Genomic DNA, 72089 nt, shown 5'->3' on the forward strand with positions numbered 1-72089 from the left:
TCTGTAAAGCTTTACGGTTGAGTTAGATACTGTCGTATCATGTTCAAGCTAAATGTGTTGATATAAAGGCCTGTGCCAGTTCTGCAGTAAGCTGCTGTTGATGATGAACACTTTAAATAATTATAAGTAACGTTAAATGCATTTAAAACAATAATTTCTGTTTTTAAATTTTGTGAAAGACGTGTTTGTAAACTGATCTACTCGTTTTTTTATCAACACAGTATTCATAACAGCCTGATTAGCCATCCAGATTGCACCTTGTGTTGATTTGTGCATATTAAAATCAAGTCAAACAATGAGCATTAAATATAAGATCTGTCAGTTTTGTAATATTATATATAATAGTTTAAATTTATAGTACTAATCTATTGCTATGCGTGTTTGAAATATAAACTTAAACTCATCAGACAGCCTTGACATCAAATGTCTCAAAAGTAAATTTCAGTAATTAGTACAATTGTGTATTTGTAAATAGAAACCAGGCTTGGGCGGTATCCAAATTTTGATACCGTCAAACCTCCTCCCTATTTTACCTCGGTATACGGTATTACCGTGAATAATTAAAAAAAAAAAAATGATGTAAGGCTCAGACAGCGTCACCAAACTGTTGGCTTAAATGTGCCTAAACCGTTCAGAAACTGAATACCAAACACTACTGAAACAATAACAAAATAACATGCACAACAATATTAACAACTTTTATTAGCAACAAATAGCAGTTTATAAAAAAGTGTAAATACAACAGTCAAACAGAATTAAATTAACATAAACATCCTGGGGTGTGTTTCCCGTACAATGATGTAACTCGCTGGTTAACCTCCATAGTATGATGCATTGTTGTGGAAACAAACTAGCTGGTCACCCCCTCTCATTACACTTTATTTGATGTTTGATTCATCAAGGGTTCCCTCTTATGTCATACTCCGGGGTTCCCTCAAGCATTTGTTCACATGCACTACTCATAAATGGTGCTTGTCGAGGGCGCACAAAAATACATTGATTAAAGTGCATTTATATTTAGTTTAAATGGAAGATATAGATTGTACTGCATGTTAGCTTGCAAATTGTGCTCGAAAACAAAATTAAGGCTCAATCCCAATTCTACCCCTTACCCCTACACTTAGCCCTACCCCTCCGTTTGGCGCGTTCACGTGAAGGGGTAGGGGTGTCTCATTTCTCTTTTGGTTGGAGGGGTAGGGGTAAGGGGAAGGGCCAGATAGCCCTCCAAACGAAGATTTTTCAGGACCTCACTTCAAACGAAGGGCTAAGAGAAATTTCCAACATGGCTGCTCACTCGAGCAAGCAGACTCGTAAATATAAGTAATTTTTGCCTTTAATAAGGATTTTGATGACAATGTTTCATTATATGTATATTACCTTCAATCTTGTGTTTGTGTTTATGGTGTTGTTTTGTAAATAAACGTTTGCAAAAAAATCGCTAAAGTTTGCTAGCAGATAGCACTGATTGCACGATATTACAAAATATATTTTTATGTCATATACACTTGACTGCATGTTAGAAACATGAAAGACCAGTGGCACGGCAATTTGCAACGGTGGTGTAGTGGAGGGTGTACGCAGGTATACGGTGTATACATACTTCCACTTTTTAAATCCCCTCTGATGCGCATTATTCAGTAGTGTCCTGCATTCGCCAAAATCATGGCAGTCCACCACATCCAGTCATGTGAATAAATGTAAATATTCGCTAAAAACACCCAATAAAGGCAGTGATGATGCAGTCAGTACCGTGGAGCCGGCTTGCTTTGAAATGTATTTGATGATTGCGCCTAATGCACCTGTGCCCGATACATCTACCGCACCAGTAATTTAAATCAGTACATAATAATAAAAACTAAAACGAACGCGTTCAAATAGAAAGTTGAAAACGAAATTCACAAATTAAGCATATACTTCTCCAGGCACCACTACACTGATTAGCAATTTGCCGCGCATGTGATAATGCGTTGTTTGTTTTGCTTACGGCCACATGTGAATGAACACCGTACATTTGTACTTTTTGAAACATGACAACATTTTTTGACATCTTGGAATGAGTGATAAACATCTGCGCATGTCCTCTGACGTAACATTAGGAACTAGCGACAACCTATGATGACGTATAACAGTGTTGTAGTGGTGTCCCATTTCTTAGGGGAAATATTTTAGCCCTTCCCCTTTACACTTTGTTTCAAGGGACAAGGGGAAGGGGCGAGGGGTAGGCGAAGGGGCATAAAATAGAATTGGGATTGGGCCTTATTAAGCCCACATGTCTTACTAACAAGAAACTATGCTTCTAACCACAGGTTGAGAGCTGTAGTTCCAACCAACCAACCATCCAACCAACCCAATCGTTGAACTATATTGGTAACGACAGAACTTGCGACCATAGTTGGCTAACGATGCTTTTGGGAAACGCACCCCAGGTCACTTAGTGCGCGACTCGCCATCTTTCCCCACCTCTCTCTTTCTCCTCCACGCTGTCACGTGACGACAACCACGCAGAGATGCGCGGATGGGCTCAATCGTCACCCGAATCCGCAGCTTCAAATAAATTATCCGCCCGCCACCCACCCGCACCTATATTTTTCTCTGATTTAGATAACCGCACACGACCCGCTCCCGATCGTCATATTACACTTATTGTAATTCTTAGTTTTGCATGATGATATGATAAATGGATGGTTCATTTTTAACAGCAGATTGATTCAGCTGATGTGCACATCGCTGCACACTTGTATACGTTTATCGCTCATGATTTTAAGCCAAGACCATGCATAAAAGAATAACGTTAACTGACATCTGGATGCAACTCTCTGCAATCTCTGACGAAATCATTGTGGTTTTCTCTGTATTAGAGAATGCTTTTTTTTTTCAGCGCCCGCGGATATAACTGCCATCCGCGCATCACTACACATTATGCGTTAAATAAATTATATTTAATATTTAATCCTTGTCTCCTATACAGGGTCCGAAATTAACACTTGCCTCTCGCCAAATGCGAGCAAATTCTCTGTCTGGCGAGTTAAATTTAAAGCGCCATCCGCCACATGGCGAGTAAATCTTTTCACCAGTAATGTTAATCAGTATCAGTCTCGCGGATCTCTGTGATGCTCCCCCGATCGGGCCAGTGCTGCCTTGTCACTAAAGTTTAATTTGCCGTGCGCAAATGCAGTCTAATGGTGCGTTCACACCGAAAGCCAAGCGAATATGCGCATCGCGTCACTTGCTGTAGTTTTTCCCGTCACTAGCGAGAATAACAAGAAGGCGCGATCAACCATGGCAGAGATAAATACGATCGCTGCTTTGTACCTGTTGTGTAAGTCCTAAATACACCAGAAAGCCAAATGCCGACGTGTCTGGGTTCACAGCACAGTAATGTATCACAGATATATCTCAAGAATTCTTCTATAAACAAAGTGTAGAGAGAGTGTAAATAAGAGATTGATCTTGCGGTACAGAGAGCGTCGTTGATTATAATAGAGCTTTGTGATATCGGAAACTAAGATGAGTGACATGATGAGTGGCTTTTAATATTTTTTAAGGGAGTTTGTAAATGAGATATTGACTTAAAACAGCAGTTAAATAAACAAGTTATTATTAAGTGACTTACATTGTCTGACAATAACACTATGGCTGATTTTCCGTCGTCAAAATTATTCTGGACCAAGTCACACTGCTGTGTTTGATTGCAGATGTGCAACGGCTCTGCGCGTCTCCATTCAAACACAGCGGTGTTTCGTTTATAAGTGAACATGCGTTTTTAAACGAATCTAGTGAAATGATTCAATTTCCCATTCATAAAGAGAGTCACTTGTTTTATTCTTGAATGAACCATGCATTCAAACGAATCAAATGAATATGATTCAGTGATCAATTTCAGTTTCGTGCCGCCACCTGCTGGCATATATTTTTAGTTATTGAAATCTTAAATACTTCTGTATTCAAAATGTAATATTTAAAACATTAATCTCAACGTGCATTATGAATTTGATTGCACTCATGGCACCTCTGAGCCTCATTATATGAAAAGGTAAAAAAAAAATAAAAAATTAATGGACAACACTGTAAAAATGAAGACGGAAGCCTTGCTGATCATTAAACTCTTACTAGCACTACCTCTTTCTTGTGATAGGGGTTTCAGTTTAATAAAGCAAATTAAAAATGACTGGAGAAGCAACCTCTCAGTGGATTCATTCCACAAACTCTTATTCATCACATTGAAGGGCCTGAGTTGGACCGTTTCAATGGCCAGAAGGTAGTTGAAAGGTGGCACTCTCAAACAGAAAGGGCTCAGAGAGTATCGCTCTAGAACAGAGACAATATTTGTGATCTTCTGATTAAATTATCAATTGTATTTAAAGAAAAGTTATGCTGAATAAAAAGTGTATGTATAGTTATATTTGGCTGTTGACACATTTAAAATATGTGGCTAAGAAATAAATATTAACTTTTTTTTTTTTTTTTGGTGGGGCCAGTAAAAATTTTGGCAGGGCAAGTAAAAATCTGAACCACTGGCCCGATTGGGCCAGTAGAAAAATTCCTTAGCGTTGAACCCTGCTGTGGCACAAAGACTGCGTCAGAAGCAGGAGGCCAGATTTCATGGACAAAGAAAACAAGTAGTCTGACTAGATCAGATAGTTCGTTAAAAACATTTCCAAGTTATAATAAAAAATCTAAAATGACCAAAAAGTTGTTTTTCTTATTGATGTTTTAATTGTCACTCCTCTCTGTCCGGAGCACACATAATATACATAATAACGTGCTTTGGATATATCTGTGTTAAATCGTTCAGAATTTTGGCAGGTAAAAAATAAGCTTGGTGGGTTGATTTTTTTAATCCACCGGCCAACTTGGCCGGTGTGTCAAAAACTTAATTTCGGTCCCTGCTCCTATATATGTGCATTGTTTTTTATGACGGTATAACGGTATTGAAACTATTACCGTTGCTATTTTTAGATCCGCGGTATACCGTATTACCACCCAAGCCTAATAGAAACATTATTAAAAAATGTAATTTGTAGAATTGGCATTGCAAATTGGATACATTAAAAACTAAGGTATGATCTAGTTAAATCTAGGTATTTGTAGCTTTGTTTGGTTCCCACTGTCGTTGAAATTGTGCAAATATCAGATAATATAGAAATGGTAATTTCCATGTTTTTTAAAACGTAAAGAAACTGAAAATATAAAGACATGAAATTAAAACGGAAGTAAGCACTATAACCAGCAGTGCACAATGTGATCTGATACGGAAATCATATGTTCTCAAATAGAGGTTTTGCACTTATGCTAAATTATATAGAGAAGGACTCGGTAAGCAGGAATGGGTGCAATATTTTGACAAACTAGTTAAAGTTAGTAGAAGGTAAAGATACGTACAAGCAGTATTAATTAAGATGTTAGCCTAATATTTCACCTACCTAAACAGAAATGATAAGAACAAACACAAATGTTAAGATTCTTGACCTGGTTCAGTTTGGCCAACAAATGCCAAAACATAATGACAATTGACCATTTTCAGCAGCAATAATCAGCAAAATATGCAAGTTTTGTTCGGTTCAGTGGTATTGTTTACATTCAGTGCCGCCAATTATGACATGTCATAAACGCTTTATAAAACCAGGAAATGCTAATTTTACACACAGCACATAGTGTAAATGAAATAAAAATGACTGGGAGAAAGTAGATATAGCTAAGCATAGTGTGAAGTTGTTAAGCATGGTGTGAAGTTGCTCACTCTTAAATGTCAAGTGACAGCCATCTTCAGTTCACACAGCATGAATCATTCGCACGGATAAACTGTCTGAGAGTATGCATTTTTATAAAGGAACCAGTGCACACTATAACTTGATATGCCAAAATTTGCGAGGTTTATGGATATAAATGCAGATTTTCTGAACGTCAACAGTGTTAAAAATGTGAAAATGGAAAATGGGAATCATTTACTACTGCTATTTGGCAGTGATAAAAAAAATCAATAAATCAGTACCGTAATATCGCGATAGCAATATAGTATCACGGTCACATGATGATATGAAACAATAGGTCTTCTGGGCAAAAAGTGTATTTTTAAAAAAAAAAATATTTAAACTTCTTATTTTAACATAAAAGGTCTTTTAAAGTTGTGTTTTGGGCCATTATGCTTTGTAGGGCTGTCGTGATAACCGCAATATTGCAATACCGCGCTATTGACGTGCATAACGGCAGAGGAATGCAGCAACAGCGATATTTGCCTGTTTAATTTTTTCCTAAGGTTTTGCCCTTCGCCCTTTGTCGTCAACAAATTATGTTTTTTGAGATAAACATTTCTGGAAATTTCTCCATTTAATGGACTTAAATGGCGCCCCGATTTTTGAATCTTCAAAATGCTGGACGAGTTTCAGTGCTTAAAAGGTATGCAAAAATATATTTTTCTAAGAAAATGACCGAACGTTTCAGTAGACAAGACCCTTCTTCGTCGGCTGGGATTGTTTACAGCCATTTGAAGCTGCATTTAAACGGCATTTTGAAGATTCAAAAATCGGGGCACCATTTAAGTCTATTATATGGAGAAATTTCCAGAAATGTTTATCTCAAAAAACATAATTTCTTGACAACTGAAGAAAAAAAGACATAAATATCTTGGATGCCGGGGGGGTGAGTAAATTATCTGTAAATTGTTGTTCTGAAAGTGGACTACTCCTTTAAGATAAAGAATCGGATACCTGTTATAACATTGAAATTTCGATTCCTCATCGATTCATTCGATTCATCTGGCAATCTGCCAGGACCTTCTGCGCAGGCAATCTGCCAGGACCTTACGTGGTAATGTAAATATCATTCTACAAGATGGATTGCGGGAAGCACTCGAAAGTGTGGCTTAGGGCTGGGCGATATGGCTGAAAACTATATCACGATATCAGTGTTTCATATCGGTCGATATCGATAATTATTGATATTTTTATGACCCATTTAAAATAAGGACCAGGAGAAAAATATATTACACTCAAGCATTTTTATTTTAAACTTAACCTGCCTCTGATCATAATCCCCTCAGTTATTAAGACAGACATGTCAACAACCATGGAAAACTCAAATAATTAAAATGTAAACATAAGTCTAAAGTCACAATATACACTTAATTATCTCTTTATCCTCAATTCAAACCCCATTCATTGTCGATAAAGTGAATGGTTTAGGTAATGTATGGCCCAGAAGTACGGCTTGACCACAGGTCAGAGGTTGTTGCAAAGTACTTGGCTGATAATATTTATTTCTGCAGAGATTGCTGGTTGCCAGTAGCCAACATTACTTCTTTCCCGGTACTTTAGCCTATACTTTGTTTAATAACAAAAATATTTGTTGAAAAAATAAGTCCAAAACTTTCAACATTTTGAACAATAGGGCCTTACAATATATATATATTTTTTTTTTCAGAAATTCTTGTTTTAATTTTTCTGATAATCAAATGAAAGCAAAATCACAGATTTATTTTTAAAAATAAAAATAAACAGAGCTTTACTGTTAAAATTAATACATAGAAGAAAAATTATATTCAGTTAAAAAAGGTTTAATAATAATAGTAATTTTTCAACAATTAAGTGGTGACTCTTTATTTTATTTTTTATCATATATATTGTTTTATGTAAATTATTTAAATGTGAACAACATATAAACACATACATTATACCGTACAGTTATACAAGACTAATATGGTTCTGTCACATTTTAAACCGTACTTTTATTTTGACAGGTTGCCTTGAAGTTTCAGTGTGTAATACAGAATGAATGATGCTAGTTTCACTAATGAAACGGTAAAATTGATAAAAAGTGACACTCACAGCAGCTTTGGAGATTTTTGTCTGTTCATGTGAGATGTAAAGGCCAAAAATTAGCGGGAGCGTCACGTGTGCAGTATGCGTGTAGTGAAAATAAAACGCGTCTCCTCCATTCATTCATATAGAGCATAGAGATATAGAGGAAAACGGGAACATGCAGGATTCATATTGAAACGGTCTTTTTGCATTTCAGTTTTCACAGACACTAGTCCATATCGCGATCTGAATTAATTAACAGACCAACTTTTGATTTATTGGTCCAAAAATCGACGAATTCCGCCCTATAGTAAAGTCCGTTTTTATGAATGGAGTCCGCCTTCCCGTCTGTGAGGAGACATTGTAAACGCGCGATCATGTAGAGACAGAAATCAAATGCCGTCGTGTAAATAAGATAAATAACATAAGGCTATTTAGTTTGTTTAATACAACAACATGGACCCGTTCTGTAGGAAAGATAACCTTAACTTCTATTGTGGTCTGGCGCTATGAACTGAGCGTTAAAGGGGGGCTGGGCGGGCCGACGAAGAATACAAAATATCGAACGTTTTATCGAACACATTTTATATTGATATCGATCTCTTGTCTATCGCGATATATATCATTATCGTTTTATCGCCCAGCCCTAGTGTGGCTACACTTTGTAAAAACCGAAGACAAAGCTACCGCTGCATGCAAACTTTATCTTAGAGACCTGCAAAGGACGGATTTTTTATTCCCGTGCGCCTGCCCGCTCCAGCAGAAATATGTTATTTCGTCCCACTCTCGCCCACATAAAAGTAACCTATAGCCCCACAGGAAGACAGGTATCTACTTCATCTCTTGGGTGCTATGGCTGCATGCATGAAATAAACCCTCGGCTAATGTAAATGATTCTTGTAAATCGGACTCGTACATTAGGCACGCATAAGTCCGCTGTTGATTCGCAAACTATTCATGATTTCGGGGCTCTGATCCATAGTATTTTTGCGTGAAACTTCTAAATATTTTCATAGTTGTCAAAATGAATGTCTTGTGAGTGTCCTGCTCACCCATAGTGGTGGATCTGGTAAGGGTCACTGTTTATGCAAATATTAGCACCAGCATAAACAGATTTAGAATGTATTCACTGTATTTTTCTTTTAAATTCAAAAGTATAGTTTTAATTTAAAGTTTGTTTGAACTTTGAGGATTTTTTTATAGCATGCAGTAGAAAAATAAAAAGGCAAAACAAATGTTTTGGTAATAAAAAAGGTTTAAAAAATAAACACCTTTAGAGGAAATGTCAGGCATAGGGGGCCTTGCAAAATTTACTCAAGAAGGAGGGGGCACTGGTGTAAAAAAGGTTGAACCCCTATAATAAACTAATATGTTGCAAGCAAGGTGTCACAAGCAACATATCTAAGCATCTGCAGTTGGTTCACCACGTCGAAATAAAATAAAATAATTTTTGTTTGTTATTTGAGCTGAAACTAATGGCACTGAAAATAAACATGTTTGATATATTAATGTTTGACTTTTGCTGTTGTTGTTGTTTACTACTGGGAATCGAAACTGGGAATCGAAAAGTGGAATCGGAATCAGAATCGATAAAATTCAAATGATACCCAACCCTATCGACGATAGTTAGAGATATTGCCAGTTGCTGATGCCTTTGACGATAGCAAGACGATTATTATTATTATCCGTCAAAAGGCGCCTAACTTTAGCGATGCAGTGCAGAGAGTCGGTCTAGGATGCTTCAGAAACTTGCCGTGGTATAAACACACGCATAGAGTGGCCACGTCGCCTTAACGCGCCACATGGGGAAGAGATTTATTCATCATACAATGTAGATAGATAAACTGATTATAACGGGAGTGTTTTTTTAAAGTGCACCTCACACTAGACTAGGCTACACTAGTTAGTGATGAAGTTCTTTGATAATGTAAATGTTCTTTGCTTATTTGTAGCTGCTTTTTAAGATGATGTAAGGATTATATTATCCAGCATTGCAGAGTCATTAGGATAAAGGTAGTAAAATGTGGTTTAGGCTGAATTAAATACGATATATCAGAATCCGTCTGTATATAGGAAACATAAACATTCACCTCAGTAACATCTATATGCGTTAATTAGAATTACGATGCCATAAAATGGCGCTAAACATATGTACGTGAATTACACAGGCACCATTTCTCCTCATTCTATATGAACTGAACTACAACATGAACTGATGACAACAATCAGACATACAGCGGTAACATTATTGCAATATGACGGGTATAGAAAGATACATTCATTTACATTCAAGCTAGCACGCACATTTACCACTCACTGAAGATAGCAGAGAATGAAACCGAAAGTAAACTTGAACGTCTCCGGCAAAACTACAGTCAGCGCTCTGTACATTCACAACAACAAGACTACCCTTACAAAACGAATAAGGAATTTAGTACTCATGTTGCCACTGGTAAGCTCCGCTCTGCTGTTGTTTACCTGTGCGCCGTGCATGCAAGTGATCGGCTTTTTAAATTTAAATTTAATTTAATGAGCAGTTGTTTTACAATATATGGCTATTACTGCCGTTGTTGTTGTTATTATTATATTCTGTTTTGTTTGGCTTCCTAAAACACCAGTGTAGAGGTCGACCGATGTATCGGTTTTGCCGATTAATCGGCACCGATAGTTGATTGGCCGACCTATCGGTTATCGGCAAAAATCCTTGCCGATAGTTTTTCCGGGTTGCGTTCTTTGCTGAAGCGGCTCAGCTCCGCTCCGCTGTCATAGAGTATGAGAGGTTAAGCCCCAGACCAATGTTTAATGTCAGGATTGTTACCATATATTTGTAATGATTTATATCCAGCTGGTGATATTCTTAGCCAGCAAAGTTGCAGATTTAAAGACGTGACGTGAGAAAGCAAACTGTGTTCATTCAGCCGACAGAATCCTGCCGAGTCACAGCGCGCCATAGTTTTACATTACAGATCTGTCCCAAATCATTGTTAATGTTGATAAAGACTTGACCCTGGGCAGGAAGATTGAGTATTGTGCATTTAAGCAAAATATTTTTTTATTTCTGTAGCTCTAATAATGTCTGTATGCTTCATATAGACTAGAGCTATAATTTATGTTTTAGCCTTTTCGTCAGGCAGCGGAAGCATGGTAGTTACGCACTTTATTTTACAATGCCATTTTCCTGTTCTTATTTTATTTTAATAACTGATCAACAAAAATATCTATTAAAAATTAAGATAAAAATTATACAAAACGAAATTCGTTTAAGAAGGGATTTTCCACAAATAAAAACATACGAAGTGGTCAAAAATTGTGTCTGACCCTCTCCAATTCTCCCGTCCAATTCATACCACGTCCTTTATGACATTTACAAATTACACAAACTTCTTTCGTAATTAACATATTAATCTGAAACAAAACAAATAATATTTAAACATAAATGTAAAACAGAAAATAAATTGTTTCTGAAATGGCTGCAAGGATATAGATCGCACTTTCTCTTTCCGTTCGATCTGTTCTTTAATCTAACCTTTGCCGCTTTTTTATCATTCTTGAAGTAAACATTTGCCCGTTTGGTGATTAAATAAACTATTTTAGATTTTTGCTTTAACTACACAACGTGTCCTTTGTGTGTTTGATACCTGCAAGTTATCCGTTAACGCAGCGCTGCACGTTTGCCCGGTTTCATTAAGGGTGGGTAAAAAAAAAAAGGATTCTCCGATGCATCGCAATCCTCTCTTCAATGAGCGTGTGTTTTTCCCATAGACTGTTTTTTCCCGCATATGGCACATGTGCGCGCTAGAGACGCGGCGAGCTTCATTGCACAGGATTTGCACTGTGAGCTACATGTGCATTGTTTGACAGTGTGAACTTTCAACCGCAGTTTTTTACTTTACATTTGCCTTCATTTCTGCCGTTTGTAATGTAGTAGGCTACTATTAGATGCACAAAACTCGCGCACTGACAGACTTTCACTTCTGCTTTGGGTTTGTTCGTCCTAAAAAGCTCGATTGCGGATGCGTTAAATGCACTTGCATTTTCGAATACTTTTATACGAAACTGATGTACTGTAGACACAGTCAGTTATGTTTTCAGAGCAGGACAAAACATTTGATATATCGAAATAGATCTGTGCATTCGTTTTAATGCAGCCTGTTAAAGAAGCTACTGTCTACGATCTCATCAGCAATAATCAAATGATAAAGAAAAAAGAACACTTATTTTAAATAAGTAATTGTTTAAAAAAGTAGCCTGCTTATATAATGGAAAAATCAATTTGATGTAAAATGTAAATGAAAATGTAGCCATGTGCAGTAATATTGAAAACTGAGAATGTGACGCATGGTTATATTTAGTTGATATTGAAAATCGTAATTAAATTGAATCTTAATTTTAAGATGGCAGTAGGCCTACTGACATACAGAGATTCCAAATATAAACAAAAGGCATAAAACCTGCAATTTTACATGTTGTTAAAATGTAAAGATTCACACCACTTTACAATGAGCCCATTTGTAACATCAACTAAGATTGATGAAAGCTGTAGAATAGAAGTGTTGTTCCTTGTTAGAGTCTGTTAATTTCAACATTTACTGTAATATTGTTAAATTTTGAAGTTTATTTTGTTAACATTAATGAACTATGAAATAACTTTAATGATCAATATATAATTAATATTAATATTTTTATTCATTTACAAAGTATGGTTTAGTATTTTTTTTAAAATAGTACAGCACTATTTTAGTTGCCGTTCAGTATCCATTTTCAAAAACTATCGGTTAATTAATCGGTATCGGCCAGTGCGGTCCAACCTAGCTATCGGTATCGGTAAAAACCAATATTGGTCGACCTCTACACCAGTGTAGATGTAATTTAAACTAAAACGGTATACCAGAAATAAAAAAGAGGGTCAAGTCCTCTGTAAAGTTCAGGTACAAGTCAATTCACACATTTTTTTTACTTAAGTTTACTTAATTAAGACCATGGGTTGGGGCTCTTAATTTTGAACTCTCAAAGTGCATTAGATGATAGAATAATTGTACTTTATTAAGTATACAAAATTATTTTTTTTTCCCAATCTTTCATTTGTCTTTTTTTTTTTTTTTTTTTAAATATCGCAATAAATATCATATCATGGACTTATTACATATTGTGATATTGTATCATGAGATTTTGATTTTGTTACATCCCTACTCATCACACTTATTGGCCAAACCGAAAAAGAAATCCCAATACTAGCCATTATATCAGTCACAGATGACTTTAAAATTCATGATAAATCAAGAAGAGTGTGAACTCTGCATGTTTGTTCACTTTTTCATGATGTTTTCTATCTCACCTTTTGCAGATGACGAAGGCTTTGGCGTTCACATGATTGACATTTCCCAGTCACATGGCCAGACTCTGCGGTTAGCATCCTTCGGTCAGCATATAAGACCGTCCCATGCCCTCACCTGAGCGGGTGTACAAGGATGAAGAAGATCAGTCTGAAGACGATCAGAAAGTCACTTAACATAAAGGGCAAAGAAGATGGGGATTTCGTCATGCTCCAGCAGCCATCTTTAGCGGCCGAGTTCACCAAGGATGACTCTCTCTTCGGAGGCTGTTACACCAAAGGGCTGGTAGGTTGCGATCTTAATGGGGAGGATGAGAAGGGTCATAAGAACCGATCGAAGAGTGAGGGTCTTATGGGCACTCTAAAGAGGAGACTGTCCACCAAACAGAAAGCGAAAGTCAAAGGAGGCTCCTCCGCAGTAGGCTCTGGAGATGATGACGACACCTTCTCTTCCTCGTCGGTCCCGATAAGCTTTAATGAAGTCAAAGCCCAGCGACCCTTAAGATCCTCGTCTCTCCGAAGCCATCATTACAGCCCTTCTCCGTGGCCTTTCCGGCCTGTCGGCTCCGAAGAGGCTTGCATCAAGATGGAGGTGAAGGTCAAAGCTATGGTCCACTCCCCCAATCCCAGTCCCTCCCTCAATGGCATCCGAAAGGAGTTCCATGACATCCAGTTAGAAGGTCTGTTCCAGGATCAGACCGAGTCTTTGAAGGACATGGAGACTCAGAGTGGCAACTTGCATTTGAACATTGAGGATCACGTGCCTATTGGACTCACACCTCAGGACTACATCCAGTACACAATGCCTTTAGATGAGGGAATGTACCCAGATTCGTCCCAGTCCTTCTGCTTGGATGGTCCCTCGCCAATGGAAGTGGTCGATCAGGTCGAATCTAGCTCGTTGCACGTGGATCAGGGCCCGGATGACCACGATCTCATGCCGTCGAACATTCTCATGGAGCAGGCGGTGAACGGACACCTTCCTGGTACTCCTTCGATGGTCCTGTCCAACTCCAGAGCTGACACACCTTTATTTTCTCCCTCTTTGTCGCCTCTTTCCAACAACGATATTCCAAGGACACTCTCCGGGTTCAGTGGTGCAGACTCTCATGTTGTCGAGAGAGTGAGGCACCACCTGAACTTCGACCCCAATTCCGCTCCCGGTGTTAGCAGGGTGTACGATTCTTTCCAAAGCAGCGGACCCATGGTTGTAACAAGCCTTACGGAGGAACTTAAAAAACTGGCCAAGCAGGGTTGGTATTGGGGACCCATAACTCGATGGGAGGCTGAGGAGAAGCTCATCAACCTTCCAGACGGCTCTTTTTTGGTGAGGGACAGTTCAGACGATCGCTATCTCCTCAGCCTGAGCTTTCGGTCACAGGGAAAGACGCTTCACACCAGGATCGAGCACTCGAATGGCAGGTTCAGCTTTTACGAGCAGCCCGACGTAGAAGGTCACACTTCCATCGTAGATCTCATCGAGCACTCTATAAAAGACTCTGAAAACGGCGCGTTCTGTTACTCCAGATCCCGTCTGCCGGGGTCCGCCACATACCCCGTTCGGTTGACCAATCCCGTCTCGCGGTTCATGCAAGTCCGTTCGCTGCAATATCTTTGCCGCTTTGTCATCCGACAGTACACGCGGATAGATTTGATTCAGAAACTGCCTTTACCAAACAAAATGAAAGATTATTTGCAGGAGAAACACTACTGAACGGACTGTAGTGGGGATGGGATACAGTAGTAAATTGCACTTTTTGTTGAGTGGCACGTTCTTAAAACAGTTTACATATATGGAGGTCAGGTGATCAGTTGCGTAGGTTGACTATCCGATCTTCCCACAGAAATATGCGGTTAATTTGTTGTTGCTCAGATTCAGTGTTTTACAAGAGAGCAACTTGGTAAGTCCAGACACCATTTAGGATTTGGATGCCAATACTCGTATTTGTATTGACTATACAAATGTTTTGCATTATTGCTAATACTGTTATCAAAGCTTGATTTGACAATTGGATGTTGCATTAATGTGCTTCATTCATCAATAGTTTTGCTGTAGCGTAAAGGTGTGGTCACATTGTGAAATTTCGTGATCAAAAGAGGTCTATTTTCAATAGTGTAGCGATGTATGCAGTACAAAGAAGTCACTTTCAAACCAAGCGTCTTTTTGCTGGTCAATGTGGTGAATCTGTTGCGAAATCTGCGTGAGGAAATCTTTTGCAACTTGCGTGAAATTCCAACTACATTCACAGAAACCAGTGAACAATGCTGCGAAAAGTTGCAAATACTGTTATCAAAGCTTGGATTTGACGATTAGATGTTGCATTAATGTGCAACTTGCATGAAATTCCAAATCGTGTGGGTTCCTATTGAAATGACTGGGTTTTCGCTCGTGAAAATTGACGGAACAATGATGAATGTATGGAAGCACTTTTCTGCCACTGAATAAAAAAAGTACACTCTTAAAAATAAAAGCTCCATAGGGGTGTTTTTGCAGTGATGTCATAGAAGAACCATTTTTGCTTCTCCAAAGAACCTTTCAGAGAACAGTTCTTAAAAGAACCATTTTGAAGAACATTTAAAAAAAAAAAAACTTTTTTCACTATAAAGAATGTTTTCTGCATTTGAAAGGTTCCGTAGATGTTCACGGTTCTTCATGGAACCAGTTTAAGAGTGTAGTTGCAACTTTTTATCTCACAATTGTGAGTTTACATCTAGCAATTGACTTTTTTTTTTTTTTCAGAATTGAAAAATATAAAAGGGAAGTTTTCAGAAATTGATTCAGACTCGGAATTCTGGCTTTTTTTTCATTAGAATTTTGTGATATAAACTCGCAATTGCGAGGATCGCAATTTACAAGATATAAATTCACAATTCTGAGAAATAAAGTATTTTATATATAAACTACCAATTCTGACTTTCTCGCAAATGCGAGTTTATAACAAGTCAAAATTGCTAGGTGTAAACTCTGAATTGTGAGAAATGGACGTATTTGCAATTGCAAGTTTATCTTAATTCTGAAAAAAAAGAGTGTCACTATTGTCAGTTTATATCTCACAATTCTAAAAAAGTGTGAAAGATAAACTCAGAATTGCAAAAAAGTCAAAATTTCAAGTTTTTGTCTCATGATTTTGACTCTAACCAGAAATTGTGAGTTTATATCCTGCAATTCTAAGAAAAACGTCATAATTGTGAGTTTATATCTCACAATTCTAAGAAAAAAGTGAGTTTTATCCCATAATTCTCACTTTGTAACTTGCAATTGGGACTTTGTATCATGCAGTTCTAAAAAAAACATCAGTATTGTCAGTTTATATCTCACAATTCTGAGAAAAAAAGTCAGAATTGTAAGTTTTAGCAAAATTGACTATAACGCAGTTACGTGTTTATATCATGCAATTCGAATTGTGAGGTTATATTGTGAGTTTATAACTCGCAATTGCAAGTTTATATTACGCAATTCAGAGAAAAGAATTGCGAGATATAAAGTCACAATTACCTTTTTAATTTTTTATTCAGTTGTGGAAACGGGCTCCAACGTGAATGTGATCACACCCTTACAAACAATTTGCTTTTCTCTGGAAATATGATGTCAGCCACGTTTTTGGCAGGTTTTGATAGTTTTCCTTCTACAAATCGGTACTTTTAATGAAACTCGCGAATATGCTGGATTTGACTGAATTTTGGTGGAATACAGTTATCACGTCGAAGTTCGACAGACAACTTTTGTAAGAGAATACGTATTTATTTAGGATTAATGTTCTGCATTTATTAGAGGTTAACAGTGAAACATTTATTCGTCCATTAAACTTGTGTAGATCTGTGCAACAACAAATTCAGTTCGGTCAGGTATTGAGAAGGCCACAAAAAGAAAGGACTGTGAATCACATCCAAAACAAATGCTATAGAAGAATACATGCAGAATGCCACAAACCTGTGATGTTATACAAAAAGGGAGAAGGTAGAGAACAAAAGAGGCTTTGTTGTTTATTTATGTTGTATAGTGTGGTTCATACAGTATTCATTTCTGTCTTAATCATTTTGGGCTCATGTACATTAAGCAAAGGTTTATTTGTCTTGTATAAACACAATATTCTAGTGCTGGAATGACATTGCTGTTCTGGTTGAGAGAAGACGATAATGCTACCCAAAACCTAAAAGCACAGTTTTATAGAGACATTTCGCTTGTTTATACTCGAACCATAAGCAAACGTTCAATTAATCTGGAAATATCCCAAAGGAATTATGCATTTGTAAGATTTCTTTTGCCCTTTGCCGAACAACAGAAGGCTGTCCTCCATAATTGCTCCTTGTCAGTTTGTCAATATTTCATAAACTCTGCTTCAAGCCAAAAATGTTGCATTGAGACATTTAAGAATTCATACCGTTTTTCCCACACCACCTATCCTCGCTCCTGTCACCTGAAAGGGAATTATCTAGTGCTTTTCTTTAAAGAGGGCTTTAATAGGGCTTCAGATAGGAAAAATTAGTTAGTGGTTTTTGCGCATTGCTTAAATGATGCTGGGATAAACATGTCATGAAATGGTTCAGCTCGTGCGCTCATATGAGTCGGCACCACTTGGCTTTGGACTGCATTGGGATAATCAGCAAACAGGGGAGCTTATAAATGTCTCTTTAGCTGGCATATTGAATGTGTGTGAATCAGAGCCAGAACTTTCTATTTGTGGTTTCACACCACACATGGTCTAAGGCTTTTAAGGGCCTTTTTAAAAAAGTGCCAACTGGCGTTCACAGAAACCGGTGAACAATGCCGCGGAAAGTATTCGTGTGACACCTTGGGGAGACTTTGAAGGTTAGCTGTCAAATAAACACAGTTTGCCATCTTTAATATTCATTAGTGAAAACATAACCCATAGAGTTCATTCCTTCGGTGAAAAACGTGTTTGTTTTTTTTATGTAATGCATATGAGGGAACAGTTTTGGGAAAAAAAAATTTACAGATATTTAGGGCTGGGCAATTTGGCTTAGAATCAAAATCTCGATTAATTGAACATTTTAACCCGATTACGATTAATGAACGATTATTTTATTTATTAATAAAATAATATTTAATTATATTTATATAATATTTATTTTTTTGCCCTCATAGTTCACTGACAAGTTTTGTACAGTAAATATGTTCACATATTACAAGCGAGAGATTTTTGGATGAAGGGTGCATTACTTGATTTTAAAATAATTGAAGGAAACACACTATCTACGATCTATGATTATTAATTGAACATCAGTGTTGAACAACTGAAATTAAAGCAAGCATTGCTTAAAACGAAAAGTCACATTTTTCTTGAAAATAAATAACTTGCACTATTGGAAACAAAATAAATAATTTTCAATGTTTTTCATATTAAAAGTAGAAAATAAGCAGTATCTCCTCTAAATAAAATTACCCTTGTATATCCTGTAAATACTTTTTACTGTATAAATACTGTTTAAGCTCTCCATCAACATGTCGGCGGAATAACGGAACGGAGCGCTAGTGTTTTTTAAAGGGAAAGTAATTGAAATAATCTTCCTGGAAAAATTTTAACGATTATAGGTTCTGAATGTCGATTTCGATTATTTTTCGATTAATCGCCCAGCCCTACAGATATTGTACTCACCCCCTTGTCATCCAAGATGTTCATGTCTTTCTTTCTCCAGTCGTAAGGAAATTATGTTTTTTGAGGAAAACATTTCAGGGTTTCTCTCCATAGGACTTCTATGGTGCCCCGAGTTTGAACCTAACGCGCAATTGCGATTTTTATATCTTGCAATTTTAAGAAAAACGTCAGAATTGTTTGTTTATATCTCAATTCTCGGGGGAAAAAAGTAAGAATTGTGCAAAAAAGTCCGAATTGCAAGTTTTTTTATAACTCACAATTGCAAGTTTGTATCATGCAATTCTAAGGAAAATGTTAGAATTGTGAGTTTATATCTCAATTCTGAGGGGAAAAAAGTCAGAATTGGAAGTTTTTATCCCACAAGTCTGACTTTATAACTCACAATTGCAAGTTTATATCATGCAGTTCTAAGAAAAACTTCAGAATTGTTTGTTTATATCTCAATTCTGAGGGAAAAAAGTAAGAATTGTGCAAAAAAAAGTCAGAATTGCAAATTTTTATCCCACAAGTCTGACTTTATAACTCACAATTGCAAGTTTATATCATGCAATTCTAAGGAAAATGTTAGAATTGTGAGTTTATATCTCAATTCTGAGGGGAAAAAAAGTAAGAATTGTGCAAAAAAAAAGTCAGAACTGCAAGTTTTCATCCTGCAAGTCTGACTTTATAACTCACAATTGCAAGTTTATATCATGCAATTCTAAGAAAAACTTCAGAATTGTTTGTTTATATCTCAATTCTGAGGGAAAAAAGTAAGAATTGTGCAAAAAAAGTCAGAATTGCAAGTTTTTATCCCACAAGTCTGACTTTATAACTCACAATTGCAAGTTTATATCATGCAATTCTAAGGAAAATGTTAGAATTGTGAGTTTATATCTCAATTCTGAGGGGAAAAAAAGTAAGAATTGTGCAAAAAAAAAGTCAGAACTGCAAGTTTTCATCCTGCAAGTCTGACTTTATAACTCACAATTGCAAGTTTATATCATGCAATTCTAAGAAAAACTTCAGAATTGTTTGTTTATATCTCAATTCTGAGGGAAAAAAGTAAGAATTGTGCAAAAAAAGTCAGAATTGCAAGTTTTTATCCCACAAGTCTGACTTTATAACTCACAATTGCAAGTTTATATCATGCAATTCTAAGGAAAACGTTAGAATTGTGAGTTTATATCTCAATCCTGAGGGAAAAAAGTAAGAATTGTGCGAAAAAAGTCAGAATTGCAATTTTATACCATGCAATTCTAAGAAAAAAATCTAAATTGTGAGTTTATATCTCAGTTCTGAGATAAAAAGGTCAGAACTGCAAGTTTTTATCTCACAATTCTGACTTCATAATGCGCAATTGCGATTTTTATATCATGCAGTTCTAAGAAAAAAAAGTCAGAATTGCAAAATAAAAGTCACAATTACCTTCTTTTTTTTTTATTCAGTGGTGGAAACGGACTTCCATATAAATGTGATCGCACCCTTACATACAATTTGCTTTTCTCTCCGAGTTTGAACTTCCAAAATGCAGATTCAAATGTCTCTAATTGGTCACAGCCGAGGAAAGAAGGGTCTTATCTAGCAAAACAAAATGTTTTTAGAAAATAACCGATCGTTTCGCTAGATTAGGCCCTTTTTCCTTGGCTGGGATCATTTAGAGCCTTTTAAAGCTGCGTTTAAACTGCATTTTGGAAGTTAAAACTCAGGGGCTCCATAGAAGTCCATTATATGGAGAGAAATCCTCAAATGTTTTCCTCAAAAAACATAATTTCTTTACGACCGAAGAAAGACGTGAACATCTTGGATGACAAGGGATGAGTACATTATCTGTACATTTTTGTTCTGGAAGTGAACTACTCCGTTAACACACCCGGAAACTTATTTTAAATGCTGTATCTATGTGTTTTGGTTTTGGTGTTTGTTTGCTGTATGGGCAAATCTGCCATTTTCCAGTTAAATGAAGGGTTTTCTTTTCCGAAACGAGTTGTTGGATGTCAGAATCGGCTAAATCGTGTGTGTTTGAGATTGTGAGAGTGTGGTTGAGTAAGCGACAAAAGGAGGAATGTTTATGCAAGGCACAAGATTTTCAATTAGTTGGAAATGCGTTTACTAGAATGTGGAAGTCGATTAATGCAAAAAATAAATGTGAACTGTTTGACTGCAATGTACATTAAATTTCCTTTTTTTTTTTTTAATTCCCAGATGTGTGGCGTAATTAGATAAACGCTGAAAGTGTTCAGTGTGTGTGCATGCATTTCAAAAAAGAAAAAGTTGCCGGGACTCCATCATGTTCAATATCATTTTCACGACCTTGTGTGTATGTCGTTAGATGTGGCTTTTGGTTGGGATTGCTGAAGTATTTTTGAACGGATGACAGTTGAGCACTTAACAAGCTTCACTGAAATATCTATTTTTCTGATCCATGTTCTGTTGTCCTTGTGCTGCGAATGAAGGTGAATGTTTACATATTTAGTACAGATTAGTTTCTCTTGGTTTATATCTCTTGGTACAATTTTACAGACGTATTTCTTTAATGTGTCATACACATTCGTGCTGCTTTCCGATTATGATTGCCTTTTTAATTACGAAACGGGGGAGATAGAATGTCACCTAGATATAGGCCTATGTATTCACAATGACTTTGGTATACTCTTGGGAAAGTCAGATGCAAAAATTGTAGTCAGCGTTTTTAGTTAGTGATGACAATGCTCTGAATTCAGTCCTTTTTGTCCAGAAAGGGTCTGCTCACTCCAGTTTACATGGTCAGTTTTCCAAAGTCAGTTCTTGTTTGTTGTTCATTTCAATTAATGAAAGTACCAATAGTGTTTTCTTGCACATTTGGATACAGTTAAAACATTTTTGTATCTGCTGGTATAAATTATGAATAAAAAATTATTCAAAGCTTTGCTCTGTACTGTCTTTTGCTCATTCTTTCTTTCTTTCTTTAGGTAATTAGTATTAATTAATTTAGATATTTGTGTATTAAGATGTTTATGTAGATATTTAGATACTTATGTAGATGCTTATTTAGATATTTATTCAGATGTGAAGATATTTTACACTGATATGAAAAAATTGATTCTTATAATTTTTTTTTTTAGATATTTCAGATAGATTTTAATTTAGATACTTAGATATTCAGCTGTTTATGTATATACTTGTTTATTTACGTGTGGTCATTTATTTACATATTTTAGATGTTTATTTAGTTATTTAGATATGTAAATACTTAGATACTTGATTAGGTATGTATTTATATATATTTTTTGGGTATTTCAGCAATTTAGATGTTTAGATACTTGAACGGGTATTTGTTTAGATATTTATTTAGGTGTTTATTTATTTATCTTTTTAGGTATTTCAAATATTTAGATATATTTAAATGAGTTTATTTGGATGTTTATTTTTTTAGGTATTTCAGATATTTATATATGTATATATTATTTAAAAACGTATGTATAGATTTAGATATTTTTACTTAAACTGGTATTTATTTAGATATTTATTTGGACATTTTTGTTTTTAGGTATTTCAGCAATTTAGATTTTTACTTGAACAGGTATTTATTTAGAAATTTATTCAGATATGAAGACATTTAGGTGTTTATCTTATTTCAAATATTTAGATATATTTAAACGGGTATTTATTTAGATATTTATTCAGATATGAAGATGTTTATTATATTTTTGTTTATTTTTGTAGGTATTTCAGATATTTAGATATGTAGATTTTAATTTACATACTTAGATATTCAGCTGTTTATGTATATACGTGTTTATTTTCTTATGTGGCCATTTATTTGGATATTTTAGATGTTTATTTAGTTATTTAAATATGTAAGTATGCTGGTATTTAGCTATGTAGATATTTAGATATTTATTTGTTTATTTTGTTTTTTAGGTATTTTAGCAATTTAGATGTTTAGATACTTGAACAGGTATTTATTTAGATGTTCATTGAGATATAAAGATAATTATTTAGGTGTTTATTTAGGTATTTCAAATATTTAGATATATTTAAAGGGGTATTTATTTAGATGTTTATTTTTTAGGTATTTCAGGTATTTATACGTAGATATTATTTAGACACTTATGTACAGATTTAGATACTTTTACTTAAACAGGCATTTATTTAGATATTTATTCAGATATGAAGATGTTTATTCTATTTTTGTTGTTTATTTTTGTTGGCATTTCAATATTTAGATATGTAGATTTTAATTTAGATACTTAGATGTTCAGTTGTGTATATACTTGTTTATTTATTTAGATATTTTAGGTGTTTATTTAGTTATTTAGAAAAGAAAATGGATGTTGGAATTTAGTTGATTAGGTGTTTATTTAGATGTTTATTTTATTTTTAGGTATTTCAGCAATTTAGATGCTTATAGATTCTTAAACAGGTATTTATTTAAATATTCAGATATGAAGATATTTATTTAGGTGTTTATTTACCTTTTTAGGTATTTCAAATATTTAGATATATTTAAACAGGTATTTATTTAGACATTTATTTAGATTTTATTTAGGCATTTCAGATATTTAGATATGTATATATTATTTCGACACTTATGTATTTAGATATTTATTCAGATATAAAGATTTTTGTTTATTTTTGTAGGTATTTCAGATATTTAGATATGTAGATTTTAATTTAGATACTTATAGATTCAGCTGTTTATGTATATGTGTTTATTTACTTATGTGGCCATTTATTAAATATTTTATGTTTATTTAGTTATTTAGACATCTAAATATTTATGTTGGAGTTTAGATATGTTAATATTTAGATACTTGTTTAGATAAACAGTTTTTTTTAAATATTCATATATGAAGATATTTGTGTTTATTTATCTTTTTAGGTATTTCAAATATTTATAAATATTTAAACGGGTATTTATTTAGACATTTATTTAGATGTTTTTTTTATGTATTTAGATATGTAGATATTATTTAGACACTTATGTATAGATTTAGATATTTATACTTAAACAGGTATTTATTTAGATATGAAGATGTTCATTATATTTTTAATGTTTATTTTTGTAGGTATTTCAGATATTTAGATATGTAGATTTTAATTTAGATACTTAGATATTCAGCTGTTTATGTATATACTTGTTTATTTACTTATGGCCATTTATTTAAATATTTTAGATGTTTATTTAGTTATTTAGATATGTAAATATTTATGTTGGTATGTAGATACTTGATTAGGTATTTATTTAGATGTTTATTTAGATTTTTCATTTTTTAGGTATTTCAGCAATTTAGATGTTTAGATTGAACAGGAATTTATTTAGATATTTATTCAGGTATGAAGATATTTATTTAGGTGTTTATTTATTTGTTTATATATTTAAACAAGTATTTAGATGTTTATTTTTTAGGTATTTCAGATATTTAGATACTTAAACAGGTATTTATGTAGATATTTGTTCAGATATGAAGATATTTATATTTTTATTATTATATTTTTATTGTTTTTTTAAGTTTTTTTTTAAAGATATTTAGATATGTAGATGTTAATTTAGATAGTCAAACAGGTATTTAGATATTTATTCATATATGAATATATTTATTCAGATGTTTATTATTATTATTATATATTTTTATTGTTTATGTTTTGGTATTTCTATTTATATATGTAGATATTAATTTAGATACTTAAACAGGTATTTATTTAGATATTAATTAAGATATTAAGACATTTATTTAAATGTTTATTTTTTTAGGTATTTCAGATAATTATACATGCAGATATTAATTTAGATACTTAGAGATTGCAGATGTTTATGTAGATTAACTTGTTTATTTACCTATGTGGCTATTAAGATATTTTAGATGTTTATTCAGTTATTTAGATACTTAAATGTTTATGTTTGTATTTAGATATATAGATATTTAGATACTTAAACAGGTATATATTTAGATTTTACCTATAGATTCAGATGGTTATGTAGGTACTTGTTTATTTACTTATGTGGCCTCATATGTAGATCATTTAGATGTTATTTAGATTTTTATTTTTAGTATTTATGTTATTATTTAGATATGTAGATATTTAGAAACTTAAACAGGTATTTATTTAGACATTTAATTAGATGTTTATTTTGTTTTTGGTATTTCAGATCAAATTTAAATATGTAGATATTAATTTAGATACTTAAACAGGTAAATATTTTGATATTTATTCATATACATACGATATTTATTTAGATATTTTAGATGTTTATTTTTTAAATAAGCAGATATTTGGATACTTAGAGATATAGATATTTATGTAGATACATGTTTATTTACTTATGTGGCTATTTCATATTTTAGATGTTTATTTAGTTAATTAGATATTTATGTATGCAAATATGTCGGTATTTGTAGATATTTAGATGCCTAAACAGGTATTTATTTAAATATTTCTTTAGATGTTTAGTTTTTTTAAAGATATTTAGATATGGAGATATTAATTTACATACTTGTGTAGAGATGTATGTAGATACTTAACTTTATTTAGTTATTTAGATTTTTTTGGTATGTTATTATTTATGTTGATAATTAGATACTTAAACAGGTATTTATTTAGATACTTATTTGGATGTTTATTTAGCTTTTAGTTTATTTAGATATGTAGATATTTATTTAGATATTTATACAGTATTCATTTAGATATATACACTGTAAAAAGTTTTTACCAGTTTCAACTTAAAAACGTAAGTTCAGCAGCTGCCTTAAAAATTTAAGTTAAATCAACTTAAAACTAATATTCATTTTAACTCACAATAAAAAAATAGTTAAGATGACTTGTACTTTTAAGTTGATTTAACTTATGAGTTAAAATTACGCGTACTTTAAAGTTGATTTAACTGAATTTGAATTTTAATGCAGCTGCTAAACTTAAATTTTTAAGTTGAAACTGGTGAAAACCTTTTTACAGTGTAGGTAATTATATAGATGTTTATGTAGATACTTGTTCTTGTACTTGTGTTTAGTTAGATATTTAGATATATATGTACATTAACAGTATTTATTTATTTGTTTGTTTGTTTAATTCTTAATATATGGTTGAATTGCTTTAGGACTTTAGGACTTGTGACTTTTTCCCCCTAACTTTTGTCAGACATTTTTTGTCATTGGGGTGCATTTGTACTGTTTGGGTCCCTAATGACAAAAATATAGAATATGCTTAGAGTTCTTGTCTTACGGCTCTAAAGGAACAGACAAATATTTCTTCTTTTTCTGGGTGCTAGATGTTTTATTCATGGTAAGGTGGTGATAAGTTGTCACACTAGGATGCCACCCTCATGAAATAGCACGTCCTTTTAAATGTGCTGAACTGAGTGAGTCAAACTTTCTGTGTGAAAAGAAGAGTAGGTTTTGTTTTGATATACAGCGATATCCAGTTCTGTTTCGGGATATAATTGGTGTTATGGATCCGTCATATTGTGTTTTTAAAGCCTCCGTCTGTTATCCTCCCGGTGTTTAGGTAAGAACTTCTTCCACGCTCTCGTTCAATACGTATTGTGTGTTGGGTCATTTCTTTTTTTTTTTCCTGAGTTCAAAAACTGATTTAACTAAAAAGTATTCATGACCGACTTCATTAGCTATATGCTGTTGAGAAGGCCGAGTTAAATCTGAATAGCTCCCTAGATTTGCTAGTGTTACGTCAGTTTCAATTAGAGAGAAATCGCTGTTCGGTTTGTTTTTTAGTGGGAGTGTTTCTTTCTCTTGTAAGTCATCAATCAAATGTCTTATTTCTTAGATTTATGACTTAGCCTTGCCATCTGGTCCTCCGCATGAAGTTCCATTTTTCAGCGGATGATGAAGACAACTCAAATTACCCAGTGAACACAGCTATGGCTTTAAAATGGCGTGGCAGAAGGAACTTTGTGGGTCTGCGGCATAATGATGAGACCCAAAGTGCCTGCTGGCACCAGATGTTTTTATTTGTGGGGTACTAAAGGTTCACTTTTGAGAGCAGTCTGTGATCCAATGCCAAAGGTCTAATCACCGCTGAAGCTATGGGTAACCTGCACTCATCACTTATTTACTGAGCATAATTAATTAATCAATTAATGGCTTTATACATTTTTACTTTGGTGGCAATGAGGTGGTTCTGGGTTACTGCCAGTTTGTTTATTTTTTAATGTTTCATTTTGTTTCTGTGTCAGTTTGGATATGGGAATTATATTATTTTATGTTATGGCTAGTAATCAGTAAATACTAGAGTTGGGGTACTCGGACTTGTACTCGGACTTGAGTCCGGTCTCAAGTTCAATTTTTAGCAGACTCGGACTTGTCACGGACTCGGATGCGTTTTGACTCGGACTCAAGCTTTTCGGGCTCGGGAATAATTGAGTCCAGCCGAGTCCAGGGACAGTTGACGGAAATTTTACTGACGCGCATTATTACGAAAGTGACATTCAGTATTCGCACTTGTTTAAAAGTCTTGCATACACAAACACCAAAAGTGCGCTCAACGAAAGCGCCTCTCAGTCAGCGTGCAAATGCTGAATTAAGTTTACTTTTGGATGTTATTGCTACACATTTACATGAAAAGTAATGTCAAAATGCACCGTCTTGGAGAGTATTAATGCAAATGCGGTCAGTTTTGTCTTGTGAGTGAATTTAAACAGTTGGGAGAAATACAGATGTGTCACAATATATGATCGGTGCATCCGGTCTTAAAGCGACAGCAATGTAAACCTGCTGCGGCAGACTGCGTCATATTAAATTTGCCTATTTTATCTCACAATTCAGAATTTTTTTTTTATATGTTGTATTTCGGACTTTATAACTCAAATTAACTCAGAGTTTTCTGAGGGGGAAAATGTCAGAAGTGTGGGATTTGAAACTCATGATTTTGAGCTGAGGGGAAAAGGGAGAATGTCATTTCTTATCAAAATTGTGAAATATAATCTCGGAATTGTGAAAATAAAGTCAGAATTTTGAAATATAAACTCAAATTTCCTTTTTTTTACTCTTTTATTCCATGGCCTCCATAGACTGCTTCTTAAAAACTGTCACCTTACAGCCTCATTTTCATCCAAGAAAAAAAATAATCAAAATGCCATCTACCCTGTCTAAGGTCTTAACCTTCATCATATAAAACTCAAAACAGACAAAATCAGAGATAAGAGGTGAATTTTCTGCTCCTCAGGTCTCATTCACTAAGCTTCCATACCCACCCCATTGAATTTATACAATTACCCTATAACAACAAATAAAGTCAAGTCCTTTCCTGCCCTATAACTTTTCACATTCTAAAAGCTATTTCACTCTGAAATATGTCACAATACATAATTTATAACTTCTGTTGCATGACTTTAAAGTTTGCTGAGCAGGACACTAATTATAAGATGGTGTGAAATCAAAAATCCAAATTGCAATATGCAATAGCTGTTTGCTTTTTTACATTTAAATTGTCATTGCCTTATTCTAGTTGTAAAGGTTAAAACAAGGTTAAGATACTGACAAACAGTAGTGTTCAGTTGGACTCGGACTCGACCCATTTGGACTCGGACTCGGCTCGGACTCGACTCGGACTCGACTTAGGTGGACTCGACCCAACACTCGTTAATACTAAATCACATTAAAATTCTATACTATTTGTTTTATAAATTTTAGAACTTAAAAACCAACCTGATCTCATTACAAAATGTACCTGTGGGATCTTTTTCGCAAAGACACGAAATACATAGCATCATGCACGTTTTGTGACATATTCGTTTTTCCCCTGGTACGTTGTATGTGGTTGTTAAAGGGATAGTTGATTAAAAAATTTAAATTTGATGTTTATCTGCTTACCCCCAGGGCATCCAAGATGTAGGTGACTTTGTTTCTTCAGTAGAACACAAACAAAGATTTTCAACTCAAACTGTTGCAGTCTATTAGTCATGTAATGGTAGTAGATGGGCACCAAACCTTTGAAAGTAAAAAAAAAACAAAAAAAAACATGCACAGACAAATCCAAATTACACCCTGCGGCTTGTGACGATACATTGATGTCCTAAGACACCACTGCCATTATATGCCTAACAGACTGCAACGGTTTGAGTTAAAAATCTTCGTTGTGTTCTACTGAAGAAACAAAGTCACCTACATCTCGGTTGCCCTGGGGGTAGGCAGATAAACATCAAATTTTCATTTTTGGGTGAACTATCCCTTTAAGACCTCAATGTATCGTCACGAGCCGCAGGGTTTAATTTGGTTTTGTCTGTGTGTGTTTTATACTCTTAAGGTTTTGGTGCCCATTGACTGCCATTATATGACTTACAGACTGCAACGGTTTGAGTTAAAAATCTTCGTTGTGTTCTACTCAAGAAACAAAGTCACCTACATCTTGGATGCCCTGGGGGTAAGCAGATAAACATCAAATTTTCATTTTTGGGTGAACTATCCCTTTAAGACCTCAATGTATCGTCACGAGCCGCAGGGTTTAATTTGGTTTTGTCTGTGTATGTGTTTTATACTCTTAAAGTTTTGGTGCCCATTGACTGCCATTATATGACTTACAGACTGCAACGGTTTGAGTTAAAAATCTTCGTTGTGTTCTACTCAAGAAACAAAGTCACCTACATCTTGGATGCCCTGGGGGTAAGCAGATAAACATCAAATTTTCATTTTTGGGTGAACTATCCCTTTTTAAGTTGGTTTTGTATTCTGACTTGAAATGTCCATTGAGTGGCGTTATAACTTTAATGCTCTGTGACATTTTAAAATAACCTACCATATGCTCTACACCTTAACCTACCCAATAGTATGAACAAAAGTGAATGTGACGTAAAACGCAAGTCCAATAATACTCCAATAATCAGTTTTATTGGAGTATTATTGGACTATGATGCCAGCTCTGAACCAACATACAGCACTACGAAATTTTGCTGTAAGTTTGATTGCAACATAATCATTACTGTTAATAGTGTTCATTGTCTGTTTGATTACGTCATTTACTGATTTCACCATACATCTATGCCATATGTACATCAACTTAACATAGTCACCACTAGTAAGCTAAATATATTGTAGAACCCCAAATTTTCTGTACAGCTACTTTGCAACGATTTGCATCGTGAAAAGCGCTATATAATTGAATTGAATTTATGTACAAAAAAAGAAAATTGTACAGTAAATCAGTGTGTTACTGTAATTGTTTTAAAGCCTTAGTGAACATTAGAGGTGAAGGTAATCTACAGTAAATGTAAAAATAGGGAAAATGAGCACAATCAATCAAATGTACAATATTTTCAGATACAAAAAAAAAAACATTTGGCAAGTAACAATTTTCACTCATAAATTTAGAGTAAATTTCATGAATAATTCCAAATGCGGCAAGTAACACACTGTATGAAACATCATTTATTAATAGGAAGAATTAAATAGTATTTTCTTTTAAAATGTACTTAGATAATGTTTATTTACATCTTTTTGTTACAGTGCTGTTAAAAAAATCTGTAATCTATATTAGCCAATTACTGATATGAAACCAGTATATTCTGATGACTATTATATACACTGCTGTTCAAAAGTTTGCGATCAGATTTTGATTGGTTTTTGAAGAAGTATTTTCATCTCATCAAAATTCCATTTATCTGATCAAAAACACAGAAGAAAGTAATATTATCAAATATTATTACAATTTAAAATGACAGTTTTCTATTTTAATATACTTAAAATATGTGTATATATTTCTGAGTTTTTCATTTTTCATTACTCCAGTCTTCAGTCTTTCATTATAATATGCTGAATAAATACTGTTACTATCAATGTTGGAAACAGTTGTGCTGCTTAATATCGGATTCTTTTTTTTTAAGATTCCTGATGAATAAAAAGTTAAAAAGAACAGCATTTGTTCAAAATATAAATATTTTAAATCTTTATAATAATATGATAAATATTTATAAGTCTTTGCTATTACCACATCTTTGGTGAATAAAAGTATTAATTTCTTTGAAAAAAATAAAAATGTACTGAACCCCAAAATTTTAGATGGTAGTTTATATTGTTATATAAAAAAATCTATTTTAAAATAAACGCTGTTCTTTGCAACTTTTTAATTGTTAAAGAATCCTGGAAAAAAAAGTATCAACTATTTTCAACATTGATAATAAATCAGCATATTAGAATGATTTCTGAAGGATCATATGACACTGAAGACTGGGGTAATGATGCTGAAAATTCAGCTTGTATCACAGGAAGAAATTACATTTTAAAATATATTCACATAGAAAACAGTTATTTTAAATTGATTTTTTTGATCAAATAAATGCAGAAACCTTAAAAACCATTAAAAATCTTACTGATTCCAAACTTTTGAACGGCAGTGCAAGTCTTTATTATCTCTTTTTATTAATTAAACACATGCTTGCTGAATGAAAGTATTTTTTTTTAAAGAAAGAAAGTAAAAGATTACTGACCCTGATCTTTTTTTAAATAAATAAATGCTGTTTCTTCCTGAAAAAATATGAAGCAGCACAACTATTTCCAACATTGATAACAAATCAGCATATTAGAATGGTTTCTGAAGGATCATGTGACACTGAAGACTGGAGTAATGATGCTGAAAATCTAGCTTTGATTCACAGGTATAAATTATTTCTATTATTATTTTTTATTATTTTAAGTAAATTAAAATAGAAAACCAGTATTTAAAATCACAAAAATATTTGCACATTATTCCTGTTTTTTCTGTATTTTTAATCATGTTTTCAAGTTTTCAAGTTTTGATGAGCAGAAATAACTTATTTAATAACATAAAAAAATCTTACTGATCCCAAACTTTTGAACTGCAGTGCAGATTGTAGAAATGATATTTGCATGGAATATCCACACTACTTGTGCTATTTTGAATGCCTCATAAGAATATTTTTGGGAAAATGTACATACTACATTGCTGCTGGGTTTTCAGAGTTGTTTTTAGCATGTTGCTACACGGTTCTGGCTAGTTGCTAGGTGATCGCTTATCAAAAGAGCCCAAACCAAAGTGTCCATATATTCGGGTTTCTTCTTGTTTCAACAGTTTTTGAACATGCAGCGAAAGTCAATGGTATCCAATGTTATCTTGGACCCCACTGACTTTCACTTCACGGTTAAGATCAATTCTAAATATCCTGTTCCACATAAGAAAAAAAGTCATGCAGGGTTGGAACGACATGAGAGTAGGTAAATGCTGACAGAATTTTCATTTTTGAGTGAACAAACTGTTTAAGTATGAGCAATAGACACTAATAAACTAAACTCAATTGTCATTCAAGCTGGAATCCCGCCAGACAGAGTTACAGAATATGGCCTTTATTGCACCAACAGTCACATCTGGTACCTGAAGGACAACAGGTGATAAAGAATAAAGAGAGAGCGAGAGAGAGACTCCAGCAGTGTTACGGTGACAATATTCTCTTCTCCCAGCGATCGGTGGATCCTCATGTGGGATAAAGAACAGGTGGCGCCCATCAGGAAGTGGTTGGGGAGAACTCTCTGTAGCCGTACTTCAAGGAAGAGCACCCCACTATCGGTCCTTTAAAATCTGAGCCATACTGTTAGAAGAGAAAGATAAAATCCTAGCAGGTGTTCCTTTGTCAGGTTAGTCTCTGATAGAGTCTCAGGAGCAGGTATCTTTGGCATGTGTTCCCTTTACTCCAATCCAAAGAGTTTCTTTCTCACCACACCACTGATGGAAGCCTGTTTTTAATGCACGTCACTAAAATAACACTTTACAATATAGTAACCAGTGTGTGAATATTATTGTTAATATAGTTAATTAATGTGAACAGTTAGTAGTAATGACTAATATTAATTATGCATCGGAGGGATACATTCGTTCACCTGCAAATTAAAATCCTGTCGTCGTTTTCTCACCTTTATGTCATTCCAAAGCTGCATGACTTTTTTTTTTTTCAGTCTGTTCTGAAGGCTTGAAATAAAGCACACAAATCAAATGTGTTCCACAGTTGTGTCTTTTTTGCCTATATATTGTAATTGCATGGACTACACTACAAAAAATGATGGGTTATTTTTTTTTTTTAACCCAGGTTGCTGGCTAGTTTTTCTGTAACTAAACTGCTGGGTCTTTTTTCTACACAACCGCTGTGTTGAACCTGTGTCTGACAAAACAAACAACCCAGCTGCTGAGTTACAGTCAGAGCGCTGGCTTTTTGCGTGATTGCATCCTCTACAGGAGAGAGCGCCACTGATTTGGTCCACTTCTTCAGCGAAATAAAGGTTTGTATATATTTTATTTAATTTCTGAAGTCTTTACTGTGCTGTAAATAATATTGTTTTATGCTACGCAACATGCAAGGTCAAGATGTCAGTCATCTAAATGCATTTGCATCGGTAGTTTTGCATGACGGAAACGCCTTTTGCTTTGCATAACATAAACTGCACTGTAAAAAGTTTTCACCATTTTCAACTTAAAAACTTAAGTTAGCAGCTGCCTTAAATTTTTAAGTTAAATCAACTTAAGTCATTTCAACTTACAAGTTAAATCAGCTCATTTTATTGAAATAAGTTAAAATGACATTTTAAGGCAGCTGCTGAACTTAGTTTTTTTAAGTTGAATTTGGTGAAAACTTTTTACAGTGTAATTTTATTCATTATAATTTAATTTGAGGTTAAAATATGTTCCATAAACTCTGTACTGTTTGTTTATGGGCTAGTTATGGAGTAAGTCATGCCATCTTTCATCTGAGTGAAACACAAGGCACCGGTCTGAGGTTCATACTGTACTTCCTCTGGCGAACAGCAGTCCATCACTGGCACGGGAATTACCACTATTTTGGTGAAAAGTGATAACAGAGAATGGTTGAATACACTTAAATTAAAATGCTACTTTTAAATGTTACATTTTATATTTTTAAAATGCTTGTTAAACAATTTTCAATGTATTGTGTACAATGCTATATTCACCCAAATACATTTAATTTGTCTTATATGTTTGTCCATAGGTGTTCTTGCTTAATAATAAATGTTCATCTTTATTGCTGTTGCCTTTATAAATCTGTTTTTTTTTTTTTAATTTTCAGCCCATTTTAAGCCAGTAATATAATAATTTTGAAACAATAGTTGACCTAAATAAAACAACCCAGATTGTTTTATTGTTGTTAAAAACATTTAACCCAACCGCTTTTGCATGGTTTGCTTGCTGTGTAATAATAATTTGAAACGGGCAGTTCCAGTAGTAAGATTAAAGGATTTATCTTGAACTCACGTAAATTATGTATAAACCCTAGTTAAACAATGTAATCATCAATTTACAACAAACTTGTACTTGTGTTGTACTATATTACACCGTGGACGAGTGCATTGTAAAATGAACATATGGATGATTAAGCTGCGGGCGCCATCTTCCGGTGAGACGTGGGAATTTAATTGGTGCGCAACTCTCACAGTGCATTATAAGTTTTCTCTAGACGTTGAGTGTACATCGCTTGTACACTCGTTTTTGCGGTGCATTGTGCGATTGAATGAGTGCACTCGAGAACGTCCACTATGGTTTCAAACACTACTTAAAATGGCTGTCCCCTCAAAAAGTGCCCTATTTGAGGGTATAGGGGGCGATTTCGGATACAGCCTTGCTGTACGAATTCACTCACTCGTTTTCATTCACTCCTTTAAGTGAACTGTATGAGTGGACTAATGTAGGGAATAGGGTATAGGGGGAGATTTCGGATACAGCCCCAGCATTTTTTAAAATGTATAGTATTTTCAAAATGTTTGCTTTCGAGTTACACAAATGAAGTCATACTTTTTAAAATAAATAAATAAATAAATGTATTCTATAAAAAATATTAAACTGTAAATTGCAGATAAATCAGTATTGATGAAATAAAGGCCACTTTAAGGATTAGTTCACTTTCATAACAACAATGCACAGATAATGTACTCACCCCCTTGTCATCCAAGATGTTTATGTCTTTCTTTCCTCAGTCGTAAAGAAATTATGTTTTTTTGAGGAAAACATTTCAGGATTTCTCTCTTTATCATGGATATGGATGGCGCCCCGAAGTTTGAACTTCTGAAATGCAGTTTAAATGCACTTTAAATGCAGCTTCAAAAGGCTCTATCCCAGTCAGGAGTAAGGGTCTTATCTAGTGAAACGATCGGTTATTTTCTAAACAAATTGACAATAACTAACTAATAATTAACCTCAAATGCTCGTCTTGTCTCATCTCTGCGCAGCGCATGCACAGTCTGTGTGATTCTGGTAAATACATTTAGGGTACGTCTAAAAACTCCCATCTCGTTCCCTTACGATCACTCGAGCTGCGTCCGTAAACGCTATGGGGAACGCCATTGGCGAACCACGCTCTGAATATTGTGTGTAACCAATCCGAAGGAGGGAGTGGCGTCACGGGCGGGGTGACGTAAGCGACCATGAAGTATAAAAGCACGTGCGTCGGTGCCGGCGTCAGCTTTCTGTCATTTCAGCGAAGCACTCTGTGTGTCTGTGTCCTGATTATCACTCCTTTTTTGTGCAGGCAGAAAAGCAGATTAGATGAGTGCTTTCTGCGGACAAAGCAACCACCTCCAAGACGGAGCCTACCTTTCTTCCCCAATCTCCACGCTGAGGTCTCAAGATCATGGGGAAGACCGTGATCATCTTTGAAGGCTCCATCCTTGCCCTCAAAGCCGCTGCGCACATCATCAGCGCTGGTGGGCAAGGCGTACACGGCTGCAGGTCAGGCTGGAGCTTGTTTGCACACCATGTCAGTACTGCAAGCATACCAGGCCGACGGCGAGGAAGTTGACGTGCTAGAACTCCGTCGTACCGCTGATCTGGCTCTCCGCGCTACCAAGGAGACCGCCCGTGCAGTGGAGCGGTCTGTGGCAGCCCTTGTAGCCGTGGAGAGACATCTCTGGTTGACCCTGTCTGACATGAAAGAGAAAGACAGGGTCTTCCTCCTGGACGCCCCGCTTCAGCCTTCTGGTCTGTTTGGTGACTCAGTCGATTCTGTCATCAGCAGATACCAGGAGGCTCGCAAACAAGCGGCGGCGTTCCAGCGGCACCTCCCTCGCCGTGTTATTGCCACCGAGGCTGCTGGGCGGGAGCAGCCTTAGCCGTGTACGAGTTCCTCATATCGAGACATTCAGAAACAGAGCGTCACTTCCCATGCTCCCCCGACACCTAGGGGCAGGGATCTGCGGCGCTCTGGGCCGGTGGCCTCCAGGACCAGGCCCGACCTGAGGGTAGTCCTCCAGTCAAGGAGGTCCTCGGGCCAAGAGACCCTGACGGTTGTGCGTCAGGGTCATTGAGGGCAGCCCCTCCTGGGGACGAACGGGTTTCACTGCAGTACACGGTGCCCGTCTCTCCTCGGGGCCCTCAGGAGATCTGTCAGCTACCCTCTGCCAGTGTTACAGGGCGCGGCAGTCTCTAGCGAGCTCATAGCTCATGTTTCTCCGCCCGGCAACGTAGCGGGACTGAGGTGCTTGCCGCCCCTGCGGGGGCCTCAATTACAATCAGAGGCCAGTCTCGAGAGGCTGGTTCTCTAAGTAGAATTTGTAGCAGCGTGGAAACTACTGCCAAATGTGTCTACTTGGGTCCTGCACACAGTAGAAAAAGGTTACTATATCCAGTTTGGTATGCAATCGCCACCCTTTCAGGGGATCTTTCCCACTCTCGTGGGCCCCGAGCAGGCTCTGGTCATGGAGCAAGAAGTAGGCTCTCTTCTGAGGAAGGAGGCCATCGAGGTGGTCCCTCCTCAAGACAGGGAGTCAGGGTTTTACAGCCGTTACTTCATTGTTCCCAAGAAGGATGGAGGGCTGCGTCCTATTTTAGATCTTCGCCGTCTGAACCTCTCAGTCAAGAGATTGAAGTTCAAAATGCTCACAGTCAGCCAAGAAGTGTCGCATATCAGGTCCGAGGACTGGTTCGTCATGATAGATTTGAAAGATGCTTACTTTCACATATCCATCCTTCCCCAACACAGGAAGTTCCTGAGGTTTGCTTTCAGGGGCAAAGCTTACCAATATCGGGTGCTTCCCTTCGGCCTAGCCCTCTCACCCCGCACATTTACAAAGTGTGTGGATGCTGCTCTGGCTCCTCGGAGACTCCAGGGCATCCGCATACTAAACTATATTGACGACTGGCTGATTTTGGCCCAGACAGAACAGTTAGCGGTCCAACATCGAGATGTTGTTCTCGCTCACATGAAACATTTGGGGTTGAGACCGAATGCCAAGAAAAGTGTGCTATCTCCATTACAGAGAACCACTTATCTAGGTGTAGTGTGGGATTCGACCATGATGCAGGCACTAATGTCACCCGCTCGGATCGAGTCGATTCTCATGGCAGTCAGAGGAATCAAGCTAGGCCAGCTACTCACTGTAAAACAGTTTCAAGTACTTTTGGGTCTGATGACAGCAGCTTCTAATGTGATACCTCTTGGACTACTGCACATGAGGCCCCTACAGTGGTGGCTCAAAACCAGGGGTTTTTCCCCAAGGGGAAATCCGTTCCGCACAATCAAGGTCACGCGGCGCTGCTTACGTGCCTTAGACAGGTGGAAGAAACCCTGGTTCCTTTCCCAGGGCCCAGTGCTGGGAGCTCCTTGCCGCTGCGTAACGCATCCCTCACTGGCTGGGGGGTGGTCATGAGTGGCCGCTCAGCCCGCGGTCTGTGAACAGGCCGCCATCTTCTTTGGCACCAACAGGCATCAACTGCCTGGAGATGCTGGCTGTGTTTCGAGCTTTAAAACACTTCCTCCCAGACCAACGGAACCATCATGTGCTAGTACACACCGACAGCACAGCGGTTGTATACTACATCAACCACCAAGGGGATCTGCGCTCACGGCCAGTGTTCAAGCTGGCGTACCAGATCCTCTTGTGGTGCCAAGGCAAACTGCTATCACTAAGAGCAGTTCATATCCCTGGCCATATAAATGTGGGAGCAGACATCCTGTCGGGGCAGGGGCCGAGGCCCGGGGAATGGATGCTTCACCCTCAAGTAGTGAAGCAGATTTGGAGTATTTTTGGTCAAGCCCAGGTGGACCTCTTTGCGACTCAGAAGACATCGCAATGTCCCCTCTGGTACTCTCTGACTCATCCAGCTCCTCTAGGACTGGACGCCATGGTCCAGATGTGGCCGAGGCTACGTCTGTACGCTTTTCATACATATGTAACCCGGGACGTTTTCTTCCCTAACTTCAAAATCACCTTAGATCGCTGCAAAAGTACCGACATAGTGTTTACAAGGTGAAAATACAAAGAAACTCAACCTCCCTTTACAAAAAAGGGTAAAAACAGCATTATAGGACGATTTTGACATTGAAGAAGTTCTAAAAACGCGAGGCACAAAGCACTGTCTTTTTTTTGGTGACTTTTAAAAAAGAGCAGTGTGCTGTGGTTTTTTTATGTTGCTAGGCAACGACCAAAACAGCTGTCCTGTCAGTCAAATCAAAGGATTATAGTGCGAGCGCTCTAAATCTTTGGTTTTTGCTGTTAATTAAACTGTCATATTAGCAGAAACCCTAAAAAATATAGCTCCGGGTTACCCACGACAGACACCAAAAGTTTCTCCTCCATTTCTTGCAGTCTCCGGACTTTTTAAGCAACGGTAAACTTTCGTCACCACAACAGAAGGCCCGCCTCTCCATTCACTCGATTGGACAATGGAAAAAACGCGAATGACGTCGGGCGTTTTTCCGCTCAGAGAGTTGCTTTTTTTCACTTCAAGCGCTCAGAGCGCTTCTGCAAAAACGCAAGGCGCAGCAGGCAGCGAAAACGCGTGGCGCCCGGGGCGCATAAGCAGCGCGCAGAACGCTCACTGCCAACAGAAAACCATTAAAAAAAAGTCGCCTCTCACTGCAAAAATGCGTTCGGTGTGATTGGGGCGTTGGGAGTTTTTAGACATCCCCTAACTGCATTGACCCGGATTATACTGACTACACATTCACTGAGCAGAGACGAGACAAGACGAGCATTTGAGGTTAAAAAGTATATAAATTGTCAATTTGTTTAGAAAATAACCGATCGTTTCACTAGATAAGACCTTTCCTCCTCGACTGGAATCGTTTAGAGCATTTTGTAGTTGCATTTAAAGTGCATTTAAACTGCATTTCAGAAGTTCAAACTTCGGGGCACCATCCATATCCATTATAAAGATTGAAATCCTGAAATGTTTTCCTCAAAAAACACAATTTCTTTACAACTGAGGAAACGAAGACATGGACATCTTGGATGACAAGGGGGTGAGTACATTATCTGTACATTGTGTGACGAGTCTCTCTGGGCTCATCAGCGTCGCCCTGGCAACTAACGCAGCACACCTGCACGTCCTCATCATGGGCTGATCGGTCCCAGCTGCCGGCGATCATCAAGTGGCTTTAAAAGCCACCACCAAGCACACTTCGACAGACAACTGTCTCAATGCTGATCGTACTGGTTCTAATCCTTTGTCTCTTATCTCTCAGAAGGCAGCGAGTGACCGACAGCCCGTTTGAGCACGCCTGGACACCCACCTTCACGAGCACGAGGACAACACAGGAGCACCAGCCACGAGAGCACCACGAACTTTAATTCCCCCTTCACTTCAACACGTACTTCTTTTTAATAAAATCCACCCTCCGGGGCTTTTGCTCACCATCCACCTTGTTGTGTGTTTTCTCCCCCGTGACATCTGGTGGAGAATGCGGGCATTGCAGGAGAAATCACACACAAGTGTTGGCACTGCACCGCATTAATTTGTTTTTTTTCTTTCTGTTCACCCCCTCAGCATCGATCGGCGCCCTCTCTCCCCTTGGAAAATGGACGAGCTGCTGCAACGCCTCACAGAAGTAAGCATCCGCCAGCAGCAAATTGTGGAACATCTGGCCACTCGGCAGGGCAGAGCTGAAGAAGAACTCGCTGCCCTTCGTGCCCAAGCTGCCCAGCCAGTTCCACTACCTGACCCCCGGATGCGGGCTGCTCGGCTTCTACCCAAGATGACGGCCCACGACGATGTTGAAGCATTCTTACAAATGTTTGAAACCACAGCCAACCGAGAAGGATGGCCGCTTGAAGATTGGGCTTCGGCGCTGGCACCACTTCTCACTGGTGACGCTCAGCGGGCGTATTTCTCTCTTCCCCCTGTGATCGCGGAGAACTACACGGAAGTGAAGCGCGAAATCCTCGCCAGGCTTGGTTTGTCCCCCATCTGTGCGGCGCAACAGTTCCACGAGTGGGAGTTTAAAGCCCGGGTGCCAGCCCGAGCCCAAGCCGCCGAACTCGCCCGCCTAGCTCAACATTGGCTGATGGATGGAGACCCCGACGCAGCTCAGGTAGTGGAACGAGTGGTTCCGATGAGACCCTGCCTCGGTCTCATCGTCAGGCGGTGGGGATGAGGAACCCCGCCACCGTCCTCGCCCTGGTGGAGGCGATCGAGCTGGCGGATGCTGTCCACCATCGGGAGGCTGGGGAGAGAGCGCCGCCGTTTCCCCGGAGGGTGGTCCAGGAGCGACGCACGCCGGAGGGCACCTCGCGCGCAGTTGGCAGACCGACGGTTCCCTCTCCAATAGACGAGCCCATGCCAACCGCTGACCCCACGACACCTCCGCGGGCGTGGCTGGCGGGCTGCATCGTCCATCAGCGCGTCCCACCTGCGGCTCCAGAGGCGGACGTGAAGCTGAACGGCAAGCCCATCCGGGCGCTTCTGGACTCGGGCAGCGCGGTCACCCTCGTCCAGGCCCAGCTATGTCCTCCTCACCCTGGCCAAAAGAGTTACCTACCGATCACGTGTGTGCACGGGGACACCCAACAAGTTCCAGCTCGCCGCGTAAACATCACCGCCGCCCACGGCACCTGGTCTGTGGAGGCTGGATTAGTGAAAAATTTACCAGTCCCCCTACTGCTTGGAAGAGATTGGCCGGGGTTTGACCGCCTGCTCGCCGCCGCCGCTCAGCCCGCCAGCCCGGAAGGGAACCGTCGCCGCCGCAGCCGGCCAAGAGGACCCCGCCGCCGGCCAGCGCTGCTAGCTTCGGACAGCGGGAGAGATGGTGAGTCCCCCTCTCAAAATACTAATCTCTTCTATGATGTGTTCCAGCAGGCCAGCAGGCCAGCCAGCCAGGGGGGCTCTTTTGCCAGAGAACAGCGGGAGGACGATCGTTTAAAACATTGCTGGAACCAAGTCAGAGCCATCGACGGCAACGACGTCCTCCCACGGCCCCATCCTCTCCCGCACTTCATCGTCCGAAGCGGTCTGCTGTACTGCGTTGCCCAGCGACGGGGGGAGGAGAAGGAGCTTTTGGTTGTACCGCGGACGAAGACGGAGACTATCCTGGAGTTGGCCCACTCCCATCCGATGGCAGGTCACCTGGGGGCAGCGAATACCATCCAGCGGATCCGGGACCGCTTCCATTGGCCGGGCCTGGAGGCCGATGTGAAGGGGTTCTGTAGAGCCTGCCCGACCTGCCAGCGCACGGCACCCAGGACTCCTCCCCCCAGCCCGCTGATTCCTTTGCCCATCATTGAGGTGCCCTTCGAGCGGATCGGACTGGATCTGGTAGGGCCGTTGCCTAAGTCTGCCCGAGGACACGAACACATCCTCGTCATCGTGGATTACGCCACCCGGTATCCGGAAGCAGTCCCCCTGAGGAAAGCCACAGCGAAAGCCATCGCCCAGGAACTGTTTCTGTTGGCCAGCCGGGTGGGCATACCGACCGAGATCCTGACTGACCAGGGAACACCGTTCATGTCCCGGCTAATGGCTGACCTCTGCAGGCTGCTGCGGGTGAAACAGTTGAGGACAACCGTCTACCACCCGCAGACCGACGGACTCGTTGAGCGCTTTAATCAAACTCTGAAGCAAATGCTCCGAAGGGTGGCAGCCGAAGACAAGCGGGATTGGGACCTCATGATCCCCTACGTCCTCTTCGGCATCCGTGAGGTCCCCCAAGCCTCAACTGGTTTCACCCCCTTTGAGCTCCTGTTCGGCCGCCAGCCACGGGGGCTGCTGGATGTCGCTCGGGAAGCTTGGGAGCAGCAGCCTGCCCCCCACCGCACGGTCATCGAACACGTCAAACAGATGAGGGAACGGATTGACCGTGTCATGCCATTAGTCCGGGAACATCTCAGCAAGGCACAGCAGGCCCAACAACGCCACTACGATCGGGCAGCCCAACCACGGGAGTTCCAGCCGGGAGACAGGGTGATGGTCTTGGTCCCCACCTCTGCTTGCAAGTTCCTGGTCAACTGGCAAGGCCCGTACACAGTCGTTGAGAAGGTTGGACCCGTTACCTACCGAATACGCCAACCTGGACGGAGACAAGCAGAGCAGTTATATCACATTAACTTACTGAAGAAATGGCAAGGGACCCGGGACCAGCTCGCTGCCCTCAGTCTCACCGATCCCGTGGTTGTCGACATGGATCCCAATCTGTCAGCTGCCCAGAAGACCGAGCTGCAGCACCTGGTCAGTCAGTTCCAGGATGTGTTCTCCTCCAGGCCCGGGCAGACCAACGTCACCTACCACGACATCAGGACGCCCCCTGGAGTGATCGTCAGGCAACGGCCCTACCGAGTCCCAGAGGCTCGTCGGCAGGCTATAGAGGATGAGATCCAGGAAATGCTGAAGTTGGGGGTAATTGAACCATCTCGCAGCCCATGGTCCAGCCCCATTGTAATGGTACCCAAGCTGGATGGCACCCTCCGCTTCTGCAATGACTTCCGCCGCCTCAACGAAGTCTCCGAATTCGACGGCTATCCCATGCCTCGGGTCGACGAGCTGTTGGACCGCCTGGGGAGGGCCCGGTACATCTCCACCCTGGACCTAACAAAGGGATACTGGCAGGTACCCCTTTCATCCTCTGCTAAACCGAAAACTGCTTTTTCTACCCCTAGTGGCCACTGGCAGTACCGGACCCTCCCCTTCGGCCTGCATGGAGCGCCTGCCACATTTCAGCGCATGATGGACATCATTCTGAGGCCCCACCAAGCATACGCGGCGGCCTACTTAGATGACGTCGTCATCCATTCCGAGGCATGGGACGAACATCTGGAACGTCTGCGGAGGGTGCTCTCAGAGCTCCGGCGGGCTGGACTGACCGCCAACCCCCGCAAATGCCACCTAGCACTATCAGAGGCGAAGTACCTGGGCTTCCAGGTCGGTCGTGGGCTCATCCGACCCCAAGATAAGAAGGTGGAGGCGATCCGGTCCGCTCCAAAGCCCCAGACGAAGTCCCAGGTACGAGCCTTTTTGGGGTTGGCGGGGTACTATCGCTGTTTTATCCCCAACTTCTCCTCTTTAGCCGCCCCCTTGACAGACCTGACCAGGAAGGGGCAGCCAGAGAAGATCTGTTGGACGACAGCCACGGAGGAGGCCTTCGCCCGGCTCAAGACGGCCCTCTCCTCGTCGCCGGTGCTCCGCGCTCCCGACTTCGGCTGCCCCTTCCTGCTGCAGACGGATGCCTCCGATACCGGACTAGGAGCCGTCCTGTCACAGATCCAGGAAGGTGAGGAGCATCCCATCATTTATATCAGCAGGAAGCTGTCCAAGGCAGAAAAGAACTACGCCGCCGTCGAGAAGGAGGCCCTGGCCATCAAGTGGGCAGTCCTGGAGCTGCGTTACTACCTTCTCGGCCGTAAGTTCACCCTGGTGACCGACCATGCCCCCCTACAGTGGATGGCCCGGGCCAAGGACACCAACGCCAGGGTGACCCGCTGGTTCCTCGCGCTCCAGGACTTCCACTTTGAAGTGCGACATCGGGCTGGGGCCGCCAACGCCAACGCCGATGGACTCTCGCGGATGTGGACAGCTTTTGCAGGTCTGTCAGGGGTCATTCCCCACCCACCCCTTATTTCACCCCTACTGTCTGCTCTCGTTCCCAGGACTAGGACGACGCTTAGGGGGGGGGGGGATGTGACGAGTCTCTCTGGGCTCATCAGCGTCGCCTTGGCAACCAACGCTGCACACCTGCACGTCCTCATCATGGGCTGATCGGTCCCAGCTGCCGGCGATCATCAAGTGGCTTTAAAAGCCACCACCAAGCACACTTCGACAGACAACTGTCCCAATGCTGATCGTACTGGTTCTAATCCTTTGTCTCTTATCTCTCAGAAGGCAGCGAGTGACCGACAGCCCGTTTGAGCACGCCTGGACACCCACCTTCACGAGCACGAGGACAACATAGGAGCACCAGCCACGAGAGCACCACGAACTTTAATTCCCCCTTCACTTCAACACGTACTTCTTTTTAATAAAATCCACCCTCCGGGGCTTTTGCTCACCATCCACCTTGTTGTGTGTTTTCTCCCCCGTGACATCTGGTGGAGAATGCGGGCATTGCAGGAGAAATCACACACAAGTGTTGGCACTGCACCGCATTAATTTGTTTTTTTTCTTTCTGTTCACCCCCTCAGCATCGATCGGCGCCCTCTCTCCCCTTGGAAAATGGACGAGCTGCTGCAACGCCTCACAGAAGTAAGCATCCGCCAGCAGCAAATTGTGGAACATCTGGCCACTCGGCAGGGCAGAGCTGAAGAAGAACTCGCTGCCCTTCGTGCCCAAGCTGCCCAGCCAGTTCCACTACCTGACCCCCGGATGCGGGCTGCTCGGCTTCTACCCAAGATGACGGCCCACGACGATGTTGAAGCATTCTTACAAATGTTTGAAACCACAGCCAACCGAGAAGGATGGCCGCTTGAAGATTGGGCTTCGGCGCTGGCACCACTTCTCACTGGTGACGCTCAGCGGGCGTATTTCTCTCTTCCCCCTGTGATCGCGGAGAACTACACGGAAGTGAAGCGCGAAATCCTCGCCAGGCTTGGTTTGTCCCCCATCTGTGCGGCGCAACAGTTCCACGAGTGGGAGTTTAAAGCCCGGGTGCCAGCCCGAGCCCAAGCCGCCGAACTCGCCCGCCTAGCTCAACATTGGCTGATGGATGGAGACCCCGACGCAGCTCAGGTAGTGGAACGAGTGGTCATCGATCGCCTCCTCCGCGCCCTGCCTCGGTCTCATCGTCAGGCGGTGGGGATGAGGAACCCCGCCACCGTCCTCGCCCTGGTGGAGGCGATCGAGCTGGCGGATGCTGTCCACCATCGGGAGGCTGGGGAGAGAGCGCCGCCGTTTCCCCGGAGGGTGGTCCAGGAGCGACGCACGCCGGAGGGCACCTCGCGCGCAGTTGGCAGACCGACGGTTCCCTCTCCAATAGACGAGCCCATGCCAACCGCTGACCCCACGACACCTCCGCGGGCGTGGCTGGCGGGCTGCATCGTCCATCAGCGCGTCCCACCTGCGGCTCCAGAGGCGGACGTGAAGCTGAACGGCAAGCCCATCCGGGCGCTTCTGGACTCGGGCAGCGCGGTCACCCTCGTCCAGGCCCAGCTATGTCCTCCTCACCCTGGCCAAAAGAGTTACCTACCGATCACGTGTGTGCACGGGGACACCCAACAAGTTCCAGCTCGCCGCGTAAACATCACCGCCGCCCACGGAACCTGGTCTGTGGAGGCTGGATTAGTGAAAAATTTACCAGTCCCCCTACTGCTTGGAAGAGATTGGCCGGGGTTTGACCGCCTGCTCGCCGCCGCCGCTCAGCCCGCCAGCCCGGAAGGGAACCGTCGCCGCCGCAGCCGGCCAAGAGGACCCCGCCGCCGGCCAGCGCTGCTAGCTTCGGACAGCGGGAGAGATGGTGAGTCCCCCTCTCAAAATACTAATCTCTTCTATGATGTGTTCCAGCAGGCCAGCAGGCCAGCCAGCCAGGGGGGCTCTTTTGCCAGAGAACAGCGGGAGGACGATCGTTTAAAACATTGCTGGAACCAAGTCAGAGCCATCGACGGCAACGACGTCCTCCCACGGCCCCATCCTCTCCCGCACTTCATCGTCCGAAGCGGTCTGCTGTACTGCGTTGCCCAGCGACGGGGGGAGGAGAAGGAGCTTTTGGTTGTACCGCGGACGAAGACGGAGACTATCCTGGAGTTGGCCAACTCCCATCCGATGGCAGGTCACCTGGGGGCAGCGAATACCATCCAGCGGATCCGGGACCGCTTCCATTGGCCGGGCCTGGAGGCCGATGTGAAGGGGTTCTGTAGAGCCTGCCCGACCTGCCAGCGCACGGCACCCAGGACTCCTCCCCCCAGCCCGCTGATTCCTTTGCCCATCATTGAGGTGCCCTTCGAGCGGATCGGACTGGATCTGGCCGTTGCCTAAGTCTGCCCGAGGACACGAACACATCCTCGTCATCGTGGATTACGCCACCCGGTATCCGGAAGCAGTCCCCCTGAGGAAAGCCACAGCGAAAGCCATCGCCCAGGAACTGTTTCTGTTGGCCAGCCGGGTGGGCATACCGACCGAGATCCTGACTGACCAGGGAACACCGTTCATGTCCCGGCTAATGGCTGACCTCTGCAGGCTGCTGCGGGTGAAACAGTTGAGGACAACCGTCTACCACCCGCAGACCGACGGACTCGTTGAGCGCTTTAATCAAACTCTGAAGCAAATGCTCCGAAGGGTGGCAGCCGAAGACAAGCGGGATTGGGACCTCATGATCCCCTACGTCCTCTTCGGCATCCGTGAGGTCCCCCAAGCCTCAACTGGTTTCACCCCCTTTGAGCTCCTGTTCGGCCGCCAGCCACGGGGGCTGCTGGATGTCGCTCGGGAAGCTTGGGAGCAGCAGCCTGCCCCCCACCGCACGGTCATCGAACACGTCAAACAGATGAGGGAACGGATTGACCGTGTCATGCCATTAGTCCGGGAACATCTCAGCAAGGCACAGCAGGCCCAACAACGCCACTACGATCGGGCAGCCCAACCACGGGAGTTCCAGCCGGGAGACAGGGTGATGGTCTTGGTCCCCACCTCTGCTTGCAAGTTCCTGGTCAACTGGCAAGGCCCGTACACAGTCGTTGAGAAGGTTGGACCCGTTACCTACCGAATACGCCAACCTGGACGGAGACAAGCAGAGCAGTTATATCACATTAACTTACTGAAGAAATGGCAAGGGACCCGGGACCAGCTCGCTGCCCTCAGTCTCACCGATCCCGTGGTTGTCGACATGGATCCCAATCTGTCAGCTGCCCAGAAGACCGAGCTGCAGCACCTGGTCAGTCAGTTCCAGGATGTGTTCTCCTCCAGGCCCGGGCAGACCAACGTCACCTACCACGACATCAGGACGCCCCCTGGAGTGATCGTCAGGCAACGGCCCTACCGAGTCCCAGAGGCTCGTCGGCAGGCTATAGAGGATGAGATCCAGGAAATGCTGAAGTTGGGGGTAATTGAACCATCTCGCAGCCCATGGTCCAGCCCCATTGTAATGGTACCCAAGCTGGATGGCACCCTCCGCTTCTGCAATGACTTCCGCCGCCTCAACGAAGTCTCCGAATTCGACGGCTATCCCATGCCTCGGGTCGACGAGCTGTTGGACCGCCTGGGGAGGGCCCGGTACATCTCCACCCTGGACCTAACAAAGGGATACTGGCAGGTACCCCTTTCATCCTCTGCTAAACCGAAAACTGCTTTTTCTACCCCTAGTGGCCACTGGCAGTACCGGACCCTCCCCTTCGGCCTGCATGGAGCGCCTGCCACATTTCAGCGCATGATGGACATCATTCTGAGGCCCCACCAAGCATACGCGGCGGCCTACTTAGATGACGTCGTCATCCATTCCGAGGCATGGGACGAACATCTGGAACGTCTGCGGAGGGTGCTCTCAGAGCTCCGGCGGGCTGGACTGACCGCCAACCCCCGCAAATGCCACCTAGCACTATCAGAGGCGAAGTACCTGGGCTTCCAGGTCGGTCGTGGGCTCATCCGACCCCAAGATAAGAAGGTGGAGGCGATCCGGTCCGCTCCAAAGCCCCAGACGAAGTCCCAGGTACGAGCCTTTTTGGGGTTGGCGGGGTACTATCGCTGTTTTATCCCCAACTTCTCCTCTTTAGCCGCCCCCCTGACAGACCTGACCAGGAAGGGGCAGCCAGAGAAGATCTGTTGGACGACAGCCACGGAGGAGGCCTTCGCCCGGCTCAAGACGGCCCTCTCCTCGTCGCCGGTGCTCCGCGCTCCCGACTTCGGCTGCCCCTTCCTGCTGCAGACGGATGCCTCCGATACCGGACTAGGAGCCGTCCTGTCACAGATCCAGGAAGGTGAGGAGCATCCCATCATTTATATCAGCAGGAAGCTGTCCAAGGCAGAAAAGAACTACGCCGCCGTCGAGAAGGAGGCCCTGGCCATCAAGTGGGCAGTCCTGGAGCTGCGTTACTACCTTCTCGGCCGTAAGTTCACCCTGGTGACCGACCATGCCCCCCTACAGTGGATGGCCCGGGCCAAGGACACCAACGCCAGGGTGACCCGCTGGTTCCTCGCGCTCCAGGACTTCCACTTTGAAGTGCGACATCGGGCTGGGGCCGCCAACGCCAACGCCGATGGACTCTCGCGGATGTGGACAGCTTTTGCAGGTCTGTCAGGGGTCATTCCCCACCCACCCCTTATTTCACCCCTACTGTCTGCTCTCGTTCCCAGGACTAGGACGACGCTTAGGGGGGGGGGGGGATGTGACGAGTCTCTCTGGGCTCATCAGCGTCGCCTTGGCAACCAACGCTGCACACCTGCACGTCCTCATCATGGGCTGATCGGTCCCAGCTGCCGGCGATCATCAAGTGGCTTTAAAAGCCACCACCAAGCACACTTCGACAGACAACTGTCTCAATGCTGATCGTACTGGTTCTAATCCTTTGTCTCTTATCTCTCAGAAGGCAGCGAGTGACCGACAGCCCGTTTGAGCACGCCTGGACACCCACCTTCACGAGCACGAGGACAACACAGGAGCACCAGCCACGAGAGCACCACGAACTTTAATTCCCCCTTCACTTCAACACGTACTTCTTTTTAATAAAATCCACCCTCCGGGGCTTTTGCTCACCATCCACCTTGTTGTGTGTTTTCTCCCCCGTGACAATTGTTTTATGAAAGTGAACTAATCCTTTAAGTGTACTTAAAGACCGTGCACATTCATTACTATATTTCTTAACACACTATTTAATAAAGTCTAATTAAATTAAACTTGATTAAAGTAGGACTGGGTTTTAACACAAATTTCGAATTCGAATCTGATTCACAAGCTTGCAATTCGATTTCTGATTTGATTCGATTCGGTTCAATATCAATTATTTTGGATAAATATCAGGTACAGTGCCAAATTTTCTCAAGAGAATAAAATCTCTCAAATAATGCTGTGAAAAAACAAAAAGCTCCTCTGTAGAGTTTGTTCTTCTAGCTGACATTGTTTACAAGTTTTATATTAACGTCTTTGCGCTGTTTAAACACTGATTAAGCGTTTACATGAGACAGGATACGGATTTCGGTAAGTTGTACTCTTTCTTTTAACATACCTTTGGATGTTTATTCATGTTTATGTCGTGGTGTAACTGTATCAAATCGGAGCAGACGATCCTTTCCGCTTCTAGTGAACTGAGCCGCTACAGCGATCTGTCACTCCACAGTAAACAGCGCCAAAACGGCATGTATTGTTTTATGATCCTCGGCTGGGATCATTTAGAGCACTTTGAAGCTGCATTTAAACTGCATTTTGGAAATTCAAACTCGGGGGCACCATAGGAGTTCACTATATGGACAAAAATCCTAAAATGTTTTCCTCAAAAAAAAATAAATAATAATAATAATAATAATTTCTTTACGACTGAAAAAAGAAAGACATATAACTATATCAATAGCAGTTAAAGTGTGATATGTCTAAAAACATTCTTATCACCCTTAAGTATTTTTTGCTGTGTAATAATAATACTCTTCAATATTCAGTATTTGAAAGTGTCCTTTTCACATACAGGGCATACAGGTATGGAAAAACTTGTTGACAGAATTTTCATTTTTTGCGTGAATTATCACTTTAAAGGCACATACTTTATTAGTGTTCTTCACTTTTAATTATATATTGGTAATATTATTCAACGTACTAGTTCTCTAAAATCTTATGGCAAATGTACAATTTATGACAACACTACCAGAAATATTCTGCTATAAGGTGTCAATTTAATTGCAGTGCCTGTTCATCCCTCACAGTTTGTTAAAAACGGTTTTGCGTCTCCACCAACCTATTATCAGCATGTCACATAGTACTTAACCAACAAAGCCTTCACACCACAAAGTGTGCGTGAATCCTCTAGGCAGTGTTTCTCTGTATTACCTTTCTGCATCGTTGCTGCTCTGTCTCCACCGGCGTTTACATGATCCACAAATCTCTCAATCTACACAAGCCACCAGCAATGCGGCTCTGATTAATGATGCTCTGAACCAGCAGACATTGCAGGGTGTTGCCCTGTTTAGCATGCCGTACGTTTGCCTGTTTACTGTTTTAAAGGTGGCTTGCTTTTTCTTTATTTCTTTCTGTGCGCTTTCATGTACAGCAAATGTTGGCGGACTATTCAGCATAGATATTTAGCCAGATTCAAGCCTTGTATATGTTAAATATAAAATCATATGTTTTCACCTCTTGATTTTATGTGCATATGCATCCATAACTGACGTCTATGTAAATGACATGTCTTGGTTTCCTCTGTTTTGAGAATCCTAAAAAGTCAGGAAAAAAAGGGAGGCTCAGTCTTAAAAAGGAAAAACCTACCTGTCTTTTTAAAGCAATGCTTTGGATGATACATCTAAAGGGAGAGAGGAGGAACTAGGTTTGCTTTTAAACTCTTCCCTTTTTTTCTAGCTCTGGAAAATCCCTTGATATGGATATTTTTGAGCAGAAATAATATTCAGTGCATGTCTTAGAGATTACATATAGATAGGACAGCAATTAAAATGCATGACAGTGTTCTTTATCATACAGTGATGAACAACATGAATATGCTGACTAGGATGAAGGATTGCAGAATGTAAATCTTTCCTGTAGCACTAACAGCTGAACATGGCGCTAACAACAGTACGGTCAGGTTCAATTCGAGAAAATAAGTACTTTGAATATAATGTTAGTCAGTTTGGATATAAGCTACTAAATATGTATACAACAAAAGTAGTATTTTCTAAGCAATGTAGAATATTGCTAAAAACATTTACCATGCATAAATGGCAAAACATGACTGCAAATGTGACCCTGGACCACAAAACTAGTCATAAGAATCATTTTTTTAGATCTGAATAAATAAGCTTTCCATTGATGTATGGTTTGTTAGAATAGGACAACATTTGGCTGAGATACAACTATTTGGAAATCTGGAAAATGAGGATGCAAAAAAAAAAAAAAAAATATTGAAAAAGTCGCCTTTAAAGTTGTCTGAATTAAGTTCTTAGTAATGCATATTACTAATCAAAAATTAAGTTTTGACATATTTGGTAGAGAACGTTCCGCCGGCTCAAAAAGCCCTGCGGACTTCTCTGTCTCAGCGTGGTCCCGTTGAGTTTCCGCAGCAGTACGCTTCCCCGCCTGGCGGGCCGAGCGTCTCCTTCGGTGCTCTTGCAGAGGATGAGATGTCTGTCACAGCATCAGAGGGAGAGTCAGACGGTGACACATCTCTTCCCGCGGCACAGCGCCCACCCGCGGTCGCTGCCCCTCCGGATGTTGATGTCGAACTGTCGGCTATGCTTCTCCGGGCAGCCGGGGGGGATCGGTTTGGAGGTTCCCCAGGAGCCTCCGGCTGATCCTTCTAGGCTGGACGACTGGTTACTGGGGGGGGGCACCAGTGGCAGCGCCGCGCTCCCCCCCGGTCCCGTTCTGACCGGACATGCATGAGGAGCTGACAAAATCGATGGCGCGCTCCCTATTCATTTGAAGCGCACTCCAGCTCCTCTCCCCTCGCCACTCTCGATGGCGGGGCAGCCAAGGGGTGCGTGGCGGTCCCCCAGGTCGAGCACGCCGTCGCGGTGCACCTTTGCCCGCGGGGCGCAGCCGCCTGGCGGGGCCCTCCGCGTCTCCCTTCCAGGGCGTGTGGATTTTCTTCCGCCCTCATCGGCTGGGCCTTCCGCGCCACTGGACACGCTGCCACCGCCCTGCATGCCATGGCAACACTGCAAGTGTACCAGGCGCGGGCACTTAAAGGCCTGCACGAGAGTGGTCCTGACCAGGGGGTATTTGAAGAACTCCGCGCCGCCACTGACTTCGCCCTTCTGGCCACTAAGTTCGCGTTCCCTTGGTCAGGTGATGTCCACCTGCGTGGTCCAGGAACGCCACCTATGGCTGACTCTGGCCCAGATGGCGGAGGCCGACAAAGTTCGCTTTCTCGACTCTCCCATCTTCCAGAGCGGCCTATTCGGCGACACCGTGAAGGGTTTTGCTCAGCGGCGTCGAACGTACCGCCGGCCCCAAAAGCCTGCGATCTTCCACCCATTTGCATACCCCCGTCGAGATGCCAGAGCAGTACGCCTCCCCGCCATTCGGGCTGGGCGTCTCCTTTGGCGCTCCACAGGAGGAAAATAGTTCTCCAACGGTTCAGAGGCAGACGGAGGCCATCCAACATATCCTGCCCCGCCGCGAAGTTACCATTCCGCCGCCTGGGCCCCCGCCTCCGCCTGCCAGACGCCGAGGGCGTCCCCCCGCAGCTCCGTCCCCTCCTGAGCCACACGATCCAGGCTCGCAGGGACGCCGCTCGCCTCTCAGGGTCCTGCGAGGGAAGACCCCGGAGGTGGAGAGAGCTACTCTGTCAGCACTCCCGCTGGAAGCAGGACTTAGCCGTTCATTTGAAATCACAGAAAGACCCGACTTTCTCACCTCCGGGGCCCCGGCCCTGAGTTTTCTTCCTGAGCAGCACTTCCACTCCTCGGAACCAGACTCGGGACCGGATGTCGCCAGCGCGGGAACCAGGGAAGAAGGTAAGCACTGCTTAGTGCAGTCAGACACTTCTCCAGGACGTTCATCCTTCTGGGTTTTGTCTCCTTCCCTGTCTTTTCCTAGGCTGCCCCACCACGGTCACGTCGGTCAACGTTCCCTTGATACCACTACACTGGTTGATACGGACGGTACGGCCCAGCTCCAGGCGTCCGCCCAGACTCACAGGTACCCCTTACATTCTTGATTCGGAAACAGGCGTGCCTCTGTTCTGCCTGCGGAGGTCGCGTTCCTACTGGCGAAGGACACGATCCAGCCTGTCTCTCCAGCCGGGACGAGGTCGGGGTTTGATAAGAGTCCCGACTTCACGTGTCCAGTTAGAGTGGTGGGTTAACATCCGCCCTGGATGGAGCTCTGTTCCGATCCCTTCTTAGGCTGTCGGCACACATGCTCACGACGACGCACACCCCTTCTGCGGTCTGCTCCGGGGATCGAGCACTTCAGCGCGAGGTGCTTCCATTTGGCCAGTCCCCTCTTCCTGCCTTCTTTAGGCCATGGGAGCTCCCCTGTCCCCTCTTCGGCAGACAGGAATTCGCGTCTTCAACCGTCTCTTCGACTGGTGCTTTACCAGCCCACTCGTGAGTTCCGTTATGCGAATACAGGGACCTGGTGCTTCGGCACCCCCGCCATCTGGTCCTTCAGGCCAACCGAGGGAATCCTTTTCCTCGGTCGGGAGCTCGACTTGGTCCACAAGACGGCCCGCTTTGCTACCAAGAGCGCGCAGTCAGTGCTGTAGTACCTGAGCTAATCAGCCACAATACAGCGGTCCTCTCAAAATCAGAGGCTCCTGGGGCACATGACAGCTCTAGCCGCTTGCCGCTAAGCTTGTTTCATGTGAGACCGCTTCAGCACGATCGAGTCCCATGATGGGCATGGCATCTCGGCTCACTCCGGACTGGCGTTTTCCCGCAGTATTGCTGACAAGTCAGCCCGTGGCTTACCACGGGTTGGGTTGCCATGTACGACAGAGGCTTACAGCTCCTCCCCATCTGCTCCCATGGAGTCCAACGTGGCAGATTTTGCTACTTGCCATTCACTTGAAGCAGGGAAACTCAACCGTGCAGCCGGTCGGTTCCCACGGCAGTCCACCCACCTGCAGAATGGCGACTCCACCCCGTGACGCAGCTAGTTGGAGTTATATCGGCAAGGCCCAGCCACATCCGCTCGCCCTTCCGATTCCTCCCATTGCCAGAGCAACACTGGCACACAGCTGACCTCCGGGGCCCAAGTACGCCCTTCCCCAGCGAGCCTCCTTGCGCAGACTCTGTGCGAGTCCAGGGAGGACGAGGAGTAAGTCTGTAGGTTGCGCTACAAGGATGGCCCACCCGGACTTAGGTCACACTTAGGCACAGAGATACACGATTGCAGTAGTGCTTCCTTCCTGCAGGAGAGTTGGAGCGCAGGCTGTCCCCTCGACTCTCGGAATATATGCCGCCGCTTAGCCGCATATCACATGCAGTAGATGGAGCAAAGTAGGTAAGCACCCACTGGTCGTGAGGTCCCTAAGAGGTGCCCAGACCGCACCTCATACCCTCTTGGGACCCCCCCGTCGCCCTTCAGGGCCGCGGGATGCTCCATTTGAGCCACTGGCCTCAGTCGAGCTAGAATTCCTGTCATTAAGACATCGCTCCTGACTGCCCTGGCTTCCGTCAAGAGGGTAGGAGACCTACAACCTTTCTCTGTCAGCGAAGCGTGTCTAGAAATCGGGCCTGGCGACTCTCACGTTACAACCTGAGACCCCGGCCCGGTTATTGTGCCCAAGGTTCCCCACCACGCCTTTCCGCAATCAGGTGGTGAACCTGCAAGCTCTGCCCTGGAGGAGGCAGACCCAGCTTTGCGATGTTGTGTCTATAAATGTGTGAAAATGAAATCATTCGGCACTTCAGGCGCACCTAGCAGCTTATCTGCTTCGGGGTTCAGCAGAAAGGGAATGCTGTCCCCAAACTGAGGTTGGCTCATTGGGTGGTAGATGCCATCTCCCTGTCTTATCTATATCAGGGAGAGCCAGGCCCCTTAGGTGTTCATGCCCACTCCACTAGGAGTGTTGCTCCATCCTATGCGTTGGCTCATGGCGCCTCACTAGCAGATATCGGTAGAGCTGCGGGCTGGGCGACACCTAATCCCTTCGCTAGGTTCTACAACCTCCGCGCAGAGGCCGTGTCCTCCCGTGTCTTAACATAAGACTTCAGGCGAGCGGGAGGACGGCTGGTGTCGGCTTGCTGCGCCATTCCCACGTGGATCCGTGCGCTATCTCCCAGAATGTTCCCTCCGGTGAACCCTGGGTCCTCCATGCCCCGCAGTCAGGGCTAGATGCGGAGTAGTCCTTGGCTGTGATCCTGCCTGGGTCTCCTTCGCCCCGCAGGTTGTGGCTATACTTTTCAATATTTTCCAGCGGGGGAGACCGCTGTTTCCCTCGTGTATCCCTAAGAAGCCTTATGGATATATTGAATTATTCTCATTTCCACATGTACAAATTCCATGTGCTCCCACCCCCCCCAACCCATGCTTCAGTACAACTGGCATCCCTGCAGGCCCCCCTTATAAAAAGGGGCCTCAGGGCGTTGGGAAGGTTACGTTTCAATGACCGCCTGCGGACACGTCTGGGAAGACCTGCCGGCACGTGGCGTTGTGCGTAACGTGGCGTCAGGGTCGTGGCCTTTTCCATGGGTCTAAGTTCCCAATGTAACGTTGAAGTGATTCGACTGAAGGGGTAACTTCTAGGTAACCCTCGTTCCCCGAAGGAGGGAACAGAGACGTTACATTCCCCTGCCACGCCCCTGGCGTCGCGCTGACGCTGGGCTCTCCCGGCTCTTCAGCAAAAGCCTGACTGAGTGGCGCCGCCATCTTATATACGCGTATGTACGGGGGCGTGGCCGGCGCGCACGTCCACTCGCCAATTTTCAATTGGCCTTTTTAATAAGGCTCAGAGATGATCGGTCTCTCAAGCGAGATCCCAATGTAACATCTCCGTTCCCTCCTTCGGGGTACGAGGGTTACCTTCGTAACCTAGACGTTCAGTATACCCACACGGAAATAACCTATATAAACATATATGTTTTAATATAGATTTTGATATAGGTTTTTAATATATGTGACATATATAAAATTGGCCGTTTTCCTATGTTATATGTACATATATGCACATATATGTGTACAGTCGTGGCCAAAAGTTTTGAGAATTACATAAATACTGGAAATTGCTGCTTAAGTTTTTATAATAGCAATTTGCATATCCAGAATGTTATGAAGAGTGATCAGATGAATTGCATAGTCCTTCTTTGCCATGAAAATTAACTTAATCCCGAAAAAAACTTTCCACTGCATTTCATTGCTGTCATTAAAGGACCTGCTGAGATCATTTCAGTAATCGTCTTGTTAACTCAGGTGAGAATGTTGACGAGCACAAGGCTGGAGATCATTATGTCAGGCTGATTGGGTTAGAATGGCAGACTTGACATGTTAAAAGGAGGGTGATGCTTGAAATCATTGTTCTTCCATTGTTAACCATGGTGACCTGCAAAGAACCGCGTGCAGCCATCATTGCGTTGCATAAAAACGGCTTCACAGGCAAGGATATTGTGGCTACTAAGATTGCACCTTAATCAACAATTTATAGGATCATCAAGAATTAAGGAAAGACGTTCAATTCTTGTTAAGAAGGCTTCAGGGCGTCCAAGAAAGTCCAGCAAGCGCCAGGATCGTCTCCTAAAGAGGATTCAGCTGGGGGATCGGAGTGCCACCAGTGCAGAGCTTGCTCAGGAATGGCAGCAGGCAGGTGTGAGCGCATCTGCACGCACAGTGAGGCCAAGACTTTTGGAAGATGGCCTGGTGTCAAAAAGGGCAGCAAAGAAGCCACTTCTCTCCAAAAAAAACAGATTGATCTTCTGCAAAAAGTATGGCGAATGGACTGCTGAGGACTGGGGCAAAGTCATATTCTCCGATGAAGCCTCTTTCCAATTGTTTGGGGCATCTGGAAAAAGGCTTGTCCGGAGAAGAAAAGGTGAGCGCTACTGTACCATCAGTCCTGTGTCATGCCAACAGTAAAGCATCCTGAGACCATTCATGTGTGGGGTTGCTTCTCATCCAAGTAGGCTCACTCACAATTTTGCCCAAAAACACAGCCATGAATAAACAATGGTACCAAAACACCCTCCAACAGCAACTTCTTCCAACAATCCAACAACAGTTTGGTGAAGAACAATGCATTTTCCAGCACGATGGAGCACCGTGCCATAAGGCAAAAGTGATAACTAAGTGGTTTGGGGACCAAAACGTTGAAATTTTGGGTCCATGGCCTGGAAACTCCCCAGATCTTAATCCCATTGAGAACTTGTGGTCAATCCTCAAGAGGCGGGTGGACAAACAAAAACCCACTAATTCTGACAAACTCCAAGAAGAGATTATGAAAGAATGGGTTGCTATCAGTCAGGATTTGGCCCAGAAGTTGATTGAGAGCATGCCCAGTCGAACTTCAGAGGTCTGAAAAAGAAGTGCCAACACTGCAAATACTGACTCTTTGCATAAATGTCATGTAATTGTCGATAAAAGCCTTTGAAATGTATGAAGTGCTTGTAATTATATTTCAGTACATCACAGAAAGAACTGAAACAACGATCTAAAAGCAGTTTAGCAGCAAACTTTGTGAAAACTATTTGTGTCATTCTCAAAACTTTTGGCCACGACTGTACATATATGCGTACATATGTGTACATATATACGTGCATACATGTAACTATATAGGTACATATATGCATGTATATATGTGTGCACATATATGTTCACCTATATGTTTACCTATATATTAGTAAAATTATTAAAATCCATAGCTGCTAGACAACATAAATAAAAGCCCAAAATGTAGAAATTAATTTTTTTTCTTTTCTTAAGAACAATCAAATAGTAAAAGAACAAAAATATAGTACAAGAACAAAAATAAGACAAAAAACTGAACAGGAAGAAAAAAAAATATTTTGAGGATCTTCTTAGCTACGTGAGCTTTAAATTGATAGATGTGCATTTTGCATTGCATTTGGTGGATGTAACAGTGAATGTGTGGATGTGTATGAGCTGTAATGTGAATCTGGAAGTGACTTGAAATTGGAAAAAAGACTTGTCTGACAAAATAAAAAAAACGACAAACCATTTTGTTATACATTTCCTTCTTTTCCACTATTTTCATACAAGAAAGAATTGACCTTGTAAATGTTTCAGGAAAACAAGTAGACATCATAGCTTTCCATCTCCTCTCACTTATTTGCCATAGTTAAATTCCATAACATGCCAATTACATGTGATACCAATTTCACAGGTTCGCACATAAGTTTTTTTGCATTTTTTTTTTTTTAGTTAGTTCTTAGTTATTGCCTTGATAATAGAAAATATGAGCTAGGCATCATGTATGACAGTTGCCAAAGTGAGATATGAGCTAAAATGACCAGATCCTGCCATGAGCTCTATAGGAGACATATCTTGTATGTACATATAGGTCTTATATGTGGATATAAAGAAGCAATACAGGAGACCTATATGGCCTGTATATGCACATATATGCACCTCAATTTTGCCTATATGTGACATATATATACGCATATATGCAGCATATATATTATCATATATGTGCATATATACTGCATATAGGTTTTATATATGCGCATATATCCTCGTATAGGTTCTTTCCATGTGGGTAGCTCAACAGTAAGTCTTCTAAACAGAAATCTTGGCAAACAATAAGTTCACCAGTGCACCAGAATGCTGAATTTGTGGAATTGTAAGTAATATATGTAAAAAATCAATGACATTTCACACTACATCCTGATAAAAAAGTAATTTGTTAAAATACATTTATTTCATTCTAAGTATAGTTCAAATCTATTAATATATTTACTGACATATCAGTTGAGACTTACAGATTAAAAAATTATAATTAAACTTTACTTGTAGTATTACTTGTGTACAATGCACATTTCTTAATATGAAACCTAAAATGTGTTTTAATGTCACTACTGATGAGAATTGTTTGATCTGTGAATAATATTGGTCTTTAAATACAATATATTTAATGTCTACCTAAAGTATACTTTCGATAGTTCTATTTTAGCACAATCAAATATACTTCAGTATATCTTTAGTTACACTACTTCTGCACAATTAAAGTGAATTAAGTACAAAATTAGTTGTTCCAATTTAGCAGACTTTAAGTATACCAGTTTATAGTAAATGTACAATTGCAGGTATTTTTAAAGGAGTCATTGGATGCAAAACTAACTTTTGCATGTTGTTTGCACATTAATGTGTGTTGGCAGTTTGTGTACGCAACCACCCTACAATGACAAAAATCCATCCAGTGGTATTTTTTTAATCTTTAAAAGTAATATCCCCTTTTTAAAATCAGCTCATTCTCAGCTTCTTGTCAGTGTGACGGAACACTGACAGAGGTCACTTCTACGATAGTTGATTGACCTGAGCGCCTTACCTTAGACCAGTGTTTCCCAAACTTTTTTTTTGGGGACCGACATTTTAAAGTCAATAAATCCTTTTGACCCAATAAACATTAGGCCCATATAGTTCATATATCACAAAGAGAATTTATGCATTAACAAAATATGTATGACCATTTTTAAGGTCAGTTAAGCTTCCACTTAACTATAGAGATACAGATATTTGACAAAGCACAATTTTTTTTTATTGACCTGTTGTTGACAATAAGTAAAATGCATAGGTGAAATGAGAAAGGAAGAGTTGACAAGGCATCTCATTGTTTTCATATTCTCATCATTAGAGTGTACACAATTTATACTTAATGAGACAAAGTGCAAAATACCGCAGTTAATCATTTGTTTTTCTTCCTATCATCAATAAAACCAGACAGAATCAATGCATGCCTTTCATATAACATTCAATGCTTTGCACATCTACCAGAATAATATGAACATTAAGTTAAATCAAAAACAAGTTTCTTACTGAAATATTTTTTGAGAACTTTTTTATGCACCCACTGTGACCACATTTACTCAAGTAAGATACTTTGAGGCAAAATACATAATAAAAATAAATACAGTCTAAGAGTGCAGAGCACATATACATTTTAATCAAGAGTATATAGCACACTGAAAAATAGTGCTCGATTGGCGACCCATACAAAATCTCCCGCGACCCACTTGTGGGTCGGGACCCCGCCTTTGGGAATGACTGCCTTAGACCAGCCCTCACCGAGCTAATACAGTCCAACTCCGATCGCCCTTGTGTGAATCGGGTGTAGGGGAAGACAAGAATGTCTCAGATTGAGTGATTGAGGTGTTCTGTTGTTGGATGTAATAATGAACATAGCAGTCGTCATTTATTCCCGACATCTGAGCTGCTGAAGACGCAATGGATTAATGTTACTTTCGGTTTCGAAAGGAAAGTGCCGATCCTGATCTACATATTCATCTATGTTCGTGAAAATCATTCGTGATGCAGCTTCACCCACAGCAGAAATTAGTCTAAGGGTTTTTTATGCATCTTTGCAAATGGCCTTTCTTAATAATGTGCTTGTTGGCAAGTTTCGCCGCTAAATGCGGCTAAAATAAACATCACGACTTACCAAACAGAGAGGGTCGGGGCAAGCAGAGCTCATTTACATTTAAAGAGACCCTGCAATAAAATGAGTTGAGTTTTTGCAGAGCTGATTTTGACAAGGTAAAAGGGTGTTTTTTTACACTACTATTGAGAATTTTTAACCAAAGTATATTATAGACTCTTCATTAAGACCCTAAAGAATCATATGAACTTGTGGAAAATGGGCATCCGATAACCCCTTTAATAAGTATAAATGTGTAAATGTATTTGAAGTATACGTAGCATGAAATAAATTTATTTCAAATATTACATATAAGAAAGGGACAGTTCAAAAATTCTTAGTCTCCATGTTGTAACAAACCTGAACTTTCACGCTTCAATGAAACTCCATGAAAGTTTAAAAGGTCAAAATTTTAGTTATTCACTGATAATTGTTCTTCCAGTGAGCTGTTAAACCCTGTGAATAAATCACTGAGTCAGTGAGTTGAACTTTAATACAATCCAATTTAACAGTGACAATTACTCAAAATTGGTGAGTAATTTGGTGAAGGTAAGTAAATGTTTTTCATTTTGGAGTTTCTTTAAGCCAGGGATTCTGTAACAAAAAGTTAGTGTTTTTAGTACAATCATTTTCCTTTGAAATAGCATAAGCTTAGGCAGAAATATAAATTGATAACAATAAACGTATGTATATACACATATTCAGTTAATCAAAAGTGACAGTAAAGACATTATAAATGATGTTCTTTTGAAAGTTTATTAAACTTTCAACAGGTAAACTTATATTGAGCTATTCTTTTTAATAGTCGACTTTTAACTATTTTTGAATTTTTCGCATCATCTGTCATCAAAGTTGCGTCTACAGCCTGGAAATTGTTTTTACACCCTTACGAAAATGAACCATGGTTTTACTACCAATAAAACCAAAAAACATGGTTACTATAGTTAAACCATGGTAACAACAAATTAACCATGGTCTTGCTACACTAACCACAGTTTAACCATGGTATTTGGTTATACAAATGGTAATCAAATCAGTATGCCAAAAAAACATGATTACTGCACTTTTACTACAAGAAAACCACAGTTAATTTTCTTAAGAGCACTTTCTTAAGAGCACTTACTACACGAGCTAAACATCATTTAATTCAAATGTCCACTTAATCTTTAATATTTGGCTATTTCTTTACGACAGGAATGCTACAGCCACTGTAATTTCTTCAATATGTGGACATCAGAATGTGTAGATGAGGATTTGAACTTTTATTTTGCAATCGCAATGAACAGTTAGTATATTGAGAAAGATATTGATGTAAAAATGTATGTTTGCTTAGGTTTGTAAAAGATGATTTACCTTACAAATTTGATGAAATGGTGCATGTGTTCCCAGATGAACGTTCTAATAAACCAAAACTCACAACATGCAGAGATGGAGTTTGAGATGCTTCAATTTAATAGAATCATAGCATTTGTAAATTCACAATAGCAGTATTTTTTAAATGGGTTTAATATATCATGCAGCCTTGGAAAACGGTCCAATAATGCGTTTAATTGATTCTCGTCTGTGGAATACGCCACTTCCGCTATATATCATGCTTTTAAAATCGAGTACTCGAATTGAATCAAAGAATCATTACAGCCCTAATCAAATTGAGATGGAGGTATTGCCTCTTCTCAAGTGACTTTTCCCCCATTCATTCTCAATTACCCCCCACCAAACTCACCACGCGCTTTAAACACAAAAATAAAGGTGCTTCACGATGCCACAGAAGAACATTTTTTGTCTAAATGGTTCCATAAAGAGCCTCTAACACCTGAAGAACCTTTCTGTTTCACAAAAGGTTCTTTGTGGCAAAAGAAGGTTCTTCAGATTATAAAAAGGTAAGAAAGAGATGGTTCTTTAAAGAACCTTTGTGTGAATGGTTCTTTGTGGAACCAAAAATGGTCCTTCTATGGCATCGCTGTGAACCTTTTAAAGCACCTTTATTTTTAAGAGTGTAGGGGGTCTGTTAAAACTTAATGGGCTCAGGGGAAGCGGGAAAGATGCAGACTCCTGCTGTAACTTTACCTGCTGGTGTCACTGTTTGACAATATTTCTTTAGAGAAACAAGTGATTTGTGCACTTTTAATGTTATATTTTGCAATATTGGCTTGTTTGCTTTTCTTCAATATTTTTAAGGAGACACTGCTTCTGATGCGTCTCTGTGTTTATGTTAATTATTTGCATTAATTTAATCAAAAGTGACAGTAACAGGAAAGTGCCAGTGCTAATGTTGTGTCATGCGAGATTGTTGGGTATTGCTTGCAAAAAACATAAAAACAACATGGCAAATAAACAGTTACAGTAAAATGGCTTTTGCAGGCCATATTTGAAACTTTTCACCCTGGGAAAAAAGCAGGTGGTTGAACTCATGTGAACATCATGCGACTGGTTTTGTGTGAAACGTTTTACTCCTAAACATCTCCCCTCGGGGTCTTTTCACCACAGCAAACGACAGCAAAATGGTCGATTATTAGTTGTGTCTCTCATCTTTTCCCCTGACCCATAATAGATTGCTGAATCCCAAACCTCTCTGAACTCTCTAGCAGTACAGAAAAGAAAAGAAAAAGCAAAAGATTCCTGGTTCTTCTGTGTATTTTCTCCTTGATCAGCTGTTTAAGTGCATTTATGTCTTTTTCTGCCATTTCTCTCACTTCAGCTTTGCTACGAAACTGTCTTCCCATTAGGCCCGTGAAGCTACGAAGCGCCATTCGGCAGCATAGCAACTCTGCTTAGGCTGTCCTAGATCTGTCCATTTACTTCCCTCTTAAAACAAATAGATGAGTTTAGGAAGTGCTACTTCCTTAAATATACAATACCTCAACACATGGGCCTCGTTATGTAACGTATGCACAAAGAATGACTTTTTCCATCCATTATGCACACTGCTTTTCTATCAGCGTCCCTGGCCTTGTATTATACTTTTCCCACAATTGTTTTTGGTTTGTAAATAATGTAATGCAGCCTTGATGAAGAGGAGTAGCCATAAGCTATGCAATAATAATGAACTTTGGGAGCCGGCTTGTGCAGAACTGAAATAATTCTGTTTGAGGATGACTGTTAAATATCTACAGCTGTCGAATTACATCTACGGGGAGGCTGTTAGATAAAAGAATGCATGTGATTTATTTATTTCACAAACTGTCAGCTGCTCTGAAATACTCTTGACGCTTTAACTTTATTTTGAGAAGAAAGGAAACAAGATGACGGGGGGTATGTAACCATTTTTGTGTGCTGATGTTACATTACCAGCATTTATCTGAATCATTAATCTCTCTGGCAAAAAGAAAATAAATAAAAAAAATGAGAGAGAGAGAGAGAAAACCGCTGATGAATTCATTTTGCTCTGCAATTTGCACTTGAAAACAGAGGCTTTGTGAGTTATGCAAAACATTTCCTTACTAATTTTGGGTTGTTAGGGTGAAAATGAGGCAATAGCGATGCTGTTTTTCAAAATAAAATTAGAACAAAAACTTTGACTCTTAAGTAAAATGTTGACTGCTACTGACTGTAACTCATGACCTGAGCTAAGCCAACATCTTAGTCTTAAGTCTCACTTTTGATGTTTAGGTTTCACTGTGTTTTGATTGACAGTGATTATGAGCTGTGAAACCGGAGTCTCTTATGCCACACATGTGGGTGTTTCTTTAACTATAAGATTGATTTATGAAATATGAAAATCCATCATAAAAATAAGTGATTCCAGAAGTTTCAAGAACTGTGTTCTTCAATAAAACACTGTTAATAAAAATGAAAAAGAGACATTCAGTTTATACCTGCATGATTTTCAAAATAACTTCATTAAAGGGGACATCGGATGCCTGTTTTCCACAATTTGGTATGATTCTTTAGGGTCTTCATGAAATGTCTGCAACATACTCTGGTTAATATTTCTCAGTGGTTGTGTAAAACACCTTTTTACCTTGTCAAAAACAGCTCTGTTTACATTGACCTGTTTTGATGCATGGCTTTTTAAATGCTAATGATCTACTGTTTACCCCGCCCCTCTCTTCCTTTTTTGGGCATTTGGTGGCTTGTTACCATGAAGAACTAATGTACTTCATCCTCCGTGACTCTAATGTTGGGTGAAAATGAAGACTCTTATGTTCACTTTTACATCCAACTACAAAGCACCTGAATTGCTTACAAGACATGATTCTGAGGCATCTGGCTGAGAGCGGAAATATGCTAATGAGGGACAATCTGTCAGTAGTTGTGGGCGGGGCTTGAGCATTATGACATTATACGGCTCAGAAAATCAAAACGGCTCGATAATTGAGACTGTTTAGGATTTTGGGGAATCAAAAAAAGAAGTGAATGATTTTTTTGTCATTGTAGGGTGGTTGTTCAAATGTTTATATACACTTGATTCTTAATATTGTGTTGTTTACTGAATGATCCGCTGTTTTTTTTTTTTTAGTGATAGTTGTTCATGAGTCCCTCATTTGTCCTGAACAGTAATACATTACAGGTTCCACAAATTCTTTGTTTTTTCATACTTTTTGTGTACAGGGGCGGACTGGGACAAAATTTCAGGCCGGGAAATCTCACATTCATTCAGGCCATCCTATACATCCACACCAAATTTTGAATCCACAGACACCAATATTGTTTGTATGGCCATCATCATCACATAAACATTTCCTTTTTAATCTCTACTTTTTACCCTGACATCTCTCTCTCTCTTATGTGTGTTTACTTTTTTCACTAATTTTCTTGTACCTGTCACTTTTTCAAGAACACATCTCCACCTTGTTGCAAAACAACCACCTTCTTGTAATTTATTTTGCACATAGAATAGGCCTACATTTAAGTATTACATTAGGATCATGTGTTAGTGTTTTATCTTGCCTAAATGTCAACATTACTACAATATTTGCTACATCTTGAATATATCTTTATAGAAAACTCTTAAAACTGAACATGTTTTAGAAATTATCAAGGGCCATGTTTTGCCCTAATGAAAATTAACCATGGTATTATTAGGCCTATGGTAAAAGTATAGTAACCATGTTTTTTGGTGGTTTGATTACTACAGATACTATGCCTGCCTTATAGCTCCCTTTAAAACAGTTTTAAAACAATGTAAATATTTGTCTGATAAATTCCTACTCTTTACAATAGTAATTATGTCCTTTTGTTAATTTTGCAGTAATTGACAGCTACTACTAACATTTGCTAACAGTTTAATGCTTAACTAACTAAATAAGACAGAACTACAATAGTCTATTTAGATGATTTTATAATATTTATTTAGATTAGATTAAAATAGATACTGTAACTGACCTGCACTTTAAGTCCTGAACAGGAGAGTTGCCTCTCTGTTTCACCTTGACTTGGCGCTTTCACTCTGTTCTGAAGTGTCACGCACTTTTGGCGGAGTTTTTGGTGCAGAGCGCGTGCGCGCGCGAGGCGAATCGCGTTGCCAGTCAAGATTAACCAAAGACTATAGAATACCCAAGACATGTCACTCATATAGTTTTGAATGGGGAAAAATGCAACGCACATTATGGCTGCGAAGCCCCGCCTTCTTCGTGAAAGAGCCAATTAGTAAAGTCAACGTGTCACTGCAGCTGCAGTTAGAAGTCCCGGTGATTGCTATAGAAACAATCGGACGTGCGCTCAGTACTGCCAAAGTCCCTTTAAGGCAAGTCATGTCACTCGGCGGCAAGTCTCAGCCTCAGACGTCACGCCCACGGAACGTTGGCTAAACGTCTGATGCATATGGTACACTTAACTGGAAACACTTCAGGAATGTCGAAGTCGTGATCTGATTAGTTGAATTTCCGGAACACGCGAGTGTCACGTTTATTTTCGGTCCGCCGGGAAACAAAGTGCTGACTGATTTACTTGCGTTTTGCTAAAGGGTGCTTATGTAGACGCCGTTGTTGTTATACACATTTGCGACGTTCGCGAACAAATTACTGACTTACTGCTTGTTCTCCCTCTTCTTCGTTAACTTTCGGGGTTCAGACACACTCTGTATGTTTAAATCTAGATTAAAGACTCATCTCTTTAGCCAAGCATTCACATAATGTATCTCATAACGTTGTACTTCAGTTACATCTGATCAAATGCACATCAACATTTTTCAGCTTGGGCAAAACACACAATTTGTTTCTCTGTTTCTGCCACGGGATCTCCATCCCGTGGTAACTAGGAATTACACAAGATTCAGCCCGGATTCAGAAGAAGAGATGATGCCAACCCCTCAGAGGACCGCCGATGATGCCAGCCTTGAAACAACATACAGCACTACACAATTTTTCTACAAGTTTGATTGCAACACGTAATCATTACTATTAGTGTTCATCATCTGTTTTTGATTACACCATTACTATTTTTAATATTTATATCATATCGACTTAACATACAGTAGTCACCACTAATAAGCTACTAAATATATTGTAGTAGCCTACATTTTTTGTACAGCTGCTTTGCAACGATTTGTATTGTGAAAAGCGCTATACAAATAAACTTGAATTGAATTGAATTGAATTGAACTTTCAATGCTGGTTATTTCAATGACTTGTTGCACGCCAGTCTGTTGTTGTGGGGGCATTTCTACGCCCCGAAACGTGACGCTGAACGAAATGAACTGTGATTGGTTGTTTGACATGTCGGTCAAACGGCCTTATGGGCGGGCCTTGGCCAATGAAAGCTGCCATGAATACCAGACCTTCAGTCAGTCTGAAGGTCTGGCTACGCGAGACTACTCGGCGGCCATCTTTGAAACGCTACTCGGGCAGGCAAGTGCATCTCCTATCTCTTTGAAATATGGTTCCTTGTGCTCCAGTAGCGTTAAAAAACACTTATTTTTCTGGCTAAATGAATCAGTGCACATGCACAGTACTGAGTGTACGTCTTAGAGCGCCGAATGTTTCTATAGCAACCGGGACTTCTAACGGCAGATGCAGTGACGCGCTGACTTTACTAATCAACGATTGGCTCTTTCAACGTTGCATTTTTCTCCATTCAAAACTGTACGAGTGACATGTCTTGGGTATTCTATAGTCTTTGGTACTGCGCATGCGCACTGGCTGAACTAGCCTGAACAATTAGCGTTTTTTAACGCTATTTGAGCACAAGGAACCATATTTATGGGGCAGTTCTTGTCGGTTTTATTTGGTGATTTAAAATATGAAATTTAATCGTAAGCTTGGTGAACGGTTTTGGAGAATTTGATGTTTCCCCATTCAAATAGATAGGACCTGCACTTGCATGCCCGAGAGGCGTTTCAAAGATGGCCGCTGAGTGACATGACTTGCCTTAAAGAGACTTTGGATTAACCGACACATGATTTATTAGTTTTGTGACCGAATGGCGATTTCGAAAATAATAATTTTAGTACATTCGGCAGGCAACAATAACAACAACAACAATGTAAAAAAAATAAAATAAATAAATTGTAGGGCAGCGGGCCAAATTGCCTGCCAGGCCACCGGGAATTTTCCCGGTGCTCCCTATGGCCAGTCCCTCCCTGATTTGAACCCTTTCCAACAATGTATGGTTTTGAGATACATATTTTCACACTGCAGACAACTGAGGGACTCACATGCAGCTATTACAGAAGGTTCAAACGCTCACTGATGCTTCAGAAGGAAAACCCATGCATTAAGTGCCAGCGGTGTAAACTTTTGAACAGAATAAAGATATGTACATTTTTCTTATTTTGCCTAAATATCATAGTTTGTTCCATTTAGTACTGCCCTTCAGAAGCTACAGAAGATACTTACATGTTTCCCAGAAGACAAAATAAATTAAATTTACCCTGATCTTCAAATTCAAAAGGTTTTCACCCCCAGCTCTTAATGCATCGTGTTTCCTTCTGGAACATCCTTCTGGAGTAAACTTTTAAACTAGGTAATTTTCAACTATAATTTTCTCTTGTGGACTATATATGTAAGTGCCTTTTATGTGAAGTATCTTATTTAGGTTAGTACTAAATAAAAAATAACATGCATTTTGTATAATCCTTCTAATTTTGGTAAAATAATTGACATTTTGCAGATTCTGCAAGGTGTATGTAAACTTTTGACTTCAACTGTATATACAAACACCATGTATACACACACACACACACACACACACACACACACACACACACACACACACACACACACACACACACAATGTTTGGATAAAAAGTTTTATTATATCAATAAAAATGAAATACTGTATATATAGGTATAGTACATAAAAGAATAAGCAACATTTCATGGAGCTGCATAAATCAAGAATGCAGCCTCAAAGAATTTGCATTCTGTCTAACTACTCTGGAGCCTACTGTCATATGTTTTAGCCTCCTTCAATTGTTTATTTCTATATTTTTTTTTGCAGCTGAAACGAACCAAGCTGTAGGGAGAAGGGAAAGAGTGAATGCTTAGACTTCCTGTCAGACATACTTTTTCTTTTCTGCTTGACAAACTTGATTTTACAATGCAAAATATGCAATATGTGCAGCATTTGGATCCATGAATCACTACGGAGGAGAACTGTCATCTCGCGCCATGAGCGCCCGCAACCGCTCCGTGGAAGAGACAGAGAGAGAAATAAATGCAAAGAGAAATAGAAAAAGAAAAGGAGAGAGAATGGAAATCTGGAGCAGGCGTAGGTGGTGTTTAGAGGAATAAATAATTCAGCATTGAGCTGATAGATGGTGTATTTCTACAGTTACAGTGAAAAGGTAGCCAAATAAGAAACAAACAATGATTTTCATATAGGAGCTAATATTATTGGCTTTTAGAAAACAAGAAACAGTGGTTTCAAGTTGCAAACGTCACAGGCCATTCAAAGCTCTGGACTTTGAGGGCTGCGATTTTGAAGAATGATATGAAAATGGTATGAATAGAGTTACCTGATAGGTAAAATAGAGTCATGAGTTTCACATGCAAAATGGCCACAGTGACTCACCCGCCTTCTCTAAAATGCTTATGTGAAGCACAAAAGTGCTTTTGGAAAAAAAAAATTATGAAAATTGATTTCAGTCTTTGGATGGTTTTTGACAAAAAAATGTTCAATCATTTTCTATGCAGCACTTTCTTTTCATTTCAAGGGTTGCATTCTTCTCGGTAAGTGCTGCAGGATAATGCTCATTTCCACTTAGTGGCTTGGCAGGTCAGAAAGCACTGATACCAATGGAGGGAGTATTAAAGTATTGTACGCATGTCATTTAGATCTCAATGGCTGATTACATTATAGCCGATGTGAAGGGCTAATCTTGCATTGTACTTTGCCCACTGCACCTAAATAACAATGTAGCGTTTCTTTGTGAAGTGCGCTACCTGCTGCTATTTGCCCCACTTAATTAAAAACAATTTTAGAGCTAAAATAAAAGTCTCTATTTTTTAACATTTTTAATGGAATTATAACCAGAATGTTATAAAGTGATTGCTTTAAAGCAGTGGTTCTCAATCCTGGTCCTGGGGGACCCCTGCTCTGCACATTTTGCATGTCTTCCTTATTTAACACACCTGACTGAGATCATTAGCTGATTAGTTCAGTTCATGGATCTCTCTCCTCATGAGCTGATGATCTCAATCAGGTGTTAAATAAGGGAAACATGCAAAATGTGCAGAGCAGGGGTCCCCCAGGACCAGGATTGAGAACCACTGCTTTAAAGGAGTCATGCTATGAGAAATCAAATTGCCCCTAATCTTTTGGCATATGAGAGGTCTTTGTACCATGAAAAATGTCCTCCTCATTATAAAAAAAAAAATATATATATTTATAAAAACAAGCTTCAAAAACAGCTTGTTTGGATCTGAGGTGCAAGGTGACGTCACCCTGGTGCAGTCAATTGCATAAACACTGCCTCCAGAGCAAGTCAGATACAGTATACAATGTACAGATGTATGTTCACTTTCTGACGCAGAAAGTCAAAGAACGTTTGCGTTGACGTGTTTGCTTTAGACAGTTTGTTCGCTTCTTTGTACAGATATCAGAAAGATTAAGGATTGTGCCAGAGGATTGTTCGGACTTCGGAGCATGTTGTTTTGTAAACGAGGCACAGTATCATGGAGAGTTCTGACTGCAGCTGCATCACAAACTATAAGTAAATTATCTCATAATGCTTTGTCTGGAAATTAGCGCTTTGTTTTGATCATGTTTTCAAACACTCACATGCAATAGCGAGGGGGCGGGGCATTGATACGGTTTCCTATGCAATTACATTAGCCAATCATACAAGTGGCCAATTACTAACAAGTCTTAAAGGACCCGCCCCTTAAAACAGCTCATTTTAGACAGAGAGTCAGAATGAGGGTTGAAAATATTAAATATTAAACCTCAAGTAGCTGCATAACATTACAGTATCATTACCACTGATGTCACATGAACTATTTTATCAATGTCCTTACTACCTTTCTGGGCCTTGAATGTGTCAGTTGCGTTGGCTCAGAAAGCTCTCAGATTTCATCAAAAATATCTTAATTTGTGTTCTTAAAATGAACGAAGGTCTTACAGGTTAAGAACGACATGAGGGTGAGTAATTAATAACAGGATATTCATATTTGGGTGCTTCAAGCTATGCTTCATGAAATCATAGATGCCAATGAGGAATCTTTTTAAGAGTATGTATTTATTATTGATAATGTATTTTTTTTTTTTTTATTTTGCCTGTGAAAATTCAACAAACAATGGTAAATGTGACTCTACCAGAATGCTTTATACACTGCATATCCCATCTTAAAGCATTTTGGAGCTTATATATAAAGTAGTGCACCGTGGTAAAAGATTTCGCTATTGCGTGTAAACGGAACTGAAGTGTTGTTTATTGGTTGCCCAAGTGCAGACGAAGATATATGTGTGCTTTATTGCATGCTGGGAACATCAGCAGTCAATGCAATTGTAAGAACTTTGCTCACTGTAATAACCAAGAAGGTCCATACCTGGAGAAAACAATCTGTTAGCATTCCCATTTATCTCAATGGCAAAACTAATCACTCTGAAGCTTCCTGAAAATGTTTTGATTGGCTGATGGCACCATAACAACACTATAGAGTCTTAAACCCTTTATTAGAGACTACCCGGCCTATTTTTGTACCTCCAGATTATATTTATAATCTTAAATTAAACAAAGATTATACCCCAGCAGGCAAAGAATGTCAATATAACGTCAGGTTGACATAGCATTTTGGTTGAGGTCTGTATTTGATGCCAATTTGACATTGACTTAACATTACAATTTGGTTACACAACCTAAAACAACAATTATCAACATCAGCTGACCTCAGTATTAGACATCAAATTAACATTGACATTAGATGTTAAATTGACATTGAATTTTGGTCACCCAATATTGCAAGTGAAATTTAACCAAATCTCTTATGACATTGTGTGCCTGCTGGGACAGTTTTTCTACTTCAAAATTTCCATTGCTTGACATTTCTTTGTAATTGTTTCTAGCAATTTCTGAGAGAAAATTGTTTCTACATTATAATTTTGTTTCAGTGTAGTTATGGCATTTACCAGCAGGGACAAGTCGAATTAGAGTAATATTTCACCTGAAAACGAAAATTAGCTGAAAATGTACTCACCCACAGGCTATCCAAGATATAGATGCATTTTTTTGTCATTGTAACAGATTTAGAGAAATTTAGCATCACTTTCTCACCAATAGATCCTCTAAAGTGAACTGGAGCCATTGGGAAAAAAAACACACACAAAAACAACAAAAATTCACTAGTAATCCACAGAATAAATGTCTTGTGAGGTGAAAAGTTGTATGTTTATAATAGATAAATCTATCATTAAAACATTTTTAACTTCAAATGCAAGCCATTAGGGATGTAACAATATTATCAATATTGTGATATCATGATAGCAAAAGTGTTTTGATATTATCATGGTCACATGATGATATGAAATGATAGGTGTTCTTTTTTCTTAGTTTTTAAATGTTTTTAAACTTCTCATTCTAACATAAAAGGTCTTTAAAGTTGTGTTTTGGGCCCTTATGGTTTAACTCAGTATCTGTCAAACAAACTAAAACCAAAAGTGCAATATGGCTTAATCCATTCATCAAGTC

At 40.7% G+C, this 72089-nt stretch overlaps 1 protein-coding gene across 1 annotated transcript; it reads left to right on the forward strand.

Moving 5' to 3' along the window:
* The first annotated feature begins 13150 nt into the window (after positions 1-13150).
* Positions 13151-16024, forward strand: socs6a (suppressor of cytokine signaling 6a). Its single transcript, XM_073831063.1, has one exon. It carries the CDS (start codon positions 13265-13267, stop codon positions 14840-14842), a length of 1578 nt encoding a protein of 525 aa, XP_073687164.1. The 5' UTR covers positions 13151-13264; the 3' UTR covers positions 14843-16024.
* The last annotated feature ends 56065 nt before the right edge of the window (positions 16025-72089 follow it).

This window comes from Garra rufa, chromosome 24 (assembly GCF_049309525.1).
Source record: "Garra rufa chromosome 24, GarRuf1.0, whole genome shotgun sequence".
NCBI lineage: Eukaryota > Metazoa > Chordata > Actinopteri > Cypriniformes > Cyprinidae > Garra > Garra rufa.

Coding starts and splice junctions, on each gene's coding strand:
- socs6a (XM_073831063.1), top strand. CDS start 13,265: ATGAAGAAGATCAGTCTGAAGACGATCAGAAAGTCACTTAACATAAAG.